Genomic DNA, 71,485 nt, shown 5'->3' with positions numbered 1-71,485 from the left:
TCTATGTCTTCATGAATCAATTTTAGTAGATTATATGTGTCTACAAATCTATCCATTTCTTCTAGGATTCCCAATTTGTTGACATACAGTTTTTTGTTGTAGTAATTCCTGATGATCTTTTTGGTTCTTGGTATCTGTTGTAATATTTCTTTTTTAATCTCTGATTTTATTTATTCGGGTCTTCCCACTCTTTTGTTGTTGTTGTTGTTGGTTAGTTGCACCAATGGTATATTAATTTTGTTTATTTTTTCATAAAATCAACTCTTCATTTCATTGATATTTTGTATTTTTTTGTTTCAATTTTGTTCTCTAATTTTAATTATTTCCTCCTGCTAATTTGGAATTTGGTTTGTTGGTTTTTAGGTCATTGAGATGCATTGATAGCTCATTTATTTGGTACCTTTCCAATTTCTTTGCATAAGCACTGATTGCTGTAAACTTTCCTCTTAACATTGCTTTTGCTGTATCTCATTAATTTTGATATGGTGTATTGCTATCTTCATTCCTTTCCAGAAATTTTTTATTTCACTTTTGATTTCTTCTATGACCCACTGTTCATCCATGAACATGTTGTTCAGTCTCCATGTGTTTGCATATGATCTGGAGATTCTTGGGTTGTTGATTACCAGCTTCATCCATTGTGGTCAGATAAGATGCATTGTATGATTTCAAATTTTTTGAGTTTTCTAAGACTTGCTATGTGGACTAACATATTGTCTGTCCTAGAGAAAGCTCTAGGTACTGATGAGAAGAAAATTCTAAGTACTGAGGAGAAGAATGTTTATTTTGCCACTGTGGCATGAAAAGTTCTATAGATATCAGTTAGGTCCATTTGTTTCATAGTGTCAATTAGCTCTGTTGGTTCTTTGCTGATTTTCTGTCGAGTTGATCTGTCTATTGATGAAAGTGCGATATTGAAATACCTCGTTACTATTGTTTTGGGGTCTATATCTCCCTTTATATCCCTAAGCATTTATTTTAAATACAAGGCACCCTGCAATTGGGTACATATACATTTATTATAATCACATCTTCCTATTGACCCCTTAATCATTAAGTAGTTCTCTTCTTCATCTCTTTTCACAGTTTTTGTATTAAAGTCTGTATTGTCTGATATTAGGATGGCAACATCTGTCCTTTTCTGCTTTCCATTAGCATGGTATATCTTTTTCCATTCTTCCTCTATCAGTCTGCATGTATTTTTGTTGGTGAAATGTGCTTCTTGTAGGCAGCAAATAAATGGATTTTTTTTAATACATTCAGCCAGGTTGTATCACCTAACTGGTGAGTTAAGGCCATTTACATTCAAGGTAATATTGGTAAGTAATGACTTGACCCTGTCATTTTTCCATAAATACTCCTATTGTTTACTTTGGATTTCTTTTGCACTTTTACTGGAGGATTTTCTGCCTTCACATTGTTTTGTAATGATGGCCGTCTTTCTGTGTTTCTGTTGTAGCACATCTTCATTCATCATTTGTAAGGCTGGACAAGTGATAACAAACTCTTTGAATTTCTATTATGGGAGGCCTTTATTTCACCTTTATTCATAAATGAGAGCTTTGCAGGCTACAGTATTCTGGTTAAAAGTTTTTTCTCTTAAAACTTGGACTATGTCTCTCCATTCTCTCCTACCCTGCAGGATTTCTGATGAGAATCAACTGTGAGTCTAATTGGAGATCCTCTCAAATTAATCTGGCATTTCTTTCCTGCACATTTTAGAATCTTTTCTTTATTTTCACTGTTGAAAGCTTGACTACAATGTGTCATGGTGAGGAGCTTTTCTGGTCATGCCTATTAGGAGATCTATGTGCCTCATGTACTTGAATATTTTCTTTCTCCAAATTGGGGAATTTTTCTGTAATTATTTCACTAAAATGACCTTCTAATACATTCTCTCTTTCCACACCCTCAGGAGCTCCTATGACCTCTATATTGGGTTGTTTAATAGTATCCCATAAGTCTCCAACACTGTTTTTAATTTTTCTAATTTCTTCTCCCCCTTCCCTTTGATCTGACTGAAAAATTTTCAATGATTTGTCTTCTAGCTTGGATATTCTTTCTTCTGCTTCACCAAGTCTGCTGTTAAGGCTTTCCACTATATTTTTTATTTCACATATTGAACTCTTCATTTCTAATATTGCATTGTGATTTCTCTTCAAAATCTGTTTCATGTCATGTATAGTTTTTTTGATTCATGAATTTGTTTTTCATTGCTTCTGAGTAATCCATAATTAATCTTTTGAATTCTGTTTCAGGCATTTCATCAATATCTTCATCTTCACATTCTAATATTTAAGTGTTGTTGTATGTTCCTTTGGGGGGGGGTCATGTTGTCTTTCTTATAATTGTTTCTTGAATACTGTGCTTATTTTTAGGCATTTGTGAAGATACTTGTTGGTTTTCTCTTCTGATGCCTTTTATGTTTGAACTATGTCTCTGTGGCTTAGTGGTGTGTCAGCTTTTGCAGTGAATACCCAGAGTTGTATGCAGGGAATGTCTAGGGAGCTCTGGTCAGTGCTCCAGGGTACAGTGAATATAAAGGGTAACACCCAAGAGGGGCATGGTGGTTCTCTTCTTTTTAGCAGAAAGAAGGGTATGATTACCTGATTTGGCATAATCACCCCCTCACCTCCTAGCTTTCACAGTGATCAGTGCCTGGGTGTCAGTCCACGTGGGTGCGATACTCATCCACACTGCTGTATGAACCACAGAAAGGATTTGTGCAATCCTCAGTGTCAGCATGGATTTGTCGCAATAACCTACTCCAGGCAGTCAGGGAGCTCTGAATACGTGGAGCTGTTCACACTGATTGCCCAGAGGCCCAGCTACCTGGTGCACACTCTGCTGTCACAGAGTTCTCACAGAATCAGTACACAAGGCTCCCATGGTCACAGCGTGCAGAGGATCTGCTCCGCCCCACTATTCTGTCCTGTCTACAGAGAGGCAGAGATGTTCCCAGAGCCAGCTTCTGGTGTGTGTTCTGCCTAGATGGTTTGGGCCCTGGAGCCTATTATATGTTGAGAGTCTGGGGAAATCTCACAATCATACATGGGTGCCCAGCTCCCTCTCAGTCCTCTCAGCCAGACTCAAAGTCAGTGCAGAATGGCAATTTTTCTCTCTGGTTAAAAAAAACCTGGATCACACATGTGCACAGAGCTGCCTGCCGCAGCCCCTCCTCATTTCACAATGTTGCTTCCTCCCTGCCAGTTGCGGGGTGTGCACACCTGAGTTGCTGCCTTGCTATTGTTGACGAGATGGCATTTTGTCCTGGCCAGTTGCTGGGCATGCGCACAAGAGCTTCCACAGATGCTGTTTATGCCCCAAATGGTGCCCACCCTCTCTCACCCAGTTACCAGGTGCCACTGTGGAGGGATAGGGAGAGAAAAGTTACTCCTTTTTTCAGAAGGCTAGTGGGTACCCTTTCCCCCTTAGGGCTCCAGGCCAGACTCGTGCCAAGCTCTCCCTCCAGCTATATCACCAGTGGCACAGGCTGCTTCATTCTGACCTCACCTCACTTTCCAAAGCTGGCACTCTCTCCAGTTCCATGCTGCTGGGATTGTGTGTTGTGTCCATGCTCATGCTGTGCGTCCACACCTTTCACTCCTCCTTCTGTAGAATTTCCATCATGGTTTTCTAACTCTCCCCTGAGAATGTACTTTCTCCTTTTTTAAAAAAACTATTCACCCTTAGCCTAGAGCAGTATGCCCTTCCCTACTGGGCCATCTTGGACTTTCGCAAGCATGGCCTCTTTCCCTTCTCTGTGTTTGTTCCTGAGCAGTATTCAGGGGTGGTTCCCATTACATAAACACTAAACACACACCCTTTGATGGTGAGGGAACCCTGCAGAGCAAAGACTGTGTCTGTTACAGAGCTGGCTGCAGGGGTGAAGCATCTAACATGCTTGTGCAATAAGTAGATGAATGGATGATACCAAGCTGATTCTGCTGCAAGAACCTCAGTCTTCAGCCTTCCAAGAATAGGGTCCATCTCTCACCATGTTTGGGAGCACAGGCTTTGGCGTTCAAATTCTACTTCTCTCCCTTAAAAACTGACTTGAGGTGTATTAATATCTGTAAGCTTCATTTGCCACATCTGTGCAATTGGGGTTGGCAGTATCTATCTCACACAGGGGTTATGGCTATCGACTGAATGTGTAGAAAACATGTTCCAGTTGTGGTTGGTCATTCTTACTTGGAAAGGGGCCAAATGGTCAGAAATAGCCTTTTTGTGGAGGGAGTCACTTTATTGGTCAGCTTCATCAATCTGGGCTGCAGTAACAGAAACCATAGACTACATGGCTTAAACAACATTTATTCCTCACAGTTCTGAAGGCTGATTATGCCTGACACATAATAAACCCTCAACATCCACAACCCCTGCCAAATCTAAGCCATACACATTACAGATGTTTTCTGCTTTATTTCTTGGTATACCTTTCAAATTCTCCCCTGTGGGTGTGCATTACTAATCTAGCCAGGGAAACATGTATATACCTGCCACTAAGCCCTGCCTCTTGTGTACTTGGATTCTAGATCATCAGAAGCCAAAGTTCACAAGGCTCCTTTTGGAGACTGTAAACTCGATGGATTCCTATATGAAGTGACCACTGAAAGACACTGAAAATGCCATAAAGGATTACTGCCTGAGCGTTAAATTCTAAGGCAAACACAAAAAATTCCAACAAAGTAAGAAGAATTAATGTTAGCCTCGTGTGTGCCAGGTACTGTAGCTCTTTACCTGGGTGCCCTAACTGGACTCTCCCACCATCTCCTGCAGTGATACCACCCCTGTTTTTTAGATGAATATTGAAAGGATACTGCATCCTGAATAAGGAGCTGCAGAACATCCTCTGTAACTCCACTTGAAAAAGAATTCCTCTGAAACCAGTAACACTTGACTGAAATGTCCTATCTTCATAGAGAAATGTACTTAATAGGGGCTAGCAAACTATGAGACCCTTTCCTTGCTGGAACAATTCCAACATAAAATCACACACTGGGCAAGCGAGGCAGGTGTCTAGCCAAAGCCAAGTTTAATGTGGGGAGTGGACACGTGAGTGTGCAGATAGACCCCTGAGCTATAACAGCACCCAGACTGGGCAGCAAGACAGGGCTAGGAAGAGGCAGTAAAGAATGATTCACTCTACTTATTTCTCTTTTTTTAAAGATTTGTTTTAGTTATTTGAAAGACAGTTAAAGAGAGAGATGGAGACAGAGAGAGAGAGAAGACTTCCATCCATTGGTTCACTCCCTAAATGGTCGCAATGGTTGGAGCTGGGCTGATCCAAAGTCAGGAGCCAGGAGCTTCTTCCAGGTCTCACACATGGGTGCAGGGGCCCAAGGACTTGGGCCATCTTGTGCTACTTTCCTAGGCACATCAGTAGGGAGTTGGATTGGAAGTGGAGCAACCAGGACTTGAATCGACACCCATATGGGATGCGGACACTGCAGGCTGTGGCTTTTAATGTGATGCACCACAGTGCCAGCCCCTTTACTTATTGTAGGATCTGATTTTTTTTGTTTATGCAGTGAATATGCAACATGAATAGCTTGCCTTAAAAATAAAATTTATAAATGAGAAAAGAGAAAGGAGGAGTAGAAGCCAAGAGGTGCAGGGGCCTATTTGGGGGATTCACCAATTGTTGCCCCTGTTAGGCTGGGAAGAATGAGTTGGTGCTCCTATCCAAGGTACAGGCATGCTGACAGAGTGTGTGTTAGTCTCCATGGTGCCTATGCCACCTTGTGCAAGGGCCCTGAGGGCTGGAGTTCCCCAGGTAGCTTCTCTAGCCTCCGCTCCAAATGCTTGAGAGCTTGACACCCACAGGGGCCATCTGGCTCATCTTGGGGCTGTCTGAGTCAAAGATACTCCTAAATAGTTTTGAAAATACCCAAGTTGCTCTCACAGCTCTGCCAGATCCTTGCTGCTACTCACTCTATTCCAAATGACAAAACAGGATTAAGGGCAAGTGACTGCTCTTGGAGAGGAAGGGGTTTTCCTATCTTAGCAATGCCCTTTCCAAGATCCTCCCCCCAGCCGAATTCCTCACCAGGAGGTCTATGAAGAAAATCTAAAGTAAGGAGTTCCTCTGGCTAAGCTGTTACCAGTGTTCCTACTCCAGAAATAGCTACTCTTTGTTGAGCTCCTATTGAGTGCCAGGTGCACTATCTCATTGAGTCTTCATAACAGCCCTCAAAGGTAGACACTGGTGCAGAAAAAGCACTGGAAATGATTCCCAGGGCCACCACTTGTAAGTATTAAAACTACGACTTCAAACAAAATTGAGCCTTTTCAGTATGCCCAACTGCCTTTCAGTTATGCTCCAATATGTTGGTATTTTTCTGCTTTTCAAATATGGTTGGCAAAATGCTAGTAGACTTAAAAAGAGGGGCCGGTACTGTGCGTAGTTGGTAAAGCTGCTGCCTGTGAAGCCAGCATCCCATATGGGCGCTGGTTCCAGTCCTGGCTACTCCACTTCCATTCCAGCTCCCTGCGTATACACCTGGGAAAGCAGCAGAAGATGGCCCAAGTACTTGGGCCTCTGTACCCACAAGGAACACCCGGAGGAGGCTCCTGGCTCCTGACTTCTGATTGGTCCAGCTCCAGCCATTGTGGCCATTTGGGGAGTGAACAACCATATGGAAGGAAGATCTCTTCTCTCACTCTTACTCTCACTCTACCTTTCAAATAAATAAATCTTTTTAAAAATGGAATGTTTCCCATGCTGTGGCAGTATGCAAACATTAGCTTTTATTTAACCTACTTTAATTCTCATATGAACCTTGGACTTCATTAGAGATAAGGAAATGAAAACCCATGTGTAGCAGAGTCAGGAACTCAGTGGTCAATGAGCAGCCTGGGACTCAGGCAGCTTCTCTTGGGACCCCTTTTCTTGATGCTCTGCACCCCTAAACTAAGGAACATCTTTCATGCCTTGTGAAGATTTAATGAATTAATGCACATTTTTAAATGCCTGGCACATAGCAGCTCAACAAATATTACTTTCCTTTCTTCTTTCCATGTGGGTTCCAGGGATTTTGTGTGAGACATTACAGGTGAAAATTTAGGTCCCAGAAGCATAGACCAGTACACTTTAGAGGTTGTTGATTCCAAGCCTCTCATTGAACAAATGGCTCAGAGAGATGAAATTATGGGTGGAAAGGATGCTTTCCCATTTCTTGGCCTCTCCACCAACATTCCTAGGAAATTCCATGAAGCCAGTGGCCTGCTGGTTATTCATGTGCTCACCATCAGGGCACAATAGGTATTTGGGGCAAAACAAAACAAAACAAAACACGGCATGAATGAATGAATGTTAGTCTCATTTTGCATCTGAGCAGAGTCTGAAGTCAGGAAAACTCCATGACAGCTTGCTATCTAGGGGAAACCTAAGTACCTTTGGCTCCTTTCCCCAACTTGATCAGGGCTCAGGGATGACTCACTAGCTCAGTAAGGAGCCCAATCTCCTAGCTGACGTTCTGCAGGAAGACTTCCGAGGACCCCATGGAAGATTTACCAGCTGGCTTAGACCCCCAGGGGCAGTACAGTGGAGAGAGCACAGAGCTGGGAGCCAGCAACCTGGGCCTTGTCCTGCACGGCACTTCCCTTTTCTGGGCTTTAACACCCTCAGCTCTAAAGGGCGAGGAAGGGACGAGAAGAGCTCCAACCACAGGGCTTTTCAGGGAAGAAACAGAAACGAGGTGGGGTGGCGATCCATGGGCAGTGGAAGTTGCTGTCCAGACTGGGGTCTGTCTGCAACAAGAGCTCAGAACAGCCCGCCAGGAAAGAACTAAGCTCTCTGAGCAGTGTGCCGGGGAACTGCCTTTATGTCATCATGTCAGAGCCGCAGAACACTCTTCAGCAATCAGGAACTGCTACTGATGCATGCTTGAATGGACCACAAGGGCACTCTCCTAGGGAGAGCAGGCGAGCTCATGAAGTTACCAACTGCATGACTCCATTAGTGACAAAATCAGAGAGAAGCAGACCAGATTAGGAGTTGCCAGCGGTGAAAGAAAGAGTGTGGGTATAGGCAGGGCTAGGATGCATCCTGGCTGTCAGGGGAGTAGCTCCCCCTGGTCCACAGACCTGATGCTCAGCATAGAAACAAAGAGAATATTCGGAAATACAGCGCAAGAGCTGAGGTGAGTTTATTTGCAAGAAGCAGCAAAAACGCCTCCATGCAGGTGAGGGGCCCCAGAGCTAGGAATCTGGTGCCTCTGCAGGCCTGTTTTTTCTCTCTCTCCTCCCTTATTTGTGATGTACTGGCCCCTCACCATGCAGTAGGGGTTGTATTTGGATTGGCTTCCAGGCACAGAAGTGGTTGGTAATTGGATCTCCACCCACCTCTGTGAGAAGGGCCGTGGCTGGTTAATATTTTTCCATACCACCTACTCTTGTCTTAGGTGCCATTTTTTTTAAAAAAGATTTTATTTATTTATTTGAGAGGTAGAGTTACAGAGAAGGAGTGAGAGAAAGATCTTCCATCCCCTGGTTCACTCCCCAAATGGCCACAATGGCCAGAGCTGAGCTGATCCGAAGCCAGGAGTTTCTTTCAGGTCTCCCACACTGGTACAGGGGCCCAAGCACTTAGGCCATTTTCTACTGCTTTCCCAGGCCGCAAGCCGAGAGCTAGATTGGAAAAGGAGCAGCCAGGACACGAACCAGCACCCATATGGAATGCTGGCACCGCGAGTGGAGGCTTAGCATTCTACACCATAGTGCTGGCCCCTTAGGTGCCACATTGTAGTAGGATTTATGACAGACAATACACCAAGGCCTTTTAACAGGAAGTAGTCATTTATTATTTATGCCAACATAAGTCCCAGGTGCAATTTCTTATCCAAAAGCCTGAGCCCAGAACAAAGAGGCATATTTTCTTATATATAGTTTTAGCTTCTTTGTCTCCCTTATATGGTTGCATGAATGCATCTGATTGGATATTCTAATGCTACATGGCAGCCACAGGAATTGATATAATACTGTGCATGCATACATAGTTACTGATGATGTTTTTTTCCACACATATACTGAGTTGTCTGCTGTCTGGCAAGGGTTAACACCATTGCTCTGTACCAGCAAGCGAAATCTGATGTGATTACATATAAGCAGATAATACCTACAGCTGAAACATTCATATAGGCAAGATAACAACCACATTTCATTCCCAGGACAGACTCCTCCCTTTTTATTCCTCTGACCTTGGGAAGGCTTTTACCGCAATTTTAATCTTGTCAGTTAGAAATAAGTTTAGTTAAAAGACAAAGACTTCTACCACAATATCATCCCACTTCCTGCCTTGAGTCTATTCTGAATTATGTTTTTGTACATTTTGTTTTTCCCCAGAAGGGTGGAATTTGCTTGGAATTGGCCCATCATCCACTCTTCTCAAACCCTGCCTCGGGGACCCTCTTTCTCTACAGCTATACAAAGGTAGCCGGGTGGAATTTGTGCATGTGAGCAGTGCTTTATCTTGATTGTGGTGGTCACTCAAATCTATACATGAGATGAAATTGCACAGAACTCTACCCACACACGAATGACTACGTAGAAAACCAGCCAAATCTGAAACCATCCGTATGTTGCACTGATGGTTTTGCTATTGTACTATAATTATGTAAGATGTTAGTGTTGTGGAACACTGTTACCATTGAGGTTAGAGGTGGCCTCTCTCTATGGGTTATGCTATTTTTGCACCTTTCTGTGCAAAATTTAAAGCAGGGAAGGGAAGCCTGTGAGATGCTACTCTCCTATTCTACAGATGAGAGACTTGGGTGCATCGTGATCACACAGCTGTGAACAGGAAGTTACGGATTTGATTCCACTTCTCTTAGCCTGAAGTTATGAATAGCCCTCCCCATCACAGGGCATTGATGTGGCTGGCCTACACGGTCCCAAACTCTTGTCTGCTTCTCTTAAGAGTGGTCTAGTGTCCACTCCCACCAAGAAAGCACATGGGGAAGGAGTATTTTCCTCTGAGGCCGAGGGAGCCTGGCGTAGCTGGCTCAGTTGGTGGGAAAGCCTTTGAGGCACTCCCTGGTATGCTGTTATTTCTCTGCCTCCACCAGGGCTCTTGTGGAGGATAAAGAATGACTGCGCACCTGTGATTTGCTCTCAGAGGGGTAAACCACACTTCACCACCCACCCTTTGGCTTGCTCAGCTCCCTCCCATCGCCCTTCAGCATGCTATGTGCTCAGCAAGTTGCTAGAACAACGTTGGGGTATGGTGGTAAACAAACAACTTGATCAACTTGAGTGAGGCTCCTGCACCTTATACTAGGCTCATCTATGAATGGGCTTAGGAAATCCAGTCTCAGACAGAATCCCCTCCCTGCAAGAGCTGCCTGATCCCGTTAGTAATCTGATCCAGCGTCTGGCCCTCCACATTCCCCCTGGTGATGTCTAGTCATCCTGCCCTGTATTCAATAAGAATCCTGCTAGGTCAAGTTAGCCAGAATCCCCCTACCTTTGATGTTTTCTCCCAGTAATTTTCCATCTGCTGACTCCTCACTCTGTTCTTGACTATAAATTTCCCTTTGCTTATGCTGTAATCAGAGCTTAATCTCTCTCCAAATTGCAAAATTGCATTGTAGTGCTCTTATACCTATTAAAATGGTCCCCCAAAAAGCTTTCTTTACCATGTTTTAAAAAGGGTCATTGACTAATCTTTCTTCAACAAAGCCTAAGAAGGCACTAAGACAAGATGCCTGAATTTCACAGAGATTAGGTCCTGTTTGAGGAGAAGGAAGGAGGGAAGGAGGGAAGGAGGGAGGGAGGGAGGGAGGGAGGGTAAGCAAATGCTAAGAGTTTTTTCACAGTATATTAAAGGCTTGGTCCACAGATGCCTATGTTAATGGTATGTGGGGCCCCTGGGAAGTGATTAGATTGGATTAGGTTGCTAGGGTGGGGCCCAAAATCATGGTGGCTTTATAAGGACAGACATGGACATGTGTTCCTTCTTGCCATGTAGTGCTCTGTGTCACCTCAGGACTGCCAGCAAGAACCATCTGGTGATGTCAAACCAATGGGACTACCTACTCTTTTTTTTTAAGATTTATTCATTTATTTGAAAGTCAGAGTTACACAGAGAGGAGAGGCAGAGAGAGAGAGAGCAAGAGAGAGCGGGCGAGGTCTTCCATTCTCTGGTTTACTCTCCAGTTGGCCACTACAGCTGGAGCTGAGCTGATTTGAAGCCAGGAGCCAGGAGCTTCTTCCAGATCTCCCATGCAGGGGAGGGGCCTAAGGACTTCTACTGCTTTCCCAGGCCATAGCAGAGAGCTGGATCAGAAGTAGAGCAGCTGGGACTCAAACAGGTGCCCATATGGGATGCTGGCACTGCAGGTAGTGGCTTTACCCACTACACTACAGTGCCAGCCTTGCCACCTACTCTTGAACTGTGAAACTCCTATGTTCTGAGCCAAAATAAACTCCTTTTATGAGTGACCTGCCTTAGGTATGTTGTAGTAACAAATTGCTGACGAACACAGAAGGTAGCGTGGGGGTTGGCAAAGCAGCCAACAGCTGTAACTGATTCTTACTGTACATTAAAGGTAACTCAAAGGGGAGTTTTTGTGTACTCAAGTTTTAATGACTTCAGCTCAGAAGGACAAAAAGTCCTTTTTTAAGAAAGATTTACTTATTTATTTGAAAGGCTAATGACAGGGAGAAGAGGGAGAGATGGAAAAGGGAGAGAGAGATGTATTCCATCCACTGGTTCACTCCCCAAATGCCCACCATAGTCAGGGCTAGGCCAGACCTAAGTCAGGAGCCAGGAGTTTCATCCAGGTCTCCCTTAGGGGTGGGAGGGACACAGTTATTTGCTCTAACATCCACTGTATTCCCAGGCATTTGGCAGGAAGCTGGATCAGAAAGAGAATAGCCTAGATTTGAATCATCACTCCAATGCAGGATACGGGTATTTCTGTACCACAAAACCTATTCCCTAAAAATCTTAAGGAGATAGACAAGGGAAGAAAACCTTAGGCCAGAAGAAAGACACTGGGGCTGGCATTGTAGTGTAGCAGTTAAGCCACTGCTTGAGACACCAACATCCCACAGTGGAGCACTGGTTCAAGTCTCAGATGCTCCACTTCCGATCCAGCTCCCTACTGAGAAAGCACATGAAGGTAGCCCAAGTGCCTGAATCCCTGCACCCAGGTGGGAGATCCATACAGCACCCCTGTCTTTGGCCTGGCCCAGCCCTGGCTGTTGTGTCCATTTGCTGAATAAACCAGTAAGTGGAAGATCTTCCTCTCCCTTTCCATTTTGCTGTCACTCTGCCTGTCAAATCTTGAAAAAGTAAAGAGAGTGGCAAGGACATAAGGGCGTTGACACGCATGCCATTAGATGCATGGGAGCAGATGTGGTAACTAATGCAGTCTGTTACCACAGACCCCTTTGTCCAGTAGAATAGCTGGAGACCACATGCAACTCCTGAGCAATTTACATGAGGCTACTCTGGAAAGAGATCTGCTGGAAAGAAAAAAACGCGTGCTAAATTTTAGGAATGGTACAACTACAATGTATTTATGTTATTACATTTTAAAATATTTTTTTATAAATATTTTGTTTAAAAATTAACATTAACTCATTTTTTACAACCTAGCTGCTAGAAAGTTTAAAATCACTTCAGTGTCTCTCATTCTATTCTGTTGGACACACTGGCCAGACCATCCTATTATTTCTAACATGTACTCTTCTCTTTTTTTTCTGATTCTTTTTCCTTAAATGAAGCTTCTAGTATCTCAAGGGGTGATATTATTTATAAGGTACTTAGAAAGATGATAAGGAGTCTCCAGGGCCTCCGTACTCAACAATGCTTCCTTTGAAACAGACAGTTTTGATATTCAAAATGAACAAGTGAGATGAATGTTAAAATCCGAATCTCTTTGCCTTTGAAATTGCCATAGAACATTTCCTTTCACGTGGAAGTTTCCATGGAAGCTTGGGTTCTGTTGAACTCTGCTTCCTGAGGTAAATCACAGTTCATTTCTGGGGATTTGCAAGTGATTTCAGATAGCACGTTCGTTTCTTTTGTCTTTCCTTCACTTGGGTTTGAGAAAAGACACAGTGCCACATTGGAACTGGCTCTGGGAGAATGGATCTTGGTTCTCCCTTATTTGTGGACTTGCCTTGCCTCTCTTCCCTGGAGGCGTGTGCCCAGTCTCTGGTGTACCACACAGGGGCACGGTTTCCTCCCTCCTTCCACTCTACTTTCAGGGCGGAGAATGCACAAGGAGGAAGATGTAGGATCTGAATTGGTACATTTTCAATTTTGCATTTTAGCTACTGCAATTCAGTTTAATAAGGAGAGCCCATGAGCTGCAGGTCTAGGTCAGTAGCCTCTGGCTCAGCTTTTTTGCACACACACACACACACCCCTGAGGCCCACAGGATGTTGAAGCACATTATAGAAGTCATCTGTTTCCTAACTGATCACAAACTGTGACTAGGAAAGGCATCACTGTTCTTACTACAACAGCATCAGTATATCCAATCAGTGCACCCAACTGTGTGGTGTGGATAAGGTAGTGTGAGTCAGAACCCTTAAAAATGAAATGAGGGTACTCAGAAATGGTGTAGACAGAACATGGGTATAGACAGGAGAAACCATCACCAAGCAAAGTTACTTAGAAGTTGTTGGAACATGATTTGGCTTCCAAACTCATGCCAGGTCTCAAGAAGTCACAAGATGATGATAGTTCTCAGGCAGATAATTAGACATGAGTGACAGGGGAGTGGCCAGGGACCCTCCTTTTTGCTGCAACCCACTCAATACCACACACTTTGCAGTTTAACTTGTCATTAAACTATCCTGACAAAATGGGAACTCAGCCAAACTGGAAAAGTCTAGTTTATAGCCATATGTAAAGAGCCCAGAAGTATGCACCTTCCAGTTGTCAACCACAAATGCCGATCATGAGCACCATGGCCACATCACTAACCAATGGATGAAAGCCCCAAATCAGGAAGAAAGGGCGCCATGTGCCCTCTCCACTGGTCTATTCCTCCCTTGGAAAGTATTTCAATGTGTTTTACTATCCCTACTTTCAGCTCTGAACTACAACTTGTTACTCTGTCAGCTCAAAGGAATCAAGGCAAGCCAGCCACTGCTGGTAACAATACTAAGAGAGTGGAAACCTAATCCAAATAGGTGTTTAGCAGGTGAGCCTAGTGGCAAGTACCCTTCTCTGCTTCCTAGCTCAGCATGCAATTCTTTCTCTGCAGGTGTCCCACCACCATGGCCACCCTCAAAGGGGGCCAAATGAACAGAGCAGCCTGATCTTGGACTTGAATCTCCCAAGTGAGCTAAATAAGCATTTTGTCTTTATAAAATTAGTTTCCTTGGGTATTTTGTGGTAATGAAAAGCTAACATAGAATATTGGTACCATGGAGCAGGGTCATTGCTAATAACCATGCTTGAGGATGTGGAGGAACCTTTGGAAGAGTTTCCTGGGGGGGGTTGGAGGAACAGGCAAGACAAGGCCTAGAACGCTGTGAGCCAAGTGTTACAGCTGATTCTGGTGCAGGCTTAGAGGAGCAGAATGCTGGTATAAATGTGGACAGTGAAGGGCGTGCTGATGAGGTTTCAGAGGCAAACAAGCCCCCCTTGTTACACAGTGGAAAACAGCCTGACTGCATTGCATCCTTGTCTACATACTTCATCGGGAGACTGGACTCAAAGATGGTAGACTAGTTAGTCGATGGAGGAGACTGCAAGCAGCAAAGCACTCACGCTGCAGCATGGGTATTACTGACAGCTGCTGAGAAGTTTGGCAGTGAGAATCTCAAGCAAGAAGGAGCAGAGCAGGGCCAGACATTTGGCACAGCAGCTAAGCTGCCACTTAGGATGCCCATGCTCCATTTCAGACTGTCTCCATAGACTTCCAGCCTCTCTGCTTCTCACACTGTGTTCTGCTGGTGTGTACCTGGGAAGCAGTAGATGATGGCTCAAGTACTTGGGAGACCCAGAGTGAGTTCTGGGCTCCTGGCTTCAACTTGGCTGAGTCCTGGCTATGGCAGGGATTTGGGATGGGGGGGGGGCAGGGATGGTGAATGCATGAATAGAAAATCGGTCTCTCTATCTCAGTGTCTACCTTCCAAATAAAATGAAATAAACTTTTAAGAGGAGCATAGCAGAAAAATTAGGAAAATGTGAAACCTGGCCAAAGAAGGCGTGAAGAAAACAGTGTGCCCAGATACGAGAGTATTGTTAATCCTTTGTTTAACAGATATGCAGAGGTAAAAGGGAACCATGTACTAATTGACAAGAAAGGGGGAAAAGGTCTGGAGGGCAACTCTGAAGTCCTGGAGCCTGTCCCTCCCAACACAGCCCCAGAGGCTTGGAAGAGCAGCATTATTTAGTAACCCCCAAGGTGCTCTCAACAAGCTTCCCCTGACTACCTCAGGCTTTGTTTCCCTGCATGCAGCCAGCACTCTGTGGCTGCAGCAGAGTTCAAGTAGGCCCGGGAGTGGCTGTGCTGGGGGCAGACTTTGGCAGCATCCATGTGATGCTGGTTTTACACATAGGGTACAAGAATCAGGGTTCAGGGTGGCTTCCACTAAAATTTCAAAAGAAAGCCGGGAGGACCAAACAGAATTGTAGAATGAGGGTGGAGGCCCTACGTGGAGCCTGTTGGGGCAATGTGTAGTCAAACTGTGGGAAGGAAGTCACTGTGGAGACCTCAGCAAGGTGAAGTGATCAGAGCATGCAAGACCTCCTTGGGAAAGCCAGAGACACCTGCAGACAACCCCAGAGAGCAGCCAAGGTAGAAGGGACTATGGAGCCATGGAAGCTTAGAGATGTCCACCTGGACTAAAAAGGATGCCTAGACAACCTGGGGACACAGGCAGAGATTTATCATGGAGTACAACCACTCTAGAGTCCCTGGCCAGGGCTATGCAAAGTGGAAATGTGGGATTGGAGTTGCCACAGTTAGTCCCCGATGAGGTGAGGCCTAGTGGAGCAGTAGACAAGAGCACCCAACCCATGGGAACTAAAGCCTAGGCTATGACAGGAAGGATACAGGGGCCCTTGGGAGCTCATCACCCACAACAGTGTGCCCAGTGTGCCCTGCATGCCTGACATGGAGATTTAGCATTTGTTTCCCCCAGTGGATTTTGGCCTTGCTTTGGTCTGATGAATCTTTTCTATTTGCCTATTTTCTTTTTTTGGAATGGAACTGTATAACCCATGCTTGTCCTGTCATTGCATCTTAGGAGTATGTATCTTTATTTATTTGAAAGGCAGAGTTAGAGAAAGAGGGATAGTGATCTTCCCCAAATGGCTGCAACAGTCAGCTCGGCCAGATTGAAACCAGGAGCCAGGAACTTTTTCCTGGTCTCCTATGTGGGTACAAGGGCCTGAGCCCTTGGACCATCTTCCACTGCTTTCCCAGGTACATTAGTAAGGAGCTGGATTGAAAGTAGAGCAGCCAACAATTGACCCAGTACTCACAGGGTATGCTGGTGCTGCAGGTGGCAGCATAACCCACTATGTCACAGTGCTGGCCCTGGAAATATGTAAGAGAGCTTGAGTCTCAGGTGAACTTTGGATTTAGACTTTTGGATTAATGTCAGACTGAGTTAAAAGTCAGGAATAGAAGGAATGTATGTTGTAAATGAGAAAGACTTGAGTTTCAGGGAACCTAGGGGTGGGATGCTATGGTTTGAGTATAATGTGGCTTCTGAATTCATGCTCATTATGAATGGTACTAAGAGTACAGAAACAATCCAATTATAGTGCTTAACAGGTGCTCCTACTGGTAGGTACTTAAGGGGTACACATTGGGGCATGCCTTTGAAAGGCAGTTCCCATGAGAGGGTCTGTCACAATAGACATGTAGAACACTCAAACACTCTCTGCTCCCCAGCTCATCATGTGCTTCTTCCTCTGCACTCATTCCACCACCAGAGGCCAAACCACCGGGACTATCCAATCTGGAGTTGCACTTCCAATGCTGTGAACCAGATACACTTTTCCTCCCTAAAAAATTAGTTTCCTCTGGTATTTTGTTGTGGCAACAAAAAGCTAATACAACTGTTTCAGAAGGGAACCCAGGTAAGCCCCCAGTCTCTACAATGGGAGGAAGAAATGGAGGCGCTGTACTTGGCTACCTTGAACTGGGCAACCTGTAGCAAAGGTGGTGATGAATGATTGGCTCTAACTGGAGGGTTCACTTCTAACCTGGCAATCTCCTCAATACTGAGTATTTGATGGGAACAAGAGTGGTGGGTGCCAACTTGAAGAGGTGGACAGGAGGTAGGGCCTCACATGGTCCATCCCACCACTTGTTCATTACCCTGACCACCTGGGATTCAGGATAACTTCCATGGCAGACAGAGTGTTGTCAGGCAGCCCCATGATTCCCCTGATGTTCACGCTCTACATAATTTCCTGGTGTACACAGAAGTAGGAGCTATGACTTGATTCTAACCAACCCATGGCAATGGTGGAGGCACTGCACAGGTATGTTTAAGTTTCCAAATCAGCAGATATTGAGCTAAGCTTGCTTCCTTGGGTAGAGTCTCCAGGTGAGAAGACAACCTGTCCACATCTCCATTACAGCTTGTGCACCCCTGTGCAGGAGACCCAGGTACCCTGTGTCCAGACTCCTGACCACAAAACTTCAAGAGAATACACACATAGTGTTTCAAGTTGCTAAGCTTGTGGTAACTTGTTATGGAGCAACAGAAACCTAATACAACATCCAAGGTGGCTGGGGGAGAGAGGGTGGGTAGATGAGCTGGAGAAAGGAGACAGTGACGATACTCAGAGCTAGCATTTGTGGAGGATTTGCTGTATTTTTGGCACCACGCATGGCTTTGATTTCTTATCCACAACAGTGCTGCATTGATTGATCATTGTATAATGGAGTCCTGTTGAAGGAGGGGGGCAGGTCAACCATGTTAGCAGCCTTCCTCCCCAAGTCCAGGCAGACAATCCTCAATCAGGAAACTTGTGATTTCTGCTTTAGATATTCTAGAATTGATGGGCCCTCAATCAAAGACTTCCTTCCTTTAGTAATTGCCAGCTGAATTTTAGCAACTACCAAAGGAGCCTAGTGAATTCTGTGTATCCAGCAGAGAGCAATGAGCCACAAGATATTTCAGGACTCATCTCCTGTTATATTTTCCGTGAAATAACAGTCCCTGAATGGAAAGCAAGAAATAGGAGAACATTTTTCATTACTCAGTTTTATTCAGGTGAATAAACAGTGCAGAACTAAAACACCACTTCCTTGTTACCAGAAGACACAACAGCCTTGATCTCCAGCCCATTTCTCTTTGCTGGAAAACAGGGTGATTAGAATACAGAGCCTTGAAAAGTGACTTAACTCCCAAACTGCAGAGCTTTGAAAATTCTTGTGTGTTTTTAAGGATCATTTTGTTAACACCATAAATTGTCTTCATCTTCCTATCTTTGTGGAACACAATCGAAGATCTTAATTTTTCAAGTCATTCTTCATCTGTTGGCACATTCTCACCAAATGACAAGGAAAGAAAAAATTTTTTTCTTTAAAAGTTTTGAAGAAATTTAGTCGTTAAAAAATGTAATTTAGCCCTAGAACACCACTTTACAGAATACCATTAAATTGCAATTATGGTGCTTTTAAAAAGCCAACTTGTTACAGAGGCGCTGATTGTTCTGGTTTTTAGAACTCTGTTGCACTGTGGAATTCTACAAGGATTTCTCTCCTTTGATAGGCAGGGGAGAGCACTCAAGGCATGAGAAACTTTTCTGAGAAACTTTTCTAACTTTGAGACACCTAAAGAATAAACAGTGATCAAAACACATGCTTTGGTGACCAAATATTTTTGCAGCTAAAAAGAGAACCCCAAAACAAAGCACATTTCATGAAAGCATCCAGGACAATCAGAAATTGACATCTATTATGACACAGTATTACCTCTGTCAATCTTTTTTAAAGGTTTCATTTTATTTGTGAAAAATAGGGCCAGAATGCCAAGGACTGCCCAAGGGAGGCATTTTACCTCCAATGCCCTCAGGCCCAGCCTTAGTTACAGGTAATTGCACATCTCAGTCAACATCCCCTTTAAAGAGGTTCTTTCTGGGGAATTAAGAAATCAGAACCTTTAAAACTTCAATTTCCCTAATCACCGAGCAACACTGAACTTGTACTGAACTTGCAAAGGGGTCACAACTCACTCTACAATGAGAATGTGAGTAGCTACTACCTAACTGGAAAACTGTTCATCAGCAGAAATGCTCTTCTCTCTACCAGGAGGTTACATGAACCAACCCCTCTCCTACGGAGGAGCATGTGCCCTTTAAAACAGAACCACTGGTACCAACAGACTAGGACTTGTCTTAGAAGTTTGTTCACTCACTCAACAAAATTTATAGGATGCCTGTTATGTGTCAGTCACGGCTTTAGGGGCTGGGCATTGGAGCAGTGGATGAGAACTCCCACCCTGGGAGGTCTCCTATTGACAACCTGGACTGACAATAAGCAAAAGAAACTAAACATGAACATATTAAAAAAAAAAAGTGGGGCGGGGGCAGCACTGTGGTATAGTGGTTCTGCAGAGCCAGCATCCCACATGGGCACCAGTTTGTGTCTCGGCTGCTGCTCTTTGGATCCAGCTCTCTGCTAACAGCCTGGCAAAGCAGTGGAAGATGGCCCAGATTTTTGGGTCCCTGCACCCATGTGGGAGACCTGGAAGAAGCTCCTGGCTCCTGGCTTTGAATCAGCTCAGTTCCAGCTGTTGTGGCCATTTAGGGAGTGAACCAGTAGATGGATGACTTTTCTCTGCCTCTCGCTCTCTTAAAAAAAATTGATTTACTTATTTGAAAGGCAGTTAGAAGGAGAGATGAGAGATCTTCCATCCACCGGTTTACTCCCCAGATTGCTGCAATGTTTAGGACTGAATCAGGCCAAAGCCAGGAGCTTCTTCCAGGTCTCCCACATGCATGGCAGAGGCCCAAGCATTTGGGCCATCTTCTGCTGCTTTCCCAAGGCGCATTAGCAGGGAGTTGGATTGGAAGTAGAGCAGAAGGAACACTAATCAGCACCCATGTGGGATGCCAGCATCATAGGGGCAGCTTTACCTGCTAAGACACAATGCTGGCCCCTAAATACAAAGAACACATTTTAAAAGGTGTGCCAGTTCTCACAGGTACATGGCTAAACTGGCCCCGACATTCCCCTCTGAGTTTAGTCCTGAATGGGAAGACATTATGCAGTGAACAGGTAGTATCCACACTACACATTAACATGCAAACCAGACATCTGTGTGGCTTGACGTTTCTAGCTTTCTCACAGTACCACAGGGCAGGAGCATGCATTTTATCAGAGGTATGTTCATCCTTTGCACATTGCAAAGTGGGGGAAGATGACAATCATCTGAGTCTGGAAGAAGATAATGCCTTGTGGCCAGGAAGAAAATAACGATCAAGGTCAGCTGCCTGGTCATGTTGGGCCCTACTTGACCTTGTTCAGTCTGACTCTAGAAAGTAAACACAGGTATTGAAAAGATGCAGCTCATTCAGAAGAATGCAAGCAGTTAATTAAATGAACTAAAACCAGAGTCTTTTTGCTGGAAGAAGTAACTTTCCCAAGGGCAAAGGGAGCTGTGTTCCCTGCCCTGGGGGGCTTGTTCTTCAGCCCTTAGAGTTCAGCTCCTTGACTTCAGAGCCACCGAGTGTAGGGATCTCTGAGCAGAGGGTCACAGCTTTAAATATATTTGCTAGGGAGTTTGGAAGCCCTGGAAGATTAAAAACCTTTCCATAAGAGGTCTCCTGTCTCTTGGTGAAATTAAGGCGTGCTCGAAGCCTGCTTTCATTTGGATCACATCATTGAGACCTGCTCATCTCCTTTTATAAAGCAGCGGGTGTTTTATGCGAGCATTTCTCCTCACCCTCAGGACCCCGGCTTCCACACAGCAGTCTACTCAATTGGCACCTCCCAGTGGACAGATGAGTTAGCTTTCCTGATGCTTCCAAGGTGAAGTGTCTCATCAGGCATTCACACAAGCCTTGTGGAGACACACCGTTGTTCTCTTGACCTTCAGCAAGGGAGGGTCTGAAAACCTGCAGCCCTTACTGCTCAAAATCACTAAGTGTTGTGCAACTTACAGGACAGTGCCTACAGAAACTCATGAGAGTCATCAGCCTCTGGGAAAAGTCATAACTAGACTCTCAAACACCATGAGTGATGAAAACTCTGGGAGAGACAAAAACCAGCACGGTGCCTCCTGAGAACAGAGAGGATCTGCTCCTTTGCTGGCAGGGCCTTTGCTGGGGCTGCTCTTCCTCCTCCTAGCACCTGCCTCTGTCTATGCTGCCTCTCACAAGACTCGGAGCCCCTCAGGATGGGGCCTGCCTATTCACAGCTGCACAGCTGGTGCTGTGCACAATGCCTGGGCATCACAGACTCCACCGGAGCTCAGAGTGGAAACGGAAAGATCAACTCAAACGGAGGCCAAGGATCCAATTATACCCCTTCGAGTGAAACAACTACATGTGCTAGGGCATGGAGAGTTCCTGGTCTCAAACAAAGCACCCATGTTTATCATTTCAATCCAAATACAAATTAGCAGTAAGGGAAACTTTTAAAAAATCATATCATAGAAAAATAAATTAAACAAATTTCAAATTTTCCAAAGAAACCAGAGCAGAGATCATGATGGACTGTGTCAGACACAGCGATATAAAAATGTAGCAACATCAGTTACTTGTTCCTGCCATTTCTAAGTCACACTATAATTCACAGTATTAAATATCACATAATGCATAACAAAGCATTGACTGCATCCTTGACACACTGATCAGTAGACATACAAGTGAAATCTGCCTTTCTGAACACTGCAAAAGGCAGACAGCACCTTCCGCACCTTCTGTTCCTCACAAGACAGTCACTGCATTGGGTAAGCAACACTGCCCAGAGCCAGATGCAAACTTCAAGGCTCTACTCACCAAACTACTCGCCTAAACAAGGTGTTAATGCTGTAAGAATATTTTCTAAGAGCTATTTACATGGTCAGAACATGGAAAAGTTTTTGTCATATGCCAAGTCAAATTTAACTAATTTTTTTAAGATTCTATTTCTTTATTTGAGAGGCAAAGTTACAGACAGAGAGGGAAAGACAGCAAGTTCTTCCATCTGCTGGTTCACTCCCCAGATGGCTGCAACAGCTGGACCTGAGCCGATCCAAAGCCAGGCAAATCCTCTGGGTCTTCCACACAGGTACAGGGGCCCAAGCACTTGGCCATCTTCTACTGCTTTCCCTGGCCATAGCAGAGAGCTGGATCAGAAGAGGAGCAGCCAGGACTCGAACCGGCATCCATATGGGATACTGGCACTGCGGGCAGAGGCTTAGCCCACTACACTACAGCCCCAGCCATAACTCTTAATGAAAGAAAGAAGCTTGTTTTATCTGACCCGCCCATTTGTAACACTGATTCTATCACGCTCCATTGCTGCTAGGACGGTCTTCCCACATGGCCTCGATTCTGACATTGTATAAACATGATAACCTTCTAACCTGTCATCTCCAAGGGCACCATGTGGCAGATGCCACTCCTGTTCAATGTCCCTGTGTTCTGTGACAGTATGTAAATCATCTTTCAAATGCCTTTGATAACAGAACCACCTTGTAGCTAACCCCTTGGAAAGTGACTGAACTGAGATCTCTCCACTGGGCTTTACGTGTTCCTTCTTGAGCTGAAGCCAGCAAGGTAGGACTCCTGGAGCTTCTATCCTTGACTAAGTTTCCGGTGAAGCAGTGCTTGAGCTGCTGCCCTTCGGGTCAGAGTGCAACCACCAGTGGTCAGAGGAGTGCTATGAGCCAGGGTCGACACGCACCCGTGTGCGCAAGGACCACAGCACCAGACACACACCGATTAAGGACCTGCTCAGTGCAGCTCGACTGAGGGGTCCACGAGGAATACTCTTCTTGTCCCACAGTCATGAAGGGCACGTAAGAGACTCATACTAAGTTGTATTCTGGCACGTTTATTATTATCTCATAAAATAACAAGTCCCCTAAAGTTCTCGCTGTCCAGTGACTGCACAGGAGCAGAGAGGTGCTTACCCTGGTAAGAGGGCTCCTACTCCTGACGACTCTTACCAACTCTGCATTTTTCAAGCAGGACCCACACGCAGACTTGATGATGCACTGCTTCTTGGAAGGAGTTCATAAGCCATCTTCTGCAACGCCGTGTTGACCGCTGTGTTCATTAGGGACTCAGTAAGACACACTCAATATCTCTACCAAGAACAATTTGCTGCAAACCAACCAACTATGAACCAAATAGGGGTGCCTGAGACCAGATGAATCCCATGTCACAGAAGTCACGGATTTGATGTTCAAGAAAAATAGCATCAGCAAGAAGAATTCAGAAGTCTCTGCCGAGCGTGCTTATCTCCGTTAGTTGCTTTAGCTCCACTCTGTTCAGCAAAATCTGTCAAAACTGAAAACAAATATTTATGACAGACCTGTAGCTGGGACCATCCGTGCTATCAGCTCTTCGGCTGCTAAAGAGTCTATCTTACATCCTTAGCCTAATTTCAGGGCACAGGGAAGGTAGAACATGGCAACAAATCAATCAACAAGCACTGAATCCCTTTTCAAAGCCAGTGAGATCACACAAAAATAAGCGAGCTAGACAATAGGGAACAATGCTGGAGCGAGGGGCAGCCTGTTGGACAGAGAAGGAAGAGAGAGCCACCAGATAGTCAGTGCTAGGGTAAGGGCAGCCGTAGTTCTTCCCCCCCCCCCCCCGGCCCCAGGGGCTTCACCTAAGACCACAGCAGGAAAATGGTTTTAGGATGGGGGCAGGGTTCAGAAGGCTGCCCCGAAGGTCGCGTGGGCCCTACCTGTGAGCTCGGCCACCCGGCTCCCGGGCTCCTCTCCCGTCATCTCCGCGGGCCTGGGAGTTTTGCCGTCGATCACGTCCATCTTGATCATGCCGAGGTTGGTGAGCAGCAGCATGGGGTCAATGCCCTCGCTGCTGCTCTTAATGTTCTCCAGCACCCTGAGGCACTTGTAGGACTTGAGCTCACTCACGTTCTCCTCCAAGAAGAGGTTGTAGAGGCTCAGGTCATTGTACCCTTCCGACTGGAACTGCAGGACGTCAAAGGTAGGCAGGATCTCGTAGACCTTGAGGACATCCGTCTTCTGCCGGCACGGGACAAAGAGCGTGTAGACCAGCACGGGCGCCAGCAGCACGTACACCAGCAGGTTCATGAGGCTGAGCAGCTGGAAGACGCCCACGGCGATGAGCTTGCACTGGAACTGGTCGGGCACGCTGCTGTCGTTGCGCAGGATCCCCGACTTGACGCTGCACACAAACTCGTCCGAGAGCGAGGAGAGGCTGAAGTAATAGCCCAGGTAGACGCAGGCCACCAGGACGATGGCGAGCGTCAGCAGCCGGCAGCCCAGGTACTCCGCGATTAACCGGTGCGAGTTCTTCTTGGTCTTCAAGTACTGCTCCACAATGGGGTACTTGAAGTGACTTTCAGATATCTCCCATAAACTGCGAAGGAAAGGACATAAAACGAATACAGACCCTGAGACGGTCAGACCGCAGAGACGCGCTCATGGCCGCCCACGGGAAACCTCAGACAGCCTGGCTGCCTCACAGGACCGGGACTGGAAGCCGGTTTTCCAAAAGGAAGGAGAGAGATCTAGTACAAGAGTTAATATTCAGACATTCTGACAGCAATGCCTGGCACCTGGAACGTGAGAAATGTTTGTGAATAAGGAACTGTTAATAGCTTTTCTTTTTTTTTAAATTATTTTCTACTAAAACGTGCAGGATAAAGAATCTTTTAGCCCAACTCATCCGGGGAGGGTGGAGTAAGCTCAGTGGATGTGGGTGAGGCTGCAGGGCCAGGCTATCCTACTAACAGCTACGGGATGGTGTTTCTATCTAGAAAAGAAAAGTATGCATGTGGGGATAAATAAATACACTGACACAACTTCTTGAATTCAACACGGTGCCTAGGATATAGCAAAGGTTCCAGAAATGCTAGCTCTTTAATATTAATTTGACTGCTGTCAGTGACAAGAACCAGAAGGGGAAAGGCAAGGCACTACCTGCTCTTCCCCATCTCTCTCACACCCTCTCTCTGCACTCTGCTGCCCCCAGGGTCCTCTATGTTCTTCCAGGAAGGAGTAGGCCACACCAAGCAAGCTACACATGGGCCGTTAGCCTGTAACCCGATGGGGATATGTCACTCAACCAAGAATGGATCTCGAGAGCAGGACAGGTGCTGAGACAGACAGGTGGGTGTTCCTGGCTCTCAGCAACCGTCCACAGGGGGATGGCCCCCCTCCTATCCCCTAGCAATGGGAGGTCTGGGCCCAGCTGGGCAGGAGGAAAGACAGCAAACTCGCACTGTAAACCCCGACAGTCTGCCTGCTGGGGTGAAGTTACTACCTCTGTCCTACGTTCTCCTTAACTCCTGGAAACCCTGGAGCTGGGCAGACACCGTCTGTGAGGTCGAGGTTACGTGCGCTCTTTGCAGCCTTGATTGCACGGTTGTAAACTTTGTCCAGTTCCTCCATGATAAATTTCAAGTCTGAGCACAGGTGAGGAGCAGCTGCGAAACGCCAGAACAGGTGCGGCAGGTACAGAAGGATGGCGAACAACAGCAGGATGTAGGGGAAAAACTGAAAGACAAGAGAGCAAGGCCAGGTTAGCAGACCCCGCCCCCAAGGCACGGCCTGTGCCCAGGCTGCTCCCACTGTGGGACGGTGTGCAGGCCCCTGTCGCCTGGGGACACTGAGCTCATGTGTCCATACTAACCACTTCATATGGCTACCTTCACCTGCCCAGCTAATCCCCCACACTGGAAACCGCCTTTTAAAAAACCCAACGGACACTCATTTGAAGTAACTGGCAACTGCATTGTATCTCCTTTCTAATCAAGGAAGGAAAAGAAAAGGGGAAATTACTCCCATGTTCCTTCCAGTAGCTCCTGAACAAAATGCCCACCGAAAAACAGGTGAGTGTCGCTATTTTTGTTCCCACTGTTATGATTTTAAAAGCTGAGGCCTAGGCTGTTTTTCTCCCCACTCTCTGGGATTTGGGAAAATGCCACAGAAGACACAGCTTCAGAGATAGTCATTAGCCCAGTAAAACAGCTGAAACCTGAAGCTGATGTTCACTGGACACAGAGCAGACTTTGACTTTACAGTGGACACCTGAGTTCAGAGACGCCAATCACAGTGGGCAGCAGGACCCAGGGGCACAGGCAAGGTGAAGAGGATTTGCAAGTCAGGGAAAGGGGCCAGCAGAGGCTTAAACGCTGCCTGAAACATTGGCATCCCATATAGGCACTGGTTTGAGTCCCGGCTGCTACACTTCCAATCCAGTTCCCAGCTAATGTGCCCGGGAAAGCAGTGGAAGATGGCCTAAGTGCTTGGGTCCCTGTACCCACATGGGAGACCCAGATGGAGTTCCTGGCTCCACCCTGGCCACTGCGGCCACTCAGGGAGTGAACCAGTAGGTGGAAGATCTCTTTCTCTAACTCTGCTGCTCAACTAAACAAGTAAATCCTAAAACAAAGCAAAGCTATCAAGTATTTTCCTATTTTCACAGGCCTTTCAAACATGTCTAGGGACCTGCATTAGGGATCTCTGCCCCAGAGGAAGAGATAAGCAAGCACTAATGGCCCTGGGACTTCGTGAAGCCTCCTTACCTTGGAGGCTCCAGGAGGAGATGTGCATAAGTCAGCTTCCCATCATTACAACACGGTACCAGAGACAAGGTAAGCAAAAGACAAGTTGACTTTGGCTCATGGTTTTTGAGGGTTGGCCTCCAATGGCCTAGTGTATGCTCTGACTCTGGCAAGTGTCCCCTGGTGGATGGCAGAGGGAGGATCACATAGGGAGCCAGGAAGCAGCAAGTGGCGGGGCACAAACTAAGGCTTTCACAAGAGTCCCCTCCAGGGCACACCCACAAGGACCACTGAAAGAGCGCCACCCTGTGGAGCAAGCCTTTAAATACAATATTTTAGAGGATATTTCTCATCTAAACCATAGCAATGGGGTTTCTCAAAATGATTAACCCAATTTGCAAAGGGTTGCTACACAAGAACACACCCAGCAGGCTATGATCAGCTACATTTGGCTGCATGATTCAAAGCTGGCTGTAGGGAAAGCAATGTTCAATCTTTGCCCACTCTACAGGGTGCCCATTAACATAAAACCATAATTGCATGATACGGAGTTTGTCCTGCTTCTATAGCCAAGAGAACATGACATTTTCTCCAGGAATTACGGAAGGGAAAGTATTTGTAGCTTGGGCTTGTGAAGTATTTTTGTCACTTTTGTTTCAAAGCTGTCTGAATCATATTCAAATTGTTCTCAATTAAAAAGCGATTGTTTGTGGTCCATGGCAGTCTTTCTAACATATCTACATGGTACAATAATTAGAACTAATGAATAGTGCCGTACAGTTCCTTGTAATTGGGAAAACAAAAGTTTAAGGGTATAACTTACTGGGTATTTGCCTTTCTGCTAAAATATCCTTGTACCCTGATTAGCTGTGTAACTATATAACTCAATGTGCCCTTTCTTGGGTTCCTCCAAAGTAAAACACTTTTCCCTATTTAAAAATAAACAAACAAACAAAGACTACTTTCAGTGAGTCTGTAATAAGGTAGTAAAATCAATTCCACTGATCTAAAAATCTAAAAAGCATTAAATTACAATCTTTAAGACCTGTTTTTGCAAATGAGGGACGTATTCACACTGGAGTTCTCTGAGAGTCCCCCTGCTGGACGGGGCTGGCGTTGTTCCTGAGCTCTGCAAGGACAGGGAAACTGTCCTGCAGAGGGGACCAACCAGTTCCAACCACAATTTTCAGTCTCTGTGCCCTTATAATCTGTGCTGTTTCTGGAAGAGTCAGGACGACAGAACCTCCCAATGGAAGGAAGCTTGAAGGTTACGTACACAACCTCTGTCCACGGTCAAGTCACCTCCACCTCATCAAAGGAAAGAACCATCTGATGAGAACTGAACAACTCCTCTCTTTATGTGGACGTGACCCACCTTGGGATGTTAGATGCAGATAGGTAAACCACCTCAACAACATCTCCACTAAATGTAGAGTCTTCCCCAAGACCACGTAGGCCAAACATAAAAGCACTGGTCACGGCCTATGTAAATGCTAAGGGGATAGGGGAGCCTCATCCAAGATCCAAGAGGTCACACCTGCTATGTCTTCCTGTCTCATTGCACTGGAAGACAAAGTGAAGCTGTTATTACATGAAGGCTCTGCTCGAGTTCTTCCTTTTCCACATTCTCTTCCCTCTACCTGGGCCACCCTAAGCCCTTCGAAGCACCAAAGCACACCAACAGGCTCAGAGATGAGGAAGAAGAAACTGCTGAGGCTGGAAGGGTACCGTGGGCTGAACACTGTCCCTCCCCAATTCACATCTACTGCAAACCTCAGAATGGGATATTGTTTGGAAACAAGGTTTTGACAGAAGTAGTTAAAATGAGGTTGTGCCAAATTAGGAGCTGCCCGACTCTAATGGGTTCTGTCCTTCTAAAAGGCCACTGGAAGCAACACAGGGAGAAGCCGTGTATAGGCAAAGGCAGAGACTGGCATGATGCATCTCCTATCCAAGGTATACCAGCGACAGGCAGCAAACCACTGGGAAGGAGGAGAGGGGCAAGGAACAGATTTCCCCACCCCACAGACGGAATCAACCCTGCCAGCACCTTGACTTTATTTCTCTTCTGGAGACGAGAAGTCCAAATTGTGGTCAGTTAGTCATGGCAGCTCTGGAGCACGCACACAAAGGGCTGGCAGACACTGAGTTATGAAGACCCCCAAAGCACCACACTCTCTGAATTGGGAAGCCCCCAGTGCAGGGTATGAGCACTCATTCCAGAAAACCACAGCAGCAGGCCAGTGAGTAGAGAGAAGGTGGGCGCTCACTGCAGCCAAGCAAGAGACAGGGACAGAGGGGAGGCAAGGCGGGTCTGAGAGCTCCAGGCAGAGGGGGCAAGCGTGTCAGCGCCTGCTCAGAAGTGAGGGCCAGAAATGGCCAGGACAGAGGACAGTGCTGCTTTCCAGCTTACGTGAGGGTCTGGGTGGTAGCATGGAGCAGACGGCGCCAAGGTCCTGCGCCTCGTGTTGGGCCCAGCATGGGGGAGACCTGGGGAAGGGCAGGTGATGAGCACACATTCGGTGCATGGAAGGAAAAGACTCAGGAGAGAATGAGAAGCAGCCTGCAAGGAAACAAGCCAGAGCCTGCTCCCGGAGCTGCATGCAAGCAGAACGGTGCGCCCTGAGGCCGGCCGGGGCTCCCGGCAGTGGAGCAGGTGATCCTCTGGGGGCTTCCGTGCCATACATCACAGGCCCAGCTGTGAGCCACATGGTCCCTGCAGCAATCACCCAACCCTCCCTTCACAGGGTGCAGACAGTGTCCCAATAAAACTTCCTTTACTAAACAAGTGCCGGGCTGGATTCAGAGGGAGCCTGGGTCCCAATTCTTCTCAAACAGGGTGTGACCCACAGACCAGCATGGCCAGCATCACCCAGGCCCCACCAGTCTACGGTCTAGCCAGATGGTGACCTGCGAGCACAGAGAATTTCAGAAACACTGCTGCACACTGCCGGTGCCCACCCAGGGCCCCACGCCAGGCCATCAACCGGCATCACAGTCTCCTGGGAAGCCCAGCAAAGCCACATTCCTGGCCTCAAGCCCAGAGGCTCGGAAGGGGCTCAGGACCCTGTATTTTCACAGGGTCCCCAAGGTAACGCTAAGGTTTGGAAATCTCTGGTCCTACAACTCTGTCAGAGGACCCCTCCAACCACGCTTCTGTGAATCTATTTCAGATGATGTAAGATTTGCTCACTCTGTTAAGTTTTTTTAGTAAAAAGCCGATTTTTCCATTTTGGAGAGAAATCTTGCGGAACAGTTCCCAACATTCTAAACCTGAACACACAGAAAGTCCAGTTATCAAGCAGTCCTAGAGCGCCACCTGCTGGTCTCCCAGATGCACCCACATCTCCAGCAAAGACTTGTTCTGAGCACAAACTGAGAGCCATCAAGAGTCAATGAGCAGGAAAGGGAGGAGGGAAACAAAAGAAGTCGTTGAAAAAGCAAACGGGAGAAAGCACACCACAGGTCATATCTGCACCATGCACTCTGCACTGATATTCACTTGAACATTACATCAAATAACTTCCTTGGTGACATTTGACTCCCCATGTTTTAACTTCAGCATCAGAATTAAAGAAATGTTCAGGTACACCCGGAGTCTCTCATTCCCCACCATCACCGTGCTCCTGGAGAACTAAGCCTGGCTCTGTAGAGAGACACACAAGCCGTCTTACTTCTCTCCTCCCTGCAGTTAAGGGTACTTCAAAGAGTTTGTGGGTGACAGAAAGAAAAGTAAAATTTATTTTGGTGTAAAAAGCTGTGAAAATTCACATGATGAAAAACAACCATCTTTTAATTCCATCTCCAACAAACTTCCTGAAGTGCTCCCGTATCTTCTGAGTGCCCCAGGTGGGCAATGCAGTGTCCCAGGGCGCAGGGATGAAAGACACAGGCATGGCCTCTGCCTGTGTGGAACTCACAACGTTAGAACTCATGAACGAGCTAGAACTAAGGTGAGAGTGACTATACCCAAAGGTATAGTGGCAGCTGCTGGAGGGATGCACAGCCAGGGTGAGATAAAGCAGACGTTTTATTTCCATGGAACACAAAATAATTCTGCTCAGAAGACAGAAATGTTTCACCTGTCCCCCACAGATTGCAACTTGCTCTGTCCTCAGAGTACAGCTTGATATGCCTGCATATCAGCCCGTTCATGAACCTGGGATGCAGTGCAGGGGGTAGGAGAGGCTCACTGCAGAGAAACACACCGAACCAGCTAAACCTCCGAGGAAGCAGCCATCCCGAAATCCTCTAATTCTTTCTTGTGACTTCCTCCAAATTGCTCTTTATACTTTTATTAATAATTCCCCCTGAAAAGAAAAAGTGCAGCCACGAAAAGAATCTTTCTCTATTATCCCCACAGGAGTACAAAATGTTCTCGATCAAACCCACCTACTTCCAGGAAAAAAACATTCAACCGGAGCGATCAATCTATTGCCCAAGTCTTCGCCCTCTCCGGGTATGCTGCAGGATCAAATTCTCTGCATTCTCTGAAAAATCCCCAGCATCACAGCCAGTAGTGCCCCACTTCGAGGATCAGCACAACCTTTTAGGTGGAAAAGGCCCTTCAGCTGAGCCCAGAGCAATGCAGCAGGAATCAGCCAGGGTGGCATCCAGGCAGCAGGTGAGACTCAGGAGTGGAGGAGATGGCAAGAGAAGGGCTGCCTAGCATGCAGCCCCTGAGGACCCCTGCTTCTAAAGAAAAGGCCTCTGCAAAGGAGACTGGGTGTGCGGCAAGGGCTCACCCTCACAAGGAGAGGGGCCAAGTATGCTAAGCCCCGGGGAGTGAGCGAGTCCAAGTGGCCTAGGTGGGGCAGGGTCTGTGGCGAGGGGAGGTGAGACAGTACAGACTCTGGTACTTTGGAGGGCAGAGAATGATGGAGACACCAAAGGACAGAGCAGGCCCCCCTGTCTTCCCCTGTGAGGGGGAGACACATGGTTAAAATGTTAATGGGGAAGGAGATCACAGAAGGAGAATGGTTGACAATGCAAAGGAGAGAAATAAAGAATGAGGGCAGGGGGCGTGGCCCAGACCCCAACAGGACACGAAGTGGACCCAGCCCTTGGGGAAGGGAAAGGTTGGTGCTGCAGGGGGGCATGGAGAGGTCTGAGGATCTCCTATGGAGCTGTCACTAACTCCATGAGTGACCCGGGAGGGCAAGGTGGGAACCTGACTTGGCTCAAGGCAACCAGTTCAGAGTGAGGGCCATGGAGATGCAGGCGTGAAGGGGAAAGGTCAACCTCCTTGGAGGGTGGACAGGTGGCAGCACCAGGCATACTGTCCAGGAGGTGAAGACCACGAATCCTCATTATGGATGAATGGGGGTGATGGAGAAGGGGAGGGCAGAGCCAGCGGCAAGAGCGTCTAGGAGCTGGGTTTGTGCGGGAAGGCAGAGCAGCGAGGCTGAGGACATCACCAGTGGCCTCTGGACCCAAGCACATCCCGGGCCAACAGTGGGCTCCTCTGCCAGCAGGTTCCTTCCTGGATGCACTCAAGATCACCAGCCGGTAACTTCCACCAAGGAGATGGGACAGCCCCCCGAAGGCACACCACCGCCACCTGTGACTTTCTATAACACGTGGAAACATCTGGAATCTGAAGGGGGCTGTGGGGTCTTGGGCAAGGCATCCACAGCTCGGGCCCTCAGAGTCACCGCTGAGAAGTGAAGAGCCTGGAGATGTCCCGGCGGTGTGACTACCCCCCATCTGCTCAGTGTGGAGCAGCCAAAGAAGCCAACAGGAAAGCCTTCCTAAGTTCCACTTCAGGGCACCCAAGAGAACTGGAAGCGGAGACTGGAACAGATGTTCACGGCGGCCTTAGGCACAAAGGCCAAGGGCTGTCTGTGAACAGAAGAACAGATCCACAACATGTGCTCTGTTCAGGCTTAGAAGGGAATGAACTTGACACAGGCTACAAGGAGGAGGACCTTAAAAACATGATGCTAAATGAAGTAAGTCTGACACAGAAGGACAAATACGGTGAGGTGTCTACAACAGACAGGTGTTTGCCAGGGGCTGGGAGGCAAGGGGGAGTCACTGTTTATGTCCAGAATGTCTTCATCTTCCATGCATCAAGTGGTGACAGGTGCACGATGCCAAGCTCCTTAATGTCACAGAACAATATGCCTAAAAGTGGTTCAGAAGGCAAATGCTAAGTATTTAAAAATGGAAAAGCTCAAAAAAGATATCGACCATGGAAATGAAGGAGCTGAGATGTCAGAGTCCGTCCGGGCTGAGAAGGGCATGCTGACGTTCACGTCTGGCTCGGCTGCTCTGAACCTGGTTCTCTCTGCCCCCACACTGGACAGCTTCACACACCATAAGGATTGTGTCTCAGTTCTGGCTGTCAGCAGTCCAAAGCCAAGGTGTCAGCAGGACCACACTCCCACTGCAACCTCTCAGTGCGGGGATCCCTCCTTTTCCTAGAAGGCCCAGGCACCCCGCAGGTTGGCACCATTACTCCAGTATGAGCCTCCGTGGTCCCGTGGCCGTCCTCCCGCCCAGGGGTCTTCATACTGTTGTGTCCCAAATGTTCCTCTTCCTAGGAAGGCATCAGTCACATCAGAGCAGGCGCCCACCCTACTCAGGTACGACTCCACCTTAACTAGTTACACTGGACACGACTCTATGCCAGAGTCACATGTTTGGGGCCAGGGGGTTAAGACTTCAACAGACCTTTTAGGGGGCACAACCCAACCCCAACCACCACTCAAACATTGAGTTAACTCTATCTCTGGTTACCAGGAAGAGAAAATTTCTCGAAAAGAAATAAAACAGGTCTAGAGAAACCATCTGTTCCCATCTTGTCCCCCTCCCATCGACTCCTCGCCCACGGCCAGCTGGCCCCTCCGTCTTCACAAAATCCTTACTGCCGGGATCGCTGAGGATTTCATGAACCACGGCAAGCTCCGTCTCACCCACTCCACTCATGCTCTTCCTGGGCGTCTAGGATAACCATCTCCTTTTCCCATCCAGCTTTCTCATGATGTCTTTTCCGAGTTCTCCCGCACGGTTTTCCCTCCACTCAACGGTGGGCTGCCCCAGGCGGGGCCTGAGACATCGGCGGCTCCTGATGCACAGCTTGTGTCCCGGCATTCGGCCCTCTATCAGCGTCAGCTACGATCCACCCTCTCTTTCCAGCTCCATAATTTCCATTTCACTCCTTGACGTAGTTCCCACTTCTGCAATTCTATTGCAATTCTTTGAACATACTCCTGGTGATTATTTTAAATGTGTGGCTTGTCAATCACCCAGGAATCTGATTTCTCTTGGTTTTCTTGCACACCTGATTATTTCTGAGTGAGTGCTGAATACCGTACATGAAAAACCACAGTGAGAATTTCAGGCTCTGAATGGAAGGATTTTTTTTGCTTCTGGTAAGTGGGTGTCCTAGGGACACTGCTGACTCCAGATCTCCACTCACACCAGGTGGCCTAAGGTGTGCCTACCACTACTGCTAGCAGATTCCCCCTTCCTCAGTCAGGGGCGGCAGGGTAGAACTCCAGCACCAGCACTGGGACCCTTGGCCTGAACCCTCCAGGCTCCCTTACCCAGGAAACGCCACCTGGACGCAAACCTTTGCATCTCTTCCTGCTATAAAAGTTTCACAATCACTAACGTCCCTGCCAAGGCTTACGCCAGACAATCCCAGACTGGTATGTTCCTCTTCTGCGAATCTGCCAATGTCCAGCCAAGAGACTGATTAGAGCGCTCCATTTTCCTAAGCCATTAAGACACACGGACTTAAGCTGCAACAGCATGGGTTTCCACTTACAAAGTTGTTTAAGTTCAAGAACCGTGTCCATTCATACAGCAGATCCTTATCGTTCATTCCCCGGCTACCAAGCCTCGCAAAGCCGACATAGGAGCCACCTGACACTCAGGCTGGACGTCAAAGTCAAAGGCCTGACCCAAATGAAGGAAGGAGTCACTATCGGGCATCACTAGGCCAAACGGCCTGCAGTGAACACGGGGGATACAGGCTGAGTCATAGCCCACAGAAACAGCTCTTCTGAGAAAGAAAGATGCTAACTGCGAGTTCAGGAGCAGGTCAAGGCAGGAGAGAATCAACAAAGTTCAGCCTCTGGCTTTTTAGAAGTGAAAGTGGTGTTTTCTCAGCAGGTAACAGATAGATACTTGGGTGCAGAGGATACACCCATGTTCTATTTTGCTTCCATGACAGACAAAAGAACCAGTGATTGAAACAAAGTCATTTTCATGAGCACAGAGAAGACCTAACGGAGTCTCCCAGTCTCATCATTATCTAAGGGTTTTCTTCTGTACAAACTCACCAGCTGCAGCCCAGGTCCCTCAATGCCCAGCCTCAATGCATCCCCCACCTACGCCCCTCACCTTGCACACGTGCACATGTACACACACACATTCCCGACCACAGAGCTCCTGACCCCTGCTCCTTCTCCCTTCCCTGCAGTATGTGGATCCAACAGAGAGCAAAAGAATTTACTCCAAAAGCCGTGCAACAGCAAGCACTCCTGGGAGTCTTCACTGGGCTTCTCGGTGCCCCAGTGGCCCACTGGCTCAACACCACTCAGTCCCTGCTTTGTCCAAGACTCTGTGTGTTGCAGCGAGGACACCAGCCAAGAAGCCAACTAGAGTCCTAGCTCTGCCACTCCCATGTTCAGAATGTACTGAGTTCCCAAGAAGGGCCACACAGCCTCCTGGGCTGCCATCAGAGAGCTAAGCTCCCAAGAACACTTCTGTTTCCCCAACTGCTATACAAAAGGACCAGACTAACCAACCTTTTTGGCTGCCCCTGACTTCAGCATGCTGTGGTTTTCTGGTCTGAGATGCACCCCTGGCCCGCAGTCTCTTTGGGCCTCAGTTTCCCCAGCTGCAAAGTGAACTGGCTGGATATGCGAGCGTTTCCTACCTTATGCAGCCACAGGGGCAGGTTCCCAGAATCGCTCCGCAGGGACTCCTTCTGCTGAACGGCAGCCCAGCAGTAAGAATCCACGAAGGCGGCCTGACGCCAGGAGAAGGAGCTCGGGGAGAAGCAGCTTATCTGTGTACCTGAGAAGCAAACAGATCGTTCGAATGAATGAGGCGCAGTTACCCACAGCCCTCCCATCCCGCCAAACCACCTCATGGCTTTGTTTCTAACAAATGTCATCCAGGTCACACGGCACGAGGACAGGAAGTGGGGGCATTAGCGGGGACAGAATACACACACACACACACACACACACACACACAGAGTTCACATTAAAACTGAGAACTGGTTTTCTGGCCCACACCGGTCATGTCCAGAGCTGGGGCTCAGTTGGGGAAAACTTGTGAAAAGTGGGGGCGGTGTTCTGGTACAGCAGGTTAAGTGGCCACCAGCATCCCATATGGGCACCAGTTCAAGTCCTGGCTGGTCTGCTTCCCAGCCAGCTCCCTGCTTATGCACCTGGGAAGGCAGTGGGAGATGGCCCCAGTGCTTGGGCCCCTGCCACCCATGTCGGAGATCAGATGGAGTCCCAGGCTCCTGGCTTTGACCTTGCCCAGACCCAACTGTTGTGGCCATTTGGGGAGTGGACAAGCAGCTGACAATCTCTATCTCTCCTCCTCTGTTGCTCTGCCTTTCAGATAAATATGCGTTAAAAATAAAAGCATCACCAAAAGAAAAAGGGTGCAGGGCAAGACCCCAAGCATCACAGCACGTGAGGTGAATGTGGGCAGTGATGGTTCAGGCTGGGTAAGGACTGGGGCAGGGGCAGAATGGGGAAGGGGTAGTTGTCCCACTGTTGGGCAGGGGGTCAGAGGAAGAAAGGCAATGCAGGAAGCCGGCCTAGAAAGGAGTCTATAGAACAGAGAAGCAAGGAACGTTCAGTCTAGGAGAGAAGGCAGAAGAAAGATCTGGTTACAGATCACCGGCAGCAAACCAGCATTTTCTTTTTTTCTTTTTCTTCTTTAATAAATGTGAATTTACAAAGTGCAACTTTTGTATTGTTGTGGCCCCCCCCAACCTCCCTCCCTCCCATCCCGCCCTTCATCGAGTTTCATTTTCAATTACCTTCATATACAGAGGTTCAACTTAGTATATACTAAGCAAGGATTTCAACAGGCTGCACTCACACAGCCACACAAGGTATAGGGTATTGGCAAACCAGCATTTTCCAGTCTCTAGGAATCAAGATGACCAAGGCCAAACTGCAGCCCAGATGGTTACACGTGGAAGGCAGATGGTCCCAGGGGATGCTGGAGACTCTGGTCTCCCTTGGAGCTCTGCCATGAACCCAGCTTTCTGGGAAGGGACCCTGTGACTTGCTTTCCTCTGCAGATACTGCTGTGAGGTTGGTCAAAGTGACACCTGCAAGACTCTCTGTGCTCCTGATGCACAAGAGCCATGGCAGTGACCCAGGCCAGAGCCACACCCTCCCTTCTCACACGGGCAGTGGGGCTGGCACTGAGCCTCCCCCAACCCAACCCTGTTCCCCTGAACCCACTGAGACCCACAAGATGTGTGCGCCACAAGCCCAGGGACCCACTATAGGCACACTCCCTCCTCCTTCCTACGCTTCGTGGAGAGTGTCAAGTCCCCAGGCTCTGCCACTCAGAGCTGGGTGACTCACAGCTGGCAAGTCACTCCCCTTGCAAAGCCAAGGCACTCCAGAAATGGAGATGACATTAACAACCACATAAAGATTTGTTATGGTGACAAAATACACACATATATAGTCACTGCAGTACTCCTACAGCGCCTGGTTCCCATGAGTTGCTCAGTGTTACATCTTTTTGGATGACATAATGAGCAGTTTCGGGTATTGCTGTACAGATGGGAGTGGCAGACATGCCCACCACCTACCCCCCACCCTGTGAGAAGGGACAGTAGGAAGCCATCCAGTTGAACTGCCCTAGGCTCTGGCACAAGAGGAGAAGGAGGTGATCTTTAACACCTGTGGCAGGAGAGGGATGTGGGGGAGGGGCTTATCAGAACAGATTCCTGTGATGGGAGGGGTGCCTGGGCAAGACCCTGAGCACACCTTCCTCAGCAGGTGCCTTGACCCTCACAGCCATGGATCAAGTTCTTCTGGGGCTGGCGTGGTAGAGTGGGTTTAGCTGCCACATGGGGCATCTGCATCCCATACTCAAACACTTGGTTTGAGTCCCAGCAACTCCATTTCCAATTCAGCTTCCTACTAATGTGCCTGGGAGGCAGCAGATGATAACCGGAGTACTCGGGTTCCTGCTACCTGTGTGGGAGACCTGGAGGGAGTCCCTGGCTCCTGGCTTTGGGCTGGCCCAGCCCTGGCTGCTGCAGGCACTGGGGAAATTGAACCAGCAGATGGGAGATGTCTGTCTGTCCTACTCTATCACTCTGTGTGGGGAGCAACTCGGACTAGACTAAGTTACTGGAATTAAGACTTATTCTATGCATCTGCTCTCCCATAATATGGCGCTGAGACGGGAGAAACAGCTTCTACACAGCTGCCTCCAGTTCAACCAATAAACTGCAGGACCTGCTCTTGATTGGAGGAGAGCAGCGTACTCGGCGTGTGGGTAGCAGAGTTGGGATTGGTGGAAGAGGACTATAAAGGAGGAGCGAGACAACATGCACCAGGAACATCTAAAGGGGAACATCTATCTGAAGGAACACCTGTGCAGCCCCCGAGAGAGCCGGCCGGCGGTGTGCCGCTCCCCCGCGGAAGTGGGGAAAGTGGCCAGGGGGAACCGCCCTTCCACGGAGGTGGAAGGGATGGCAGCCAACCCGGGAAGAACCAGCAGCAAACCCGGGGAGGGCCGAGCAGACAAAAGAACAGCGCAGGGTCCTGTGTCGTTCCTCCACGAAGACAGGGAGCGACATAATGGTGCCGTGACTCGGATAGGAAACCTAGGAGGGAAGAAACGGGAAGAAGTGGGAAAATACCGGTGAGAGAGATTAGCAAAGAGCCTAGGGGAAAGCCGGACGGAAAAGGTGCCGGAAGAAGCTATCGAAAGCCTAGGCATAGACTCGGATATGGACTGTGGGAAAGAAGTTAGGATTGAAAGCGAAAGTGAAAGCTTTCATAGACTCGGATGCGGACTATGGCGGGGAAGCTAGGAGATTGAAAGTGAAAGTGAAACCTGGAGGAGGCTTGGACTCGGATGCGGACTGTGGGGAGAAGCCAGGAGAAATGAGAGGGGAATATTGTTGGAAGAAAAGTTAGGGAAACATACCGGGTAGAGAAAAATGTTAGGGAAATTGAAGCTGCGGGGGCAGGCCGAGGCGGAGACGTAAGCCAGCTTGGAATTCTTCAAGTTAGCCCGGGGAACTTAGATTGAATACCGGTGGTGGCGGAAACGTAAGCTACACTGTGTGACTCGCGGAAGCCGCCGCGTGCAGAGAGAGCACGGGGCGTGAATAGATAGGGAACGTGGGGCTAGTGCGAGGCCGTGGTGTGGGCGCGAAGGGGCGCGGAGACCGCGGAGTGCGCGCGCGAAGCCGGGAAGCCGCACAGATGAGAGAAGCGCGGGCTGAAGCGGCTCAGAGCCGGGAAGCCGCCGAGAAGCAGCCTCGGGGCGGGCGCCAGGAAGCCGCAGGGATAAGAGAAACAGAAGTTTAGAAGTAAAATGAGAGAAATAGGAATGCTGGTAGATAGAAGTAAAATAGGAGAAATAGGAATGCCTGGAGATAGAGAAATAGAGAAAAATAAGGCCTCCCCTCAACATGGCAATGAGAGAGCTTGGATTCGGTCTGCCTGATTAGGGAGGTGGTGAGCACCTGCAGGCGGCTAGCAGCTTATGCGCCGCAGGTCACTGAAGACAGGCACGAATTAACATCAATAAGTCTCCCCACAATACCGCAATGAGAGAGCTTGGATTCGGTCTGCCTGATTAGGCGATAAGCACCAGCAGGCAGCTCGACCAGAGTATGAGCTGCAGGTCACCGAAGATAGGCACGTTATTAACACCAATAAGTCTCCCCACAAGATGGCAAGGAGAAGGCTTGGATTCGGTTTGCCTGATTGCTAGGGCTTGTAAGCACCTGCAGGCAGTTCTAGCAGAGCAGAGCATGCGCTGCAGGGCACCGAACACAGGCGCGCATCGGTGCCTAAAAACCTCCTCACAACATGGCGAAGAGAGGACCCGGATTCGGTTTGCCTGATTGATAGGGCTTGTGAGCACCTGTGGGCAACTCTAGCAAGCAGAGCGGAGTGTGTGCCGCGGGGCACTGAAGACAGGCGCGTATCAACACCAAAAAATAAAAAGAAAGGGGGATCTGTGGGGAGCAACTTGGACTAGACTAAGTTACTGGAATTAAGACTTATTCTATGCATCTGCTCTCCCACAATATGGCGCTGAGACGGGAGAAACAGCTTCTACACAGCTGCCTCCAGTTCAACCAATAAACTGTAGGACTTACTCCTGATTGGAGGAGAGCAGCGTACTCGGCGTGTGGGTAGCAGAGTTGGGATTGGTGGAAGAGGACTATAAAGGAGGAGAGAGACGGCATGCACCAGGAACATCTAAGGGGAACACCTGTGCAGCCCCCGAGAGAGCCGGCCGGCGGTGTGCCGCTCCCCCGTGGAAGTGGGGAAAGTGGCCAGGGGGAACCGCCCTTCCACGGAGGTGGAAGGGATGGCAGCCAACCTGGGAAGAACCAGCAGCAAACCCGGGGAGGGCAGAGCAGACAAAAGAACAGCGCAGGGTCCTGTGTCGTTCCTCCACGAAGAGGGGGAGCAACAACTCTGTCCTTCAAGTTAATAAATAAACCTTTCAAAAAAAGAACCAAGCTCTGAAAATGCATGATTATTTAAAATGAAAAGATATCTCAAGGGGAGCCGTGAGGGAGGGCATAACAAAAAATCACCAAATACCATAAAATGTACAATGACAGCGGTAGTTTTTGCCACCCTGCAAGGGCTGAAGCGAGAGTAGGGGGTGAGTAAGACAATTTCAAGGTCTTTTCAGACTCTTATCCCATTAACTTGATTTATTGCATTTTTGTAAGAAATAGAGGAGTGGGCATTAAGCTGGCAGTTAAATGATGCTTGTAGTACACATCAGACCAATGTAGGCTTGATACCCCACTCTGGCTCCTGACTCCAGCTTCCTGCCAGTGCAGGCCCTGGAAGCCAGCAGTGACAGCTCAACTATTTGGGTTCCTGCCACTCATGTAGAAGGCTAGGTTGGGTTCTAGTTCTCAGCTTCAGTCTTGGCTCAACTCGGGTATCTGGAAGGGAACCAGTGGATGGTAGCTCTGTCTATCCCTCTGCCTCTCAAGCAAGCAAACAGGGTGTTCGGGGTGGCCCAGGATCTCAGGGATGCCCTCACCCTGTGCTTGCATCACTGTGGCTCTGTTCAATGTTTCCCATGTCATTCACCTGCCAAGGCTCACGAGAGCAGCAGCAAGACACATAAGAAGGGCAGGCAGCCCCCGGGTGATAAACAGAGAGCTTCTGGTAAGTTCACTGTTAAACTGCTTGCTTGGAAACACCTATCAGTCATAAAAATGAACACTGTCAATATTTCACCTGCCTGGCCCAGAATGTTCCTAAGGTTAAGTCCTCACGGTGCATGTATTCAGCATCTACTGACATTTTTCTATAGGAAAAGATGCTTCAAATTCTGGCTTGGGATCTCAGAAACCATCCCCAAGGCAGTGGTAGAAGCTCCTGGTGCAGAAGTAATAGACATTTCATACCAATGCTTTTACAAAGAATGAGAGAAGTAGCTGAGTCAAGAGAGACTGAGACTGAGGGCCAGCTGAGTTCATAAGGAAAGAAAGGTCAGAAGGCAAGACTGGGGGCAGCCAGTACTCACGGGACACCAACCGCTCCCCCGATCATGAGCTCACTGAGACCTCACAATCCTTCCTGTTGTCTTTTCTCTGGGAGGAAACCAAAGCTCAAAACATCTCAGGAATCTCTACCCAAGCTAGTGTATGGTAGCACCAGAGCCACTCAAGGTCTCCCTGCACACTCCTCTCTGGGCCAGTCCCTCCAGCAAGTGGAGGGGTCCAGGGACTGGGGTTTTGACAACACGGGATGGGGTGGGGAGGGGCATGGTGGTCTGAGCAGGCGGTTTCTCCAAGGAACCAGGAGGGCAACAGACAGCAGCCCAGGAAGGGTCAAGGACAAGCCAGGCAAAGAAACAGATCAAGCCCCAAGTACTTAATCTAGCTACCCCCAGGCCAGAAACAGCCTACAAAATCCAGAAAGTCAAGAGGCAAGCAGGGGAAGGAGCCGCCATAGGGGTGGGAGCAGGCACAGCAGGAGGGTGCAGGGACTGCAGCCCTCCAGGGTGACAACGCAGCCTGGCTCCAGGGCACTGCATTGGGGCGGGCACCTGCAGTGTGGGGCTGGACAGCTCCTGACACATGCCCAACACTACTTCCCCACTGCTGACCTCATTTACTCCTCAAAATCAAATCAGGCCGGCGCCGCGGCTCACTAGGCTAATCCTCCGCTTAGCAGCACCGGCACACCGGGTTCTAGTCCCGGTCGGGGCGCCGGATTCTGTCCCGGTTGCCCCTCTTCCAGGCCAGCTCTCTGCTGTGGCCAGGGAGTGCAGTGGAGGATGGCCCAAGTGCTTGGGCCCTGCACCCCATGGGAGACCAGGAAAAGCACCTGGCTCCTGGCTCCTGCCATCGGATCAGCGCGGTGTGCCGGCCGCAGCGCGCCTCCGCGGCGGCCATTGGAGGGTGAACCAACGGCAAAGGAAGACCTTTCTCTCTGTCTCTCTCTCTCACTGTCCACTCTGCCTGTCACAAAAAAAAAAAAATCAAATCAGGAGGCATGCACACTCGGTAGCCTCCCAGTGAGGTGTTTCCTGCCTCTCCCTACCCCACCCGCCTAGCCCATGGATAGATCATCCTGCAGCTCCGCTCTGACACAAACACTCCCCTGGCTTGCCATCTTTCACTGGTCCTCCAGTGCCCAGGATACAAATCCAAACCAACGCTCCAATCCAACACAGTGACTGCTGTGGCTTGTTCAGGCCTACACATTCCCAAATCTGCGCCTTGCCTCACCCTATTCCCTCTGCTCGGAAGGCGGTCTCTCCAATATTTGCTAATCCGATGCACCATCCACACCACATACCTCAATGGCCCATCTTTCAAAACCTTGGTCACCTTGGGCACGTGGTTTCCTCTCCACTGACCTCCCAGAGCACCTAACAGCCATAAGGGCCACGTAGAAATCACCTTTAACCACACCCAGAACTACCCACACATGCCTTAGCTCCTCTAGGAATATCAAGTCTTTGCAAAATCACACGCCACCCTCTATCAAGTCACCAACATTTGCAGGTGCTGCCATGTTTCAAAGTACAATCATAAACACCCTCTCAACCAGTGCTCAGATACCCCTGTAAGAACGCACTGCTCAATCCCCTGGTTGACAAAACAGAGCCTATGACAACCTCCAGCCAGCTCCTTGCTCCACACTGTGATGGCTGAACAAGTACAAGATCATTTCTAGGGATTGGCTATCATGAGACAGGCACTGCCCGTCACACCATGCAGAAAGCAAGGAACGCCTGTGCGTTTTGCACCAGAATGACAAAGAGCAATACCTCCAGCTGGCAGCAGTGCAGAGACAGTGTCTGACTGTTTATGACGGGAGACCACAAGGCAGAAACTCTGCTTGCTGCCCCGGGGAAGCACTGCAGCAAGGATCGCACCGCAGCCGTCTCCCTGCCCACCCTCCCGAGGCCTGGGTGCTGTCACTCCTTCCTGAGGGGCAGCCCAGGCTGCCCTGCTGCCGCCTAGAGCCATGCCCATGACCGTACCAGAGAGCAACACGCACAGGAGAAGCAGGACGGGGGAGCCAGGGGTTTCCCACTGGCACCGAGGTCACATGGGGTCAACACTCTTCCTGCCTGACCTCACCCAGAGGGACTCTGGCTCCCCTTTGCTCCTGACTGTGTCCCTCTCCCCACAGGCCCAGCCCACAGGCCGGCAGTAAGTCTCCCGCACTGCTCCTGCACTGAGGTGCTCCCCAGAGCTGTGGGCTAGCAAGGGAATCAGGCCCCATGGGGAGTTAACCCATCCAACCCAGAACACCACAAACGCAGCCACCAGCCAGCTGGGAGAAGTAAAGAGGCTTCCCAGTGAAGCAATTCTAAGCTGCAGTAACTGCCACCAGGAAGAGGCTGCAGGGGGCAGCAGAGATAAGGCCAGGCAGCACCCCGTGCTGTGCACTTTGCCCTCCTCTTCAAGATGAGGAAGGAGAAGCCCTGAGATGGCATGGCTCATGGGTGGCAGAGCCAGGCTCCTCACCCAGGTCCCACATCCATCTTCGTACCCAACAGAGAGGAAGCGAGAGGCACAGGTCACTGAACAAAACTGGATGAGAGAAGAGGGAAGGAAAAGGAAGAAGCCAGGAGAAGTTTTGTTGTTGTTGTTGTTGTGTGTGTGTGTGTGTGTGTGTGTGGTGTTTTTTTAGAGGAACAGTAAATCCTGGCATTGTTGTACTGGGAGGCACAAAAAGAAAACCAAGAGTATAATAACGAACATACCAATTATAATCATTAGAATCTAATTAGAAAAACAGTCCTCCTTCACCTCAACGTAAACTATATATACACAGCCTGTCTCACACAAACGGGACCTAGGCAGATCATAACACAACCTATAAACTTCAAAGTTCTAAATGTTTTTAATCTGAGAGGCAGAGAGACAAAGAGCGAGTGACAGAGCAAGCGAGAACACATAAGAGCACCATCCTACCTGCCTGTCAACACCTACGACAGCCAGCACTGGGCCAGACAAAGGACATGGGGATCCAAAAACACAATCCATGTCTCCCCCATGGGTGGCAGGAATCCAACCTCAGCTGTCACCACTGCTCCCAGGGTGGGCAGGAGTAGGAAGCTGGAGTCAGGAGCTAGGCCTGGACTGAGCCCAGGCACTGCAACGTGACGTACAGGTGTCCTAACAAGCAGCTTAACTACTGGGTCCCACCGTGCCCACCTCATGGCTGTATACCAAAGTTGACAAAAATGTGAAAACTACGAAAATCCCAACTTCGATGAGAATATTCATACAAAGAAGACTTGCAATGCATGGGATAGACAGGAAGAGATGGGTAAGGGTCAGCTCTTAAAAATAAACATGGGCCAGATCTGTGGTAGATTGTGACACCGACATCCCATATGAGCACCAGTTTAACTCTCAGCTGCTCCACTTCTGATCCAGCTCCCTGCTAACATAGCTGGGAAAACAGTGGAAGATGCCCAAGTACTTGGGCTCCTGCCATCCATGTGGGAGACCTGTATGGAGTTCCATGCTCCTGGCTTCAGCCTGGCCCCAGCTCTAGCCATTGTGGCCATTTGGGGAATGAATCAGTGAATGAAATGTATGTATGTGTGTGTGTGTGTGTGTGTGTCTCCCCTTCTCTCTGTAACTCTGTCTTTCAAATAAAGAAATCTTAAATCTTTAAAACACACACACAGAACAAGCACTCATGAGGATGAAACAGGTCTGAATGTACTTAAAGTAGCTGTGATCCCCACACAACAAAACTGAATGAAGTAATGGGAGACACCTGCATTCCTGTTTACTGCAGCACTGTTCACAATAGCCAAGATATGGAATCAACCGAAACGTCCAACAGATGACTAGACAGAGAAAATATATTATATAAACACAATGGACACTACCCAGCCATAGAAAGATGGAATCCTGTCATCCGCAGCCACACGGATGGAGCTGGAAGATACTGAGTGAAGGCAGCAGGAACACAAACATGGCAAGTCTCCACTCATTTGTGAAGGCTAACAAAGCTGACTCAGCAGCTAAGTCTGACTTTTTAAGAGCACACATCACGGCTAACACCTGCGCCTTCACCAAGATGGGCATAAGCAACTGTGACTTCTGTTGACGTTCCAGGGAGTCTCAGCTGCTTCCCTACCCATCCCCTGTTGTACACAGCAACAAACACAGCTCAGCATTCTGGGATGAGTGCTCTTAGGCCCCATCATACAGCAATCCTCTCACTGTATGGAGACAGTTAACATGTGTACCCATCTCACGGACAGGCCAGGATATGTGACCAGGGGGCCCCATAGCCAAAGGGAACAGCCAGCCAAGCCGGTGAGCCTCAGAGGGCACCTGTGGGGCTGGTTCAATTCAGTGTCAACCAAACAGCCTGCGAAGCACAAGAACAGGAGTGAAAAGGAAGCTGGACCGAGAGACAGTCACAAGGAAGTCTGGGGCCAGGCTTACACCCCGAACAGACGAGGGAACCCAGCGGCACTGTGAGGGGTTCCTCTCCTGTGTGTTAAGGCCAGTCCTTACCACACCATCTGGAACGTCTACACCACACAAAAGAGGAACTTGCATAAATTTAATGTAAAACCTGACAGCTGTTTTCCATGACCAGGGGAAGGAAAGGCCTAAGAACTCAGTGGTCTATTAAAGACATAAGAAGTACTGAATGTATTTATTCTTAAAATGCTTGTCACCTGAGAGTAATTAAATCCAACATCAGAGGGCTTTGTGGCACAGAGGGTTAAGCCTGTGCATGGGATGTCAGCATCCCATATCACACTGCCTCGTTTGAGTCCCTGCCACTCCATGCTTTTGATCCAAGTTCCTGCTACTGAACCCAGGAGGTAGCAGATGATGGCCCAGGTACTTGGGTGCCTGCCACCCACATGGGAGATCCAGATAGAATCCCATGCTCCCACCCAGTGCAGCTTAGTGTGGCCACTGGGGAAGTGAACCAGCAAATGGAAGTGTCTCTCTCTCTCTCTCTCTCTCTCTCTCTCTCTCTCTCTGCCTTTCAAATAAATCTTTAACAAATTTAACTCAAACATGCAGGAAATTATAGAGAATAGGACAGACTCATAGGAGTTTAACACAATATTGACATTGTGCTGTACTGACCTCATTTTTGAACATTAAATATTTCATTTGGAAAATGTTTTCAACCTACGGAAAAGTTATGAGAGAATTACAATGACCTCCCACATACTTGGCAGTCAGATTCAGCCACTGCCAACACTACCACACACCCTCGCTCCATATATACAACATTCTTTGTTTTCTGACCCTCTTGAGAGTGGGGAGCTCATGACCCTTTACTCTCAGGAGTGTGTATCTTGTAAGAATAAGGACATTTGCTTAAGTCAGTGCAATTACCACATATACACACACTCTGACGCAATCTATCATGTCTATTTAGATTTCTCACACTATCCTCAAGAGCCACTTTTTCTTTTTCCAGCCAGGAGCCAATCTACCACCACATGCTGCATTTAGCCACCACCTCACCCTAGTCCCTTCTGTCTTTCTCTGTCCCTCATATCCTAATGTGTGGCGAGCACAGGCTCTCAATTCTGTGCAGCGCCCTGAACTTGGCATTTGTCTGATGATTCTCCACGCCCTGATCCAAGGGCTGCACTGTGGCAGGAACCCCAAGGTGGGGCTCCCCGGGAGACACCGGGTGACAGAGTCCACCATGACTGGCAATGTCACCTGTGGCAGTCATTTGGTTCAAGTGCTGTCTGCCAAGTCTCTCTGCTATAAAAGTGCCTCTTTCCTTTTGAAGTAAATCTCTGGGGAAATGCCTGAAGACTGCACAATGAATGTGCCATGCTCTTATCTGGTGGCACAAATCATTCTCATGCTGGAAATAACAGCCACACATGAACCAACGCTGATCACGGTGAGCTTTATACCAATACAGAACCACCTCTTCAAAGGAGAGGAGTATTTACTAAACACAATGATGAGCCAGGAATCTGATGCTTTCATTCAATCCAACAAAAGAAATCTGAGAAGTAGCATCATCGTTCCCATTTTACAGATGAGGAGATAGAGGTTAGGTGATAACAGCTAATTCTGGGTCAAATTAAGATTCAACCCTGAGCATCTGGCCATGCACTGCCCAACACTGTGACACCCTGGGAATCAGTGACTCAGGTAGAATCAGAGCATGTGGCCAGGTGGAGTGCGGACGATTAGGCACTGCAGATGGTCAGGCCAGCCAACACCCAAGCAGCAGCACGAAAGGGCCAGCATCAATCTCCCCAGCAACTTAAACCTCAGCTCTAAGCCCAAGTTCATCAAAAGTGTCATTAAAACCTAGAGAGCCTACATGACCTGCAGCTGATGGCTGGTGTATGTGGATTTTACCCAAAGCACCTCATGCTACTCCAGGGGGCATCAGAACAACTGATGACAGGGTGGAGGGGACAGAGGGGGACCTATGCAAGGGAAGAGTCAGAGTCAACTAACATCAGCAAAAATGTCACAACAGGATCATGACGTGTGCAGCAACCCTAGATGGGCCACACTTGCACCATAGCCAGTGCATCTGGTCTCAGTGTTTGCACTGGAAGTGGGTTGTGGAAGAAAGCAGGCATGATCCCAAGAAGAGTGTGAAAAACAAAGATGCTGCAGGAAAAAGGGGGGTGGGAAGGTTAACGGAATGATTTAAGGTCAAGGGGCAACTGGATGGATGCCTTTAGGTAGAAGAGTTAAAGCAAAATTACTGCTGCGAGGGTCTTCACCAACACGGAGACCTAGTGGATCAAATAATATGAGCGTCCAGGTAGATATGCAGGAGAGCCTTCAGCCTAAAGGAGGGAAGTTGCGTAAATCTTCATTAAATAGGGGTCCTGGGACCTTTTATTCCTGAATGCTGCTTTTAAAAAGATCCCATCATATTCAACAGGCATGAAGTGTTCCCATTTCCTAGCAAGTTGATTAAGCTCTTTGGACTTAACTCTCCTCATTTGTTAAAACCTCACAGAATTCTTACGAAGATTATGGAACTGTCTGCCACCATGCCAGCACATAGTAGGAACTCAGTAAATGGTGACAATGATTTTTAGTTCTACAAGTCAGGGACCATGGTAAGCACTGAAGACACAAGGACATAGGATGCCACTGTCACAGTGCATGAACAATTAAGTGGCTTAGGGGCCAGTGTTGTGTCGTAGCAGGTAAAGTCACCATCTGCAGTGCCAACATCCCATATGGGCACCAGTTCGAGTCCTGGCTGCTCCATTTCCCATCTACTTCTCTGCTATGGCCTGGGAAAGCAGTAGAAGATGGCGCAAATCCTTGAACCCCTGCACCCACATGGGAGACCCAGAAGAAGCTCCTGGCTCCTGGCTTCAGATCGGCATAGCTCCGGCCATTGCAGCCAATTGGAAGGTGAGCCAGTGGATGGAAGACCTCTCTCTCTGCCTCTCTCTGTGTAACTCTTTCAAATAAATAAATAAATCTTAAAAAAAAAAATTAAGTGGCTTGTCTGTCTGCGCTCCTACAATTCTGGGCCCCAAGCACCATGGAAGTGGGCCTTGGTTAACTTGAAACTGAAAGAGGCCACAGTGTGAAACTAGATCCAACTTCGCTAAGTCCTTTAACACCACCTCTCCTTCAAAGTCGCCTTTTAAAAGCTAGCTTTTGTAGCTCCTGCAACAAAGAGACCCTTTTGTGTAAGAGTTGGCCTTGAGAACCTATATTCAGTTCCGAATCAGACTAGTGACTTGGCAAAAAGGACAAGAACTTAGGAGGACTGTTACTGCTAACTGGTCATGAGACTCCTTTGCAAATAGAAGACCTTTCTAAATAGGCCATCATGACGTTCATGTGACAGACGCAGAAGCTAAAGTGGCAAGTGCTTTCTTTTCAAGGACCCTTGGAAAAGAAAAGGAACTTCCAAGATTTCCATCAGAGTAGGGTGCTTGAGAGCACGTGGCCCTTGTGCCATCAGAGACAGCCAAGGACTCTCACAGCCCCAAGGGCTCCATTCTTGCCACTTCTACATGAGGCACGAGAGCACATCGTCCCCACATGTCACAGAGCTCCACAATGCTGAGCTCAACCCAAAAGGTACTCACTGGGCCTCTGTCACGTACATGGTACCCTATGCAATGCAGCGGGGGAGGGCATGGCCCCTGCCCTGCCATGCTTATAGTCCCATGGAGGCAACCAGATGGTTGAAACCACTAATGATTGTTGATGAGAATGCTGTAATCAATACACAATTCTTCTTAAGCGCTGAAACTTAACTGAAAAGTGATCACTGTTAAATATAAGAGTGGGAATAATAGAGGGAAGAGATGTGCAATTCGGGAAATGCTCAAGCTGACTTACCTCAAACGATAGAGTTAGAAACATACCAGGGGATTCCAATTCAATCCCATCGAGGTGGCATGTACCAATGCCATCTCACTAGTCCCAGTGATCAATTTCTGTTCACAATTGATCATAATGATAGGACTAAGAACCAAAGGGGTCACATAAACAAGAATAGTGTCTGAAAATACTAGCTGCACCAGGGTAACGGCTGAACCATGGAAAATGTTCGTATTCAGAGAGAGAAGTGCAGGGAAGCTGGGCTGAGGAAACAACACAAGCAAACTCCCTGTGTCTTTAAAGTTGACAGCCAGGGGCTGGTGCGGTGGGGTAGCAGGTAAAGCCGCAGCCTGCAGTGCTGACATCCCATATCCGCCAGTTCGAGTCCCGGCTGCTCTACTTCCAAACTAGCTCTCTGCTATGGCCTGGGAAAACAGTAGAAGATGGCCCAAGTCCTTGGGCCCCTGCACCCACATGGGAGACCCAGGAAGCTCCTGGCTCCTGACTTCGGATTGGCTCAGCTCCAGCTGTTGAGGCCAATTGGGGAGTGAACCAGCAGATGGAATGTCGCTCCCCCTCTTCGCGGAGGAACGACACAGGACCCTGCGCTGTTCTTTTGTCTGCTCGGCCCTCCCCGGGTTTGCTGCTGGTTCTTCCCGGGTTGGCTGCCGTCCCTCCACCTCCGTGGAGGGGCGGGCCCCCCTGCCACTTTCCCCACTTCCGCGGGGGAGCGGCACACCACTGGCCGGCTCTCTCGGGGGCTGCTCAGATGTTCCTCAGGTGTTCCTGGTGCATGTTGCCTCTCTCCTCCTTTATAGTCCTCTTCCACCAATCCCAACTCTGCTACCCACACGCCGAGCACGCTGCTCTCCTCCAATCAGGAGCAGGTCCTGCAGTTTATTGGTTGAACTGGAGGCAGCTGCGTAGAAGCTGTTTCCTCCTCTCCCAGCGCCATATTGTGGGAGAGCAGATGCATAGAATAAGTCTTAATTCCAGTAACTTAGTCTAGTCCGAGTTGCTCCCCACAATGGAAGACCTCTCTCTCTCTGCCTCTGCCCCTCCTCTCTCTCTGTGTAACTCTTTCAAATAAATAAATAAAATCTTAGTTGGAAACATACCAGGGGATTCCAATTCAATCCCATCAAGGTGGCATGTGCCAATGCCATCTCACTAGTCCAAGTGATCAATTTCAGTTCACAATTGATCATAATGAAAGGACTAAGAGTCAAAGGGAGCACATAAACAAGTCTAGTATCTGCTAACACCAACCGATAGAATAAATAAAGGGGAGAGTGATCCAACATGGGAAGTGAGATACTCAGCAGACTCATAGAATGGCGGATGTCCTAAATAGCACTCTGGCCTCAGAATCAGCCCTAAAGGCACTCGGATCTGGCTGAAAAGCCCATGAGAGTATTTCAGGCATGGAAAGCCAAGACACTCTGGCAAAAAGATCTCTGTGAGTGAGATCCCAGTGGAAAGAACAGGTCTTCAAAGAGGGAGGTGCCTTTCTCTGAAGGGAGGAGAGAACCTCCACTTTGACTATGACCTTGTCTAAACAAGATAAGAGTCGGAGAACTCAAGGGGCTTCCATAGCCTTGGAAACTCATAACTGGTGCATAGGGAGATTACTGATGCCATAAACAGGAGTGTCAATTTGTAAGTCAACAACAGGAGTCACTGTGCACTTACTCCTCATGTAGGATCTCTGTCCTTAACGTGCTGTACACTGAGGCTTAATGCTATAACGAGTACTCAAACAGTATATTTCACTTTGTGTTTCTATGGGGGTGCAAACGATTGAAATCTTTACTTAATGTACACTAAACTGATCTTCTGTAAAAAAAAAAAAAGAAAAAAGAAATTATCAATTCCCAACTTGACTCTCACTGGGATTAAACATGACAATAGGTCTGATCTGATTTCATCATCATTTAAAAAAAATCATCTATTATTTTTCACTTTATGTTTCTGTGTGGGAGCAAACTGTTGAAATCCTTACTTAATGTATACTAAGCTGATCTTCTGTATATTAAGATAATCGAAATGAATCTTGATGTGAATGGAAGGGGAGAGGGAGTGGGAAAGGGGAGGGTTGTGGGTGGGAGGGACGGTATGGGGGGGAAGCCATTGTAACACATGAGTTGTACTTTGGAAATTTATATTCATTAAATAAAAGATAAAAAAAAATTGTGCACAGTTTATAATATGTCAATTATTTTTTAGAGCTATAAAATAAAATCAATCAATTTTTTGAAAAAAAGAAAGAAAGAAAAAAGTAAGTTGACAGCCCACTTAGGGCAACGATCAGGTCAAGGTTATTCTGGGATCACAGGCCAGTGGTTCAGACTTGATGCTATGGCAAAGGCAAGGAGACTCAGCAAGGTGGGGTGGGGTGTGTCCTCAGTGCTGTATGTAGTCCATGCACCTGTTCCTGATGACCTGCTGAGAGAGCAGCACTGACTCGGGGAGAGCATGACTGTGACTCCAACAGAGCAGGCACTGGCCTAGCAGGAATCCAAGAAGCTGGGGAAGGGTGATCCCACTGCAGCAGACTAGCCGCCTCTCACTGAAGTGCAAGCTTACTCTACTCTGCTGTCCTCGGGGCGCACAACAGGTAAAGGGCAGAGGGTGCACAGCCTAGCTGAGAACCCGGGCTTTGGAATGGCAGCTGCAATCCAATCCAGCTCTGTGCACCCCTGGCACACACTGCATGGCCCCTGAGGGCCCCAGTTTCTCAACTGTCAAAGGGCCCACCACCATGATCAAGGGCGTGTTCAGCTGCTCACCTACACCGAGTGCTATCCATGCTCCAGGAACTACTCCACGGCCCCTGACATGAGAACTCCATCCAGTTCCCACTACCCTGGGACTCCATTTCCTGACAAGAAAGCTGGAGCACACAGAAATCCTGCCACTTGCCTGAGTTCTCACAGTGAATGGGTGACAGGCTGCATCAGGTAGTCTGGCTCCCAAACTCCTGTCTTCCCCACTGTTCCACTGCCTAAGTGCACAGGTGCACGTGAGTATTTCCCCAGGGGACACTGACCTTTGGCTGCTCCCCTGCAGGGCCCTGTCCAGGCTCTCCCAGCACGCAAGCTTCTTATAGGCCCTCAGCAGACACAGCTTGCTGCTGGTAACAAGGGCCAACTGCTGGGGCCCACCCAGCAAGACCCAACACCCAGACCTGGCCCCCTAAACTGACAGGCAGAGCCTTACCCCCTGTGTCAGGCCTGGCTTCCAAAGCCACCAGGAAGCCCCCAGGGCAAACCTGCCCTGGCTCTTCCCCATCAGTGCCAGCTTCCCCAGGAAAAGAGGAAGGTGCTGGGCGTGCCCATGCAGCTCCCAGCAACAGTTCCTGATCCAGGTTCACAAAACGCCGGCCCCAGCCAAAGTGCCACGGCAGATCCCAAGGCAGCCCTGGTGGAGCAGACCTCAGAGCACACACAGCAAGAAAGCCTGAACTTATGGCAGCAGCCCCGAGCTAGTCTTCTCCTCTACCCATCAAGTATTCGGGGAGAGTTTAAATGCCCACAGCTAAGAGCCCTACGACTTCTCTCTGGATGAGCTCTCAAATGCGAACCCTCCAGGGTCCTCCATGACCAGATCTCTGCCCCTTCTCCGATCTCTCTACACCGCTCCACTTCCAGTGCCACTTCCGTTTCTCTGACAAGACCTGCCTGTCTTTCCCTAAGAGACGCAGCGATGGGTCACTCGGTTAAGGTGGCATTTCCTAAGCCATCCTCGTTACCTCTGACCAGGAGAGGCTCCCTGGAGGGGGCACTTCTTCCAAAGCACTTAGCATAGCTACAATCCAGAAACCACGGGGATGGCGTCCCTGCTGTGGGCTCCCAGCACCATGTCTGCCTTTTAACTGAGTGATCCCTGGTGTACTGCATACTCTGTCCAATGAATGAGAACATGAAGGAATGGAGATAAGAGATAAAAAAAAAAAAGCCTAATTACTGTGCAGCAGGCGTGAACCGCACTGCCATAGCCAGAGGGCACGGAGTACATCTGATAACTCATTTTAGCCCAGTGCCCCGTACGGGTGAGACGAATCCCCAGGCTGGATGCCCTTGGTTTCATCTGCACCCTGTGGTTGTTCCCTGCTGTCAAGCAGTAAGTATCAAGGGAGCAAGTGTTCCTTCATTCTTAAAAGGATATCGGTTTTCTGTTCCAGAATTCCCTTCGATGTGTGCAGCAGGGTAAACAAGCTGAGAGCAGAAAGGCTCAGAGTATTTATGGAAAAGGAACGAAGCCTTATTAAGAAGAAGAATGTCATGGCCATCAGCCCCTGGGCCCTCCTCCCTCCAAAGACACCGGAGGAAGGAAGGGCAGCAAGCCACAGTCACCACCGTCACTCACTCTGCCAGTGGAGCCCACAGAGCTGCTACACGGCTCTGGAGAGAGACGTGTGATCGGCCCTCTCAGCTCTTCAGGCTGCTTACAATCCTGCAAGTATGCTCAGGTCGTAGACGCTCAGCTGACACTCGCTGAGGGCCAACCATCTACTGAGGGCCTACTCAGCGTCAGGCCTCTTTCCACGTATCACCTCATTTAACAGGTTCTGCAAAGAACAACCAAAGACACAACAGTGTAAGAAGTTTTCTCGGGGCTGATGCTGTGGTGGAGCAGGTAAAGCCACCGCCTGCAGTGCCCGCATCCCATATGGGCGCCAGTTCAAGTCCTGGCTGCTCCACTTCTGATCTCGCTCTCTGCTATGGCCTGGGAAAGCAGTAGAAGATGGCCCAAGTCCTTGGGGCCCTGCACATGCATGGGAGACCCAGAAAAAGCTCCTTGCTTTGGATGGGCACAGCTCTGGCCATTATGGCCATTTGGGGAGGGACCCATCGAATGGAAGACACCTCTCTCTGTCTCTGTCTCTCTGTAACTCTGCCTTTCAAATAAATAAATAAATCTGGCCGGCGCCGTGGCTCACTAGGCTAATCCTCCGCCTGCGGCACTAGCACACTGGATTCTAGTCCCGGTCAGGGTGCCGGATTCTGTCCCGGTTGCCCCTCTTCCAGGCCAGCTCCCTGCTGTAGCCTGGGAGTGCAGTGGAGGATGGCCCAAGTGCTTGGGCCCTGCACCCCATGGGAGACCAGGAGAAGCACCTGGCTCCTGGCTTCTGATCAGCTCGGTGCGCAGGCCACAGCACACCGGCCGCAGCGGCCATTGGAGGGTGAACCAACGGAAAAAAGGAAGACCTTTCTCTCTGCCTCTCTCTCTGTCCACTCTGCCTGTCAAAAAAATCAATCAATCTAATGGTTGAAATTGCTTGCTAAGATTCACTTGATATTGTTATTGTCAGTAAGTGATGTGGGAAGCCTGACTGGCTCCCTCGTTTCTCTATTCTCTTCAAGATGGGAAACTGACTCTATACTGAAGGACTCTCCAAGATACACAATTTGATTTTTGGATCTTATAAAAGGGATAGTTAACATTTTTTTATAATAATACCATAGCCAAAATGAGAGCTTAAATTACTATTTCACAGCTAGATTTACTTCACTATGGGCACAGCAAACAGACAAAACCTCCCTTTCAGACCAAACAAAGGGAGAGAACATTTTCAAGTGAAGACATAGCTTTTCTCATGGGCATTGTCTACCTCACAGAAAAACCACTATCAGAACATGCCTGTGACTGTAGACTTCTAGTTGAGGCCACCAAATATTAGAGATGGGACTTGAGCACCCTCTTGACTTGCATCCTCTGGTTTGCTTTAACAAAAACCAGGAGGAAAAGAAAGCCAGGTATCAGAAGCAATGTAAAGATAGGTGGCAGGCCAATTAAGGCTGCTTTACATAGTGATCTGCCATCAAGGAGACCCAACAGGCCAGTTCACTGCAGTGGCTTTCAATGTGGTAAGCCTGGGCTTCAGCAGAAGTCAGCTTATGAAGAGCCCTGGCAGCTCTGCCAGCCAAGAGTTGGATCACTGGAAATGGAATTACCCTGGAGTCAAAGAACTTCAGGTCAGAGCCACAGACTCTGTTGACTCTAGGCTGAAAAGCCCTCCACTCAGTCTGGCTTCCAAAGTAACCACCACTGCTGAGGAGATGGCCAGTAGGGTCAGCAACATTGCAGGCAGGCAGAACTGTAAATTTCCTATTAGAGATGCAACCTGTCTTTACCTGGCCAGCTCTCCTCCCAGGCCTGCTCCGTGATGGAAGTCAACAGGGTGCCTTCCCCAAGGAGGTTCACACCTCCCCTGTGATGTGCCCCATGTGAAGAGATGGATAGGTCTGGGCCTCATAACTGACAAGGCCTTAAAGCCCATCTGATTATTATCAGGGCCCTCTGTCAGGTTCTATTTGCCTCTCAATCAGAAAACTTACTCGTGTTTAGACAGCATCTTTCTTAGGTCCTCCAATAATGACTCTGTTGTTTGTTCTACACCCTGTCTAGCCCACTTAGGGCCTCATTCCTTTGTAATCATAGCCTCTACTCTAACATCAATGGCTCTATTCCTGACCTGTGTGTATTGATGGTCCTCTCCCCTACTTGATGTTGTATGATTGCTCAGAATTTTCTCTACAGACAAACCCCTCAACCCACAAAGGATGAGTGGCTTTTCTCCCAGTCTTGGTTGGGATCAGCTTCAAACCATGTCCATCAGTCTTCACAAGGGTCCAGAGACCATGCCTTCCTCATTTCCTCTTCTCTCTGAAATCCTCTCATTACTTGGTTAATACCACTCTTAGGCACCCTGTCTTTTATACTACTGTGTCTGTTTAAGTGTTTACAGGAGTTGTTAACAGAAGGAACCAAAGCCTTCAGCAACCAGGCAGTCAACCAAATGCTGCTACAGGGAAATATTTGGCTCCCACCCAGGAGACAGCAGCTTGAGACATGGCCCCATGCCAGCGAAGAGCACCTCGTCGCCCCATGTCAGCAGGAAGTAGCTCTAAAGACAGATCATCGTCCCTCTATCCCTCCTGGACTTTTGGGGCTGATGTAATCCCATACAACTCTTGTTTTATAAAAAACAAAAGAGGGGGAGAATGTTAGTAAAATGGTGCAGTCTTATCTGTGGCGCAATCTATACCCCAGATACCATCCTGGGCTCTAGCCCCTGCCACCATGGCTGGAAGCCAGGTGAACACATTGTCCAACCACAGGTGTCAGCTCCACTCCCACTCTAATGGGATTGGCTGCACGACCCCTGGCAAAGGTTTAACAGGAGCTATTCTGTTCCCAAACACATGCTCTCTTTTTCTCTTATGCTCTCCTACTCTCTTGCTCTCTCTCTCTTGCCCTCTCCCCCTGGCCTGTTGGGCTTCCCCCACTCGACAATAAACATTTCCTCTAAAAAATAAATAAATAAAATAAATAAAAAGAACTTTTCTCTCTGAAAAGCAACCTTTCCATGGGAAACACACTGTGCTTTTCAAAAAATTTAAAAACTCTTATACTAAGTCTTCAAATGTGGAAATGATGTAAGCATTTAAAAGAAACTTAAGGGGCTAGCATTCTGGTATAGCAGGTTAAGCTGCCTGCAAGACCAGCATCCCATATTTGTACCAGTTCTGAGTCCTCCTGCTCCACTTCTGATACAGCTCCCTGCTAATGCACCTAGGAAAGCAGCAGCAGATGGCCCAAGTGCTTGGGACCCTGCACTCATGTGGGAGACCCAAATGAAGCTCTTGGCTCCTAGCTTCAGCCTGGCCCAGGCCAGGCCGTTGCAGCCATTTGGAGGGTAAACCAGTGGATGGAGCATCTCTCTCTCTCTAACTTTGCCTTTCAAATTAAATCAAAAAAAGAAAACATTTAAAATGACATTTTCACACTTCCTAATATATGGCATTTGCTGGTTTTACAAGTGGGCTAAATTTAAAAACAAAACAGAAGGCTCAGAAGTCAAATAACTGGCTTTTAACCTTTTAGCTTAAATAATAGGTTCAAGGAAAAAGTTAAGATGGATTTCAGAAGAGAAGGGACAAGATATCAGAAGCCAAGGGCAACAAACTGGCACTGTCAGTTTCTCTAGGATCAAATGGTCCAGACTAAACCGTAACACAGGCAGCCAGGAGAGGAGAGGCAGGCTCCAGACTCTACTGCGTGACTGACAGCAAGGTCCCAGAATAGGTCCTGGGAAGTCCCAGTATAGCAGGGAGCCAGAAGCCAAGATGATGAGATACCACCTCAACTGCAAGAATGGCACACTTGGAGTGGGCACTGTGGTGCAGCTGGTTAAGCTGCCACTCAGGACACCCACATCCCACATTAGAGTCCCAGCTTCTCTACTTCAGATCCAGCTCCCTGCTAACGTGCCTAGGATGCAGCAGATGATGGCCCAAGTACCAGGGTACTAGGAGTCCTTCACCCATGTAGGAGTCCCACATAGAATTCTGGGCTCCTGGATTTGGCCCAAGCTGCTGTGGGCATTTGAGGAGCGAAAAGTGGATAGAAATCTGTCTCTCCCTCTCTCGTTCTGCCTTCCAAATAAGTAAATCCTAAAAAAATAAAAATAGAAAAAAATGGAAACTCAAAACTCTGAGAACGTTAAGTACCCATAGAGACGTGGGGAAAGCAGCATTCCCCTACATTAACAGCGACCAGCAGGGGCTGGCACTGTGGCATGGTGGGTAAAGCTGCTGCCTACAGTGCTAGCACCTCATATGGGCACCAGTTCAAGTCCTGGCTGCTCTACTGCCCATCCAGCTCCCTGCTAATGTGCCTGGGAAAACAGCAGAGAATGGTCCAAGTCCTTTGGCCCCTGAACCCATGTGGGAGCCTGGAAGAAGTTCCTGGCTCCTGGCTTCGGATCGACCCAGCTCCAGCTATTAGGGGCGTAGGCCAGGGGCTGGAAGATCTCTGTGTGTGTCTCCCTCTCTCTGTAACTTCACCTTTTAAATAAATAAAATAAATCTTAAAAAAAAAAAAAAAAAAAAAAAAAGAGTAACCAGTAGAGATGACACAGTGAAGTGGATTAAGCTGCCAATTAGGAAACCTGCACTCCAGAGAGTTCCAGTTTGAGCCCCAGCTGCTCCACTTCCCAGCTAATGCACCTGGGAAAGCAGCCATTGTGGCCATCTGGGGAGTGAACCAGTATATGGATGATCTGTGTGTGTGTGTGTGTGTGTGTGTGTCCCTCTAACTCTTCCTTTCAAATAAATAAATAATCTTTAAAAGGGGGGGGGCGGGAGTCACAGATGAAGATCTTTTTTTAGTCTTTCTATGTCAATCTGCCTTCAACTAAAGTAAATTCTGAAAGAGTATAAATTCTGAAGGGCCATTAGAAGCACCTTTTAAATATAAAAGGTAACCTGACCCTGTGACTTCCTTTTTTTTAAAAGATTTATTTATTTATTTTGAAAATCAGTTATAAAGAGAGGGGCAGAGACAGAGATAGAGAAAGTGAGATCTTCCATATGCTGGTTCACTCCCCAGATGGCTGCAACAGCCAGCACTGGGTCAGGCCAAATCTAGGAGCTACATCCAGGTCTCCTATGTGGGTAGCAGAGGCCCAAACACATTGGGCCATCAACCACTGCTTTTCCCAGGCCATTAGCAGGAAGCTGGATTGGAAACAGAGCAGCCAGGCCACAGACCGGCAGTCCTAACAGATGCAGGAAACATGGGCGGTGGCCCCATCCACTACACCAGCTCCGACCCTGTGACTTCTAAGCCATTCAGGAGTCTGACTCTGGAGCACTGATTCTCAGTGGGTAGCCTGGCCACCGTGGAACCAGAGATCTTTTGCAGGAGGAGATTCTTGATGTGGAACCTGTTTCCACAAAAACCTCACACTGGGACTTGCCTCTTTATTCTTATTTTCTTACAATTGTACAGTGAGGGCCGGCGCCGCAGCTCACTAGGCTAATCCTCCGCCTGTGGTGCCAGCCCTCTGGGTTCTAGACCAGGTTGGGGTGCCGGATTCTGTCCCAGTTGCTCCTCTTCCAGTCCAGCTCTCTCTACTGTGGCCCGGGAGTGCAGTGGAGGATGGCTCAAGTGCTTGGGCCCTGCACCCGCATGGGAGACCAGGAGAGGCACCTGGCTCCTGACTTCGGATTGGCACAGCTCCAGCCGTTGTGGCCTTTTGGGGGGTGAACCAACGTAAGGAAGATCTTTGTCTCTCTCTCTCTAACTCTGCATGTCAAAATAAAAAAAAAAAACAAGTGTACAGTGAGTTTCCAAAGGCTACTGACAAGGGATATCACAACATAAAGATAAAAAGTGGAGGCATGCAATGTTGTGCAGGTCAGTCACCACAGGGGATGCCCACTTCCCACACTGGAGTGGCTGATTCAACTCCTGGCTGCTCTGCATCCAATGCAGATTCCTGATAATGCACCTGCGAGGCAGCAGATGGTGGTCCGCGTGGCTTTGGCCTGGCCTAGCCCTGGCTGTTGTGCACATTTGAGAAGTGAAGCAGAAGATGAAAGACATTCTCTCTCTCTCTCCCTTTCACTTTCCCTTTCCCTTTCCCTCTCCTTCTCACTCCTCCCTACCCTCTCCCCCTCCCTCCTTCTCAAATACATACATAGATCTTTGGGGGAAAAATTAGGGAAAGAAAAATTAAGTCAGAAGGAACCAAATCATAACTATAAGGTGGAAGCCTAATGACTTCCCTTCAAAATTCTCACAAATCTGCCTTTATTTGCTCTCAAGGAATGAACAGGGGCATTGGAGGACTCTCAGTGAACCCTTCCCAGGCATTTTTCTGCTAAAGCTTTGGCTAGCTTTCTCAAAACACTTAAAAAAAAAAAGATTTGAAAGTCAGAGTTACCCAGAGAGAGAAGGAGAGGCAGAGAGAAAGAGAGAGGTCTTCCATCTGATGGTTCACTCCCCAATTGGCCTCAACAGCTGGAGCTGAGTTGATCCAAAGACAGGAACCAGGAGCTGCTCTGGGTCTCCCATGTGGGCACAGGGCCCAGGGACTTGGGCCATCTTCTACTGCCTTCCCAGGCCATAGCAGAGAGCTGGATAGGAAGTGGAACAGCTGGGACTTGAACCAGCGCCCACATGGGATGCCGGCACTGCAGGTGGTGGGTTTTACCTGCTATGCCACAGTGCCAGCCCTTGAAAACACTCTTAACAATCAGTATCATTCTTCGGTCCTGCAGAAAGTCAACAAGCAAAACGCCTCAAGCATCCCAAAAAAACTGTCACCATGATCTTTGCTCCAAACCAGCAGGCTTTGCTGTGACTGGACCACGGCTGCCTCTGAGTAGCCATGGCTCTGAATGTGCTTTGTCTTCAGGATCACACTGAGTAAAGCCATGTTTCATCTCCTGTTCCAGTTCTTGGAAGAAATGCTCCAGGATCTTGGTCCCACTTGTTCAAAATGCCCTTTGGAAGCTCTGCTCTCATCATCGTTCTAACACCCATTAAGCACTAAGTTTGTTCCACCTAATTTTTCATAGTTTTATCAGCTGAGCCAGTTGGCTCTTGTGTCTTCTATTAATTGTCAGTCTTCTTCAATTACAGCATGAACACCGTTCATTTTTTCCTTTATACTGATGTGCACAGTCTGCTTGTGCAGGCTTCTTCTTTAACACCACCAGTCTTCTATTAAAGAAGTGATCCATGGGGCCGGTGCTGTGGCGTAGCAGGTAAAGCCACTGCCTGCAGTGCCAGCTGCCCCACTTCCAATCCAGCTCTGTGCTATGGCCTGGGAAAGCAGTAGAAGATGGCCCAAGTCCTTGGGCCCCTGCACCTGCATGGGAGATGTGGAGGAGGCTCCTCTCCCGGCTTCAGATCGGAACAGCTTGGCTGTTGGCGGCCATCTGAGGAATAAACCAGCAGATGGAAAACCAACCTCCCTCCTTCCCTCCCTCCCTCTCTCTCTCTTTCTGCCTTTACCTTTGCCTCTCTGTAACTCTGCTTCCAAATAAATAAATAAATCTTTAAAAAGAAAAAAAAAAAGTGATCCATTTGTAAACCGCTGTTCCTTTGTGCCATAAACATTTGTAAAGCGTCAAGGATTTCACCATTCTTCACCCAAGTTTCAGCACAATGGGGTGGATGCTCGTTTCAGTTTCACAGAATTCACGCTGCTGATAGGGGCCCTTTTCAAACTGATACCTCACTCTTCTCCATGTTTCAATTTAATCCCTATTCATATTCTAACTAGTCAGTACAAGCTCATTTTGGTGCCAAAAAGAACAAAAAAGTTAAAATGCATGCAGAGTTTTTTTTTTAATATAAAAGGCAGTTTCCGCTGATTTAAAAAAATTTATTTATTTGAAAGGTAGAGTTACAGAAAGAGAGGAAGAGACAGACACAAAAAGAAAAAAACAGAGAGAGATACCTTCCATCCGCTAGTTAACTCCCCAAATAGCCATAACAGCCTGGTCCAGGCCAAAGCCAGGAGCCCAGAATTCCATCCAGGTCTCCTACATGGATGGCAGGGGCCCAGCCAGTTGGGCCATCTTCTGCTGCCCTCCCAGGCACATTAGCAGGGAGCTGGAGCAGACGTGGAGCACCTCTGACTTGAACCAGGGCTCTTATGGGATGCTTGTGTCACAGGCAGTGGCTTAACCAGCTGCACCACAATGCCTGCCTCCCCATGAACTTTTTTGAAGACCCTTAGTGTAGTGTACATAAGAAAGCCTGGGGGAAAATGCACCAAGACAGACTGGCAGTTATCTCTGGTAGTGGAATTACTGCTATGTTCTTGTCTATATTTTCCATTTTTTTTTTTATACAGAAAGCCTTAACTTTATAATCAGGTATATATATTTAAATACTTAAAGAGAAAAAGGAACATAAGCTTTAGAGAGAGAGTTAAAAAATGAGAAAGAGAACAATGCCCTCTCCACTCTGCCCCACAGGACCAGGTGTGGCGGGCACCAGATTTTCTGTTGGATCCCATTCCCCCAGACATTAATGGGGCCCTGCTGTCCTCAGCAACCTTGTGGCTCACAGCCGGGTCCACCTGGTTCAGCGCTGCCTAACTCAACCAGTGCACAGCAGGCCCAAACAGCTCCTCCGGCCCCTTTTTGAATGAAACCCTCACTGCCTCAGGAAGGGTGACAAGGGAGTAACCTGCTACGAAAGCACAGTGTTTGTGTGGCTCTGAAAAAATGCTGCTGCTGGTCCAAATAGAGATTCCGAGAAAGCCCAAGTATAAAGTACTGTTTGAGTACTAGTTATACCATTAATTCACATAGTTCAACACATTAAGGACAGAGATCCTACATGGGGAGTAAGTGCACAGTGACTCCTGTTGTTGATTTAACAATTGACACTCTTATTTATGACGTCAGTAATCACCCAAGGCTCTTGTCATGAGCTGCCAAGGCTATGGAAGCCTCTTGAGTTCACCAACTCTGATCTTATTTAGACAAGGCCATAATCAAAGTGGAAGTTCTCTCCTCCCTTCAGAGAAAAGTACCTCCTTCATTGATGGCCCATTCTTTCCGCTGGGATCTCACTCACAGAGATCTTTTATTTAGGTTTTTTGTTTTTTGTTGTTGTTGTTTTTGCTACAGTGTCTTGGCTTTCCATGCCTAAAATACTCTCATGGGCTTTTTAGCCAGATCCAAATGCCTTAAGGGCTGATTCTGAGGCCAGAGTGCTGTTTAGGACATCTGCCATTCTATGAGTCTGCTGTGTATCCTACTTCCCATGTTGGATTGTTCTCTCCCTTTTTTATTCTATCAGTTAGTATTAGCAGACACTAGTCTTGTTTATGTGATCCCTTTGACACTTAATCCTATCATTATGATCAATTATGAACTGAAACTGATCACTCTGACTAGTGAGATGGCATTGGTACATGCTACATTGATGGGATTGAATTGGAATCCCCTGGCACATTTCTAACTCTACCATTAGGGGTAAGTCTGAGTGAGCATGTGCCAAACTATACATCTGCTCCCTCTCTTATTCCCACTCTTATATTTAACAGGGATCATTTTTCAGTTAAATTTAAACACCTAAGAATAATTGTGTGTTAATTAAAGAGTTCAACCAATGGTATTAAGTAGAACAAAAAAATACTAAAAGGAATAAAATAGTAAAGTTGTTCCTCAACAGTCAGGACAAGGGCTGATCAAGTCATTGTTTCTCATAGTATCCATTTCACTTCAACAGGTTTCCTTTTAGGTGCTCAGTTAGTTGTCATTTACGACTGTATTTAACACTGAATCTTTCAAGATATAAAATCCCATTTTAGAGACAATAATAACCAACACTCAAGAGTGCTAAAATCATACTCACATAGTTCTTCATTCTATTCACTTACACACACTTTACTGAATGCCTACTGTGTATCAAGTTTAAGAACAAAGGTCCCGGGACCAGCGCTGTAGCATAGTAGGTTAACACCCTGGCCTGAAGTGCCGACATCCCATATGGCCACCAGTTCGAGACCCAGATGCTCCACTTCTGATCCAGTTCTCTGCTATGGTCTGGGAAAGCAGTGGAAGACGGCCCAAGTCTTTGGGCCCCTGCACCCACGTGGGAGACCCGGAGGAAGCTCCTGGCTCCTGGCTTCAGATCGGCGCAGCTCCAGCCGTTGTGGCCAACTGGGGAGTGAACCATCAGTGGAAGACCTCTCTCTCTCTCTCTCTCTCTGGTCCTCCTCTCTCTGTGTAATTCTGACTTTTGAATAAATAAATAAATCTTAAAAAAAAAAAAAGAACAATGGTCCCAGGGGCCAGCATTGCGGCGTTAGGGGGTTAAGCCTCCGTCTGTGGCACCAGCATCCCATATGTGTGCCAGTTTGAGTCTTGGCTACTCCACTTCCAATCCAGCTCCCTGATAATGCACCTGGGAAGGCTGTGAAGGATGGCCCAAGTCCTTGGGCCTCTGCACCCATGTGGGAAACCTGGAGGAATCTCCTGGCTCCTGGATTCTACCTGGCCCAGTTATGGCCATTGTGGCCACTCGAGGAGTGAACCAGTGGATAGAAGAAGACCTCTCTCTGTGTCTTTCCCTTACTGTAACTCTACCTCTCATATAAATAAAATAAATCTTTAAAAAAAGATTTATTTATTTGAGAGGTAGAGTTACAGAGAGAGGGAAAGACAGAGAGAAAGGTCTTCCCTCCATTAGTTCACTCCCCAAATGGCTGCAATGGCTGGAGCTGCACCAAACCAAAGCCAGGAGCCAGGTGCCTCCTCCCAGTCTCCCACGTGAGTGCAGGGGCCCAGGGACCTGGGCCATCCACCATTGCTTTCTTAGGCCACAGCAGAGAGCTAGATCAGGAGAGAAGCAGCTGAGACTAGAACCAGTGCCCACATGGGATGCTGGCGCCGCAGGTGGAGGGTTAACATACTGCGCCACAGAACTGGCCCCACAAATAAATAAATCTTTAAAAAACACAGAACAAAGGTCCCTGCCCTTGATGAACGTACAGTTTGGTGGGGAGATGGTAATCATCAAATAATTATATAAGTAATTACCTAACTGCAATGTGTGGTGTTAGGAAGGAAACATTTTGTATGTTATAAGAACATGTATCAAGAAGCCCAAATTAAAGTTGCACTTTTACCCAGGAAAACAGGCCCTCTCTTTCTTAAAACCCAGAGCATATAGGACACCTGTCAACCTGATAAGAGTCGCATTCAGAGGGAAATAGAGTAGCACACTGCATAAAGTGTTTTTTCTACTTACTTGAAATAGGAACTCAAGAATGCAAAACTATCCTGGACAATGATTCACACTTCTGGAAACCCATATTGTCTCCTTCTCATTTCCTCTCAGTGTTGGAAGGAGGGGAGCATTTGTGTAAGAGTAGAAATTGTGAAAGAATACAAATTCCCAGCACTAAGAGACTGCTATGTGAATTTTACTGAGAATATCCTATGCTACAGAGTATTGTCCCACCTGTTAAAAAACAGTGAGGTGACACATATGTATTCACATGGAAAACCCTCCAAAACTACTAAGTGGGAGAAAGAAAGTACATGGAAAATGGAGCTAAAAACTAAGCTCTTAAACTAAAGATGTTTCTTTAAAGTAAAAACCAGTTATAACCCAAATACTATTTTACAGAATACCAGCTAATAGAAATTTTAGTTTTCAGAAATTACTAAAAATTTTTCATTTTCTGCTCAAGGATCTTATAACATAATTAATTGATGAATTTTGATAATACATGTTTATTAAGACAAGTGGAAAAGAGATATAGTAGCCAGTGCTATATTACTGTAACAAAATATCTGAGGCAGGCTAACTTTCTATAGGAAAGAGGTTTATTTTGGGTCACAGATCTGCCACAGTGCTGGCAGGGTCCCAAGGCAGCAAAGAGCATCACACTTTAAGAGAGACAGGCAACCTGTGTGTCTGTCCCTATCTGTGTGGTCTCACTCCAGTCCTTACAAAGTCACCAGGGCTCCATGTCAATGACCACAACCTAATCTAATCACTTTCCAAAGGCCCTACCTCTAACACCAATGGTCAATTGGAAGATAGGATTCTGGATGTGTTCGACAAAAAGAAAAGTTAAATGCTGGAAGAGAGAAAGACATTTTTCCTGATTCGACATTATACAATATCATATGGTACTCCATAAACACTACACCGGGGCCAGCACTGTGGCACAGATTAAACTGTGACCTATATCCGAGTGCCAGTTCAAGGCCTAGCTGCTCCACTTCCAAACCAGCTTCCTGCTAATGAGCCTGGGCAAGCAGAGGAGGACGGCCCAAGTGCTTGGGGCCCTGCCACCCATGTGGGAAACCTGGGGAGAATTCCTGGCCCAGTCCAGGCTGTTGTAGCCATTTAAGAAGTAAACCAGCTGATGGAAGATCTCTTTGTCTCTCCTTCTCTGTCACTCTGTCTTGCAAATAAATAAATTAAAAAAAAAAAAAACCACTTGAGTCAGATAAAATTTTAAAATTTCCATCTTATTAATCTCACTAACATAAGACTACAGGGACTAAATGCCTGATGAGCATTGAGGGTGGATCAGATTCAAATCGTAGCAGAAGGACATGTGACAGCTGTGATTGGCATAAGCATTAACAGTGATCTTATTTCTAATTTTACACACACACACCCCAAGCAAATGAGAAAACAATAAGAACTGCTGCATTCCCTTCCATACGGGCCATCCACAGTCTCAGAGCTCTCACCTCTCAAGGAGGTGGTGCCCTGAGGCTCCAGTGACCACACTCGCTCCCACATCTCCCACTTCAAGTCAAGTCCCTGCTCCAGGGACTCCTGCCTTGGGGCTCAATGCAACGTTTTTTCCTGTCCTGAACTCCTATGTTCTTCTGAGTCAGAAGCAACCTCTCCTTTTGCTTCCCACTAGCCCAGGCCTTGGTACACACCTCCGACACCACCCAGACTCCGTGACTCCTGTATCCGGACTGTTACTTGTCAACTTTGCTGGCTGTGCTTCCGAGAGCCAGAGTCCACAGCTTACACGTGTCTGACGCTCCACTGCCAAGAAACAGCACCACATACACCTGGCTCAATAAGCAGGCAATGATGCCAGAGCTATCACCTTTCACTGACTCAGATGTTTGCACAGGGTTCTCTGCATGCCACGCAATGCACCAGCTTCTAGGGATCCGTATCTTAAGTATCTTGCAGGTGAGGCAGCCCCGTGGGCAAGGCTGCAGTGCAATGTGTACAGTAATGAAAGAGTAATGAATGCAGGCATCCATGAGGCCAGGTTTGACGTTTGCAAGCCCTCTCATGTGCCTTCTGGGCCTAGGTTCTTAGACCAACGTGGTAGGCAAAGTGACTGCTCCACGTACGTCAAGTGCTGCATGACACACTCCTCCCGTGCCAGTCTCCCTTGTCTCTAACGCTCTGCTTCTGGGCTTACTTAGATGCATACTCAGGCTGATAAGTCTTCCCTGGTCCTGATGGCCTCATGCTGCACACCTGTCCCCCAGGCCCAGAACCCGTGGGAGTCTACCCCACAGCTCTTCCCCTAAATGCCTGCCAAACTTCCCTCGCCTGGTGCTCAGAGTGCCACAGCCGTCTATCACTGACGTGGAATGATGCTAGCACATCTGTTCTAGTGCCCAGTTCTAGAGGACCTTGTCTCAAAATCCTTTCTGATCCCCCTCAACATACAGCAGTGCTACTGCATAAGGAGCTCAGACCCTTGCTGGGTATACCCACTTAAGATCCCCAAGAATGCCTCTCAGACAACCCATCAATTTGGATGTATTTAAGGCATTACTAGGGAAGGGGACTTAGAGGAGTCCTCTGGTACATGGACTTAAGGTGTAGCTTGGTCACACAGGGTGACTAATTCCTCCCCTCCTGCTCTCTGTCCCCACCAAATGCCCAAGACTTGCTCCTCCAGAACAGGGACCATGCCTCATGTATTCTTGTGGCCTTGGTGCCTGGCACTGGGATGAGCATGAGCTACAGTACTAAGGGGCAACCACTGAAAGAAGAGATTATCTCCCGGACCCATGCTACTTGTGGTTTTCCTTCCAGCTGGAAGACTCAACCTCCTGCCATCTGGAAAGCAAAAGAGAAACCCTGCTGACCACACCTGCCCAAAGATCAGCAGAACTGAAACTTTATTTTCCACAATGAATTTGGCCACTTCCTGACAAAAGGAACAACAGTACTGCACACCATAAGGTCAAATTCATCATCACCCTTTTTTTTCTTTTAAAGATTTATTTATTTATTCAAAAGTCAGAGTTACACAAAGAGAGGAGAACCAGAGAGAGAGAGAGAGAGAGAGAGAGAGGACTTTCATCCGATGGTTCACTCCCCAGATGGCCGCAACAGCTGGAGCTGCGCCGATCTGAAGCCAGGAGCCAGGAACCTCCTCCAGGTCCCCCACGCAGGTTCAGGGGTCAAAGGACTTGGGCCATCTTCTACTGCTATCCCAGGCCACAGCAGAGAGCTGGATCAGAAGAGGAGCAGCCGGGACTAGAACTGGCCCATACGGGATGCCAGCGCTTCAGACCAGGGTGTTAACCCGTTGCACCACAGCGCCGGCCCCCATCATCACCCTTTTCTAACCAAAGCTTCCTTCAATGCCACTATTTCCATCAACACAATCATCATCCTCCAATCAATCAAGCCTACAACCTTCGCAACAAGTTTAACCAGTTTCTGCCCATGATGGGCCTATTAAAATCCAGGCAGCCTGGGCAGGCGTTTAAGACACTGCTTGGGACGCCAGCATCCTATACCTAAACCGCATCCTGCTGTGAGTCCTGCCTCTGCTTTTGATTCAACTTCTGAGTAAAGCATACCCTGGGAAGCAGTGATGATGGCTCAAGTACTTGGGTCCCTGCCATGCACATGGGAGACTTGGATTGAGTTCTGGGTTCCGGGCTTTGGCCTGGACCAGCCCCAGCTATTGCGGGCATTTCGGGGAATGAACCGGCAGGTGGAAGATCTCTTTCTCCCTGTCTCCCTGCCTTTCAAATAAATGGAAAAAATAAAAACTCAGGTACCCAAGTGCTTCTTATTGTTCCTTGATCTGTCAGAAATCACCATCCCTTCCCATCACTCTTTGCACCACCATGTACAAGACCTCAATGGATTCCCACCCCATGGCCTCCAGGTCCCCTCGCTCCATCCTCTCCGCTGCTTCCCATGCAGACCCTGCTTGCCACAACCAGGCTATTGACTACTGACTGCTGCTTTCTACCAGTCTGTCTGTTCAAATCACTTCACCTGCCTGAGTCCATCAGGGCTCACTCTTGTGTCCTAACTCATCCAGGAACCTTTACTAACCTTCCTGCCTCGGCTAGGACAGCCACTGTGTCTCCCCTTACAGGAACGTGAATGCCCTCAGCCATCTCAAAATCTCAGCCAAGGTTTCACCTGTGCTCCTGCAACTCCCGCCCACCCTCTGACATAGCCCTCCCCAAGGTCCAGGGCCCCTGGTCTCCCCCACTACAGAACAGACTTCAGCACTTTCCCGTTGAGTCATTAACACTCTCTCCTGCGCCCTAAGTCTCAACAGCTGTTGAGGAACAGGAGCCACTTAGCCACGTGACCCTTCCCAAACCACCAGGGTTGCCAATCTGGTACTATGATGCAATCTAAACGTACATGAGGGGGACCTGCACATCTCGTATTCATAATACTGCTGTCCAAAGGCAGCCGCTTTCTGTCACTCCACAGTTCAAGTCTCAGGGAGTATCAATGAAATGTAAGGGAGTGAGGGAGGCCACGAGTTTCATGGAGCACCTGTCGTCACCACCTCTGCCTCTCTGCCTTCAGCTACCCAGTAACTTCTCTGGCACAAAATTTTAGGTGACTTTACAAACACGGGGACTGGGGTGGGGAAGTAAAAACGTGGGGGGGAGACGCTGGTTCTTGGCAAATCTGGTGGTAAATCCGTCAAGCAAACGGAACACGAACTATTAAGCCACAGTCTGATCATTCAGGCGCAGGGAACAAAAGAACTGAGGAGTGAGGGATGTGAGCATGGTTGACAAGGGTTCAAACCGCTTCGGACCCCAAATCTGGGCGAGTCCCAGGCCTGCGCCCCCGGAAAATCCCACCTCCCCGGAGCCCGCAGCTCGCAATAAGGCTGGCCCAGCCCCTCCGGCCCCCATATCTTACCGATGGAGATCTCCTGGGCGAAGGCCAGAGAAATGAGCAACAGTGGCAGCCCCACGGCGATGCAGGTGACCATCTTGTCCACGGCCAGCTCGAGCCGCAGCCCCTTGAACTTGGGCTCGGCGGGCTCCTTCAGCAAGAAGTCCGAGAACACGTATTCCGTGGCCAGGTGGGCGATGGCCATGGCTGCGGGGCGCGGGGCTCAGCCGGGCAGGACCGGGTGCCGCCGGCGTCGGGAGGGCGGCGCGGCGCCTTCACGCTGTCACCGGCCGGGCGCGCGGGTTTCGCTTTCCCTTCGCCGTGCGCCCCGCAGCTGCTCCCTCATCCTTGCCGCCTTTTGCGTCTAGGGCCGTCGGGCCCCCAGCGGCCTCCACTCGGCTCCCAACGCGCGGGCGCACGAGCTCTCCAGCTCCTGCCTGGAACGCCGGCCAAGCTCGACCCAGGCGCTTGGGGCCCAGCGGCTCCGCCCCGCGCGCTCAGCCCCGGCAGATCCCCCGGGGACGCCCCAAACCCGGGCTCCACGCCTCCGCTGCGAGCCCGTAGGCGCCAGCAACAACCAGGAACAAAGCGCTTCCCTGTGCCCAGTCCCCTGCGCGCGCCCCCGGCCGCTGCACGCCGTCCCAGCCCTCCGCGCTCTTCCGGAACCACCGGGGAAACCGAGTAGCAAGGGGCGTGGAGTTTCCGGAAGCGGCGCTGACGCGGGGCGGGGTGCACCCGCGCCCCTCGTGCCCGCCCAAGGAAAGAGCTTCCCAGCCAGGGGCATCTATGGGAATTTGCGGGGCCGTTGCATCCTCGTTTCCCTCCCATCCCCCCAGGGCCCGGGATTTTTAAAACCGTCTCTGTAAATGGCCTTTCCCCTGTGGACTCTTCTTGCGGCCCACGCACAACGTGTCTACACCGAGAGATCGGGTTAACAGGAGCTAAGAAGTTTCAAAGAACGGGTGCCTCGCAAGGCCGTTCGGGCCGCGCAGACCTTTCTCGGAGCTCCGCGGAGAGCGCTGCGCGTGCTGGGGTCTTGGGCCTCCATTAGCGCTGCGTGGCCCCCCGCGTCCCTTTCTCCTGCCTCTCCAGTCAGCCTTGCTCTGGAGCTGGTCGTGGGGTGCCTGCTGCGGGGGAGCCGCAGAGGGCAGCCCCTACACCTCTCCTAGGAAGCGGAGGATGAGAAAGGCAGGAGGAAATGCTCCCAACAGCAACCCCTGGAGCAGGCAGGACCTTCAAACGTGAGGGCTGCCTGCGGCCGGGCTTGGCTGGCGTCTCTGCTCTTTGCAAGCGCCAGGCCATGAGGAAGCCTCAGCTCATGGCCCCGGATCATCCTCTACACAGACAGCCAGGGGTCTGCATAACTCTCCACTCCGATGG

General features: G+C 48.5%; 1 protein-coding gene across 2 annotated transcripts; it reads right to left on the bottom strand.

Annotated features, from left to right (window-relative positions):
- Positions 1-22,957: 22,957 nt before the first annotated feature.
- On the bottom strand, positions 22,958-70,818 carry PANX1 (pannexin 1). 2 transcript variants are annotated; one of them, XM_008262563.5, is made up of 5 exons: positions 70,130-70,818; positions 35,540-35,679; positions 25,407-25,639; positions 23,842-24,500; positions 22,958-23,435 (listed from the first exon to the last, which is right to left on the bottom strand). In XM_008262563.5, the coding sequence occupies exons 1-5, from the start codon at positions 70,308-70,310 to the stop codon at positions 23,347-23,349; spliced, it is 1,302 nt and encodes a 433-aa protein (XP_008260785.4). In that variant the 5' UTR covers positions 70,311-70,818; the 3' UTR covers positions 22,958-23,346. The 2 variants fall into 2 exon arrangements, with proteins under 2 accessions (XP_008260785.4, XP_089188781.1); XM_089332655.1 differs by lacking the exon at positions 70,130-70,818 and adding an exon at positions 66,901-67,024.
- Between the last annotated feature and the right edge of the window lie 667 nt (positions 70,819-71,485).

Source organism: Oryctolagus cuniculus, chromosome 1 (assembly GCF_051225735.1).
Source record: "Oryctolagus cuniculus isolate XC-2025 breed Fujian yellow rabbit chromosome 1, ASM5122573v1, whole genome shotgun sequence".
Lineage (NCBI taxonomy): Eukaryota > Metazoa > Chordata > Mammalia > Lagomorpha > Leporidae > Oryctolagus > Oryctolagus cuniculus.
Note: the sequence above shows the minus strand (reverse complement) of the source record. Positions and strands in the feature narration are given on the sequence as shown.

What these genes read in the sequence shown, in the direction of transcription:
- PANX1 (XM_008262563.5), bottom strand. Translation starts at nt 70,310, where the DNA reads ATGGCCATCGCCCACCTGGCCACGGAATACGTGTTCTCGGACTTCTTG. An exon ending in TGCCCCTGTGGCTGCATAAG is followed by an intron (nt 25,640 to 35,539) that starts GTAGGAAACGCT and finishes CTTGTCTTTCAG; the next exon opens with TTTTTCCCCTACATCCTGCT. An exon ending in CCGGGTGGCCGAGCTCACAG is followed by an intron (nt 23,436 to 23,841) that starts GTAGGGCCCACG and finishes ATTTGTTTTCAG; the next exon opens with TTTTGACAGATTTTGCTGAA.